The sequence below is a fragment of the Coptis chinensis genome, chromosome 1, assembly GCF_015680905.1.
Source record: "Coptis chinensis isolate HL-2020 chromosome 1, ASM1568090v1, whole genome shotgun sequence".
Classification (NCBI taxonomy): Eukaryota; Viridiplantae; Streptophyta; class Magnoliopsida; order Ranunculales; family Ranunculaceae; genus Coptis; species Coptis chinensis.
Window position 1 is genome coordinate 78535748 of NC_141456.1, and position 72089 is coordinate 78607836.

The following is a 72089-nucleotide window of genomic DNA, read 5'->3' on the forward strand; positions in this document are numbered from 1 at the left end:
CTAATCGGGCCATTCATGGCACATTCAATGAATGCCCCGAGTCATTCCCGCCACATTCAAGGAATACCCAAACCTACATTCCCGTTACATTCAAGGAATACGACCAACCCATGGCCGAATACCTTAGTTCCTCTCTAGGGCAGTCAAAACTATTGGGTCATTCATGGCACATTCAATGAATACCCATCTATCACATGACATCACAAGTCATAATATCTCATTACCAAATCCGAGGCATGGAGAGTTCTAAAAATGTGGGCGACACATTAAAACATTATTATCACTTATAATTATACTAGCATTACTCATGTCAAAATAGACTACACATGCAGAGAGTCATTTTCGCGTGTCAAGGCAAATCAAGCACTTAAATATCATTGAATGTAAACAGACTTATAATCAAACAAATACAATTTATCTAACCACACTCATATATACAATATCGTAAACAAATAATTCATTAGCCCAAATTTAAGTCCACACACACTAATGTCCAAAACATATCCACATATACTAAAGTCTATATTCATATACAACTTCTATCTCACACATATATATTTATGTAGTCTCAAAACAACAGTAATTTTTAACACAATCACATAGTTATCACACAAACTAATATATATTATAGATATAGTGATCTTTTGTACATAAAGGCTGCCTCACGATCCAATCTTTTAAGATTAGAATCAAGCCTTACGTAGCTCTTAACCAATTCTCTAAATATTTTAATAATCACGATAAAATAAAACATATAGATATATTTTCATTCCACACCAATATTTTCACAATAGTAAGAATATATCGAAAGTATAATAACCACTGACCATCTAATGCCATCATGTAACCACCCAACTATATCTATTTTAAACTTTAGCTAATTCTAACAACCTTGTTAATCCGTGCCTTGACAGACAACCCACCATTGGATCTGCCTAAAATTTGTATATGTCATTTAACTGGATATCAAGAATCTATGGATTAAATTTGAGGTCAATCCGATAATAGGTTGACCTCCATCTAAACAGAAACAAATGACTACACCCATCAGTTTTCTGGTGTAGTTTCTACTACGACTAGTCCCACTAATAGAAGCCTCGACAGATATCAAGCCATTGGATAAATCTAAAAATCTAATATGGAAGACTAAAATGTGTCAGGAAACTATAGATTAAATTTCATACAAATCCGAGTACGGAAAGGTCACCATCTAAGAAGAAACAAAAGACTGCACACTGCAGTTTTTCTGGTGTAGAAACACTACGACCTGTCACGCTTATGCGCACCTCGACAGAAATCCAACCGTTGGATCTGTCTAAAATTTTAATATGTCAGACTACAATGTGTCAGGAAACTATGGATTAAATTTCATAGAAATCCGAGTATGGAAACAACACCATCTAAGCAGAAACAAAAGACTGCACACTGCAGTTTTTCTGGTGTAGAAACACTCGACCTGTCACGCTTTTGCGCGCCTCGACAGAAATCCAACCGTTGGATCTGTCTAAAATTTTAATATGTCAGACTAAAATGTGTCAGAAAACTATGGATTAAATTTGAGAGACATCCGTGTGCGAAAAAATCTCCATCTGAATAGAATTAAAAGACTGCGCAGACAACTTTTCTAGAATGGTGTTTACTGTTAACTGTTCATCTTCTTCACAAAACTCTATACAAATTATTAATGGCTTTATCCTCCCAATATACAATCCATATGATCACACATAACAAACAACATATCCTATTTCTATGGAAATAATAAAAGAAGGAAATATAACTCACCTTATTAAGTCTACAAGATGTAAACAACTATGAATATCAATAGTGCGGTGAGCCCAATACTTTACATTCCCTTTTTCTCTTTTCTTCCTCTTCCCCTTCTTTTTATTGGAGGCTAGGGTTTTGATTTTGAATAATCCTATTTTTACAGAGAAAATTCGCAGCTCTCCTTTATTCCATGTTTTAAGTCTATTTAAGTTAACCTATGGGCCTCTAATGGGTCTAAAAACACCCAAAGTCCATACCTATATGAATGAGTACATTTTAACAATGTTTTCAAGCCCAAAATGATTATAAAATGCCCACATAAGTTCTAACAAACAATTTAAGTAAAAACATGAACTTTTTTAAAAATCAACAATAGCTAAACAAATTCTAGAATAAGCTAGACTTCATAATATAATAGTTATTTTCAATCAAATAATTTAATTTATGTTGTTTAAAAATTGGGGTTGTTATACGTGGTATGGGAGCAACTCACCATCCGAAGGTGTGCTAGAGTTCAATTGATTAAAAATGGGAAGAAGATGGCTACTTTTGTACCCAATGATGGTTGTTTGAACTACATAGAAGAAAATGATGAGGTGTTGATTGCAAGGTTTAGACGAAAGGGACATGCTGTCGGTGATATCCCTAGAGTACGGTTTAAGGTGGTCAAGGTATCCGGTGTCTCTCTCATTGCCCTCTTCAAGGAGAAGAAGGAAAAGCATAGGTCTTAGATTATTGGCAACGGTGTTATCTGATAGTTTGTCTCTTGTTGATGTTTTATTTGACAATGGTTGCAACTCTTTGTTCAAGAGTGGGTTTGCAAACTATTTATGGATTTCACTATGAAACAATGTACTTAATGCACCAAGTTTAATGCAAATAGTGGAAGATTCAACTGGGGAGTAATGATTTTAGTTGGGTTTTGATTTGAATTTGGGTGTTCTTTTCGGATTTTAGATGCTTTTTTTTAAAAAAAAAATCTAATGTTGCGATTGGGTGTGGTTTTTTCTTTGCTTTTAGTTGGAGAAATGAAATTTAGAAGTAAGTGGTTTAGTTAGTAAGTGGGGATGACTGATGAGTTTCTCTTGGTTGGTTGTTCAAGATCTATGCTTTGTTATGATTTAGTTGTCATGGAGACGGGTGGAAGAGAAGGATTAGGTGGGTTTGTTCCAACCCATTCGTAGTAATTGGGTCTTGGTTGGGTCCTACTAGAGATGCGCATATTGAGAGATCAATGGCCACAAATGTTGAACCAAATAATTCAACTTAGAATAACACGTGAGAGCTAGGGCACGCTCCGGGGTAATATGGCCATTTCAAAAAGACAAGCAGATTGACCACAGTCAACTGAGTTGACTGACGGTCAAGTAGCAGAAGTAGGACTAAAATATAATATTTCAGTATTTCTGAACCAAAGTCTAATTACCATAGTAAGACTAGTGTTAGGGATATACAACTTAACTAGTTTTCGAACCCGTCCTATGAACGGGTGTCGTTATATTAAATTATTATGAAAAATATTAGTAACTAAGTAGAGCTATGAGTTATGAATATTATATTTAACACTCATCTAAATTCACTTATTAAAGTAAGCAAAAAACTATCTTCACAGGTAAGGATTGCCTGTGCTATGAGTTTTTCTTCCTCGATAGTGATCTAAAGTATGTATAGATTCCTTTTACTTAATAGTGGTTAAGGCAAGAAAGTATGATTAATGATCTTTTACTAATCCTATTATTTTTTTCATCTCTAATCTCGTCCATACTTCAAGAAAAAGTTTCACCTACTCACTAATAATTAGTATAATTAGATAATGCTCTCCGTAATTTCACAAAAAATTGAGTGGTTTTTGTATCCACTTTTAGATAGATGCATTTATATCATTTATTTATTTATTTTAATGTGGTTCGTATACAAATGTGGACTTAAGTCGTAAGGCCATTTGGTAATCTGTAATAGGAACTAAATTGACGCATACAGTCCAATTTTATCGCTTAGGCCCATAGAGCATTTCTTAGGGCTATAGTGCATCTTAGACATATCCCATAGTAAAGTCTGTTAAATCATTTAATTGTGGTTGAGTTAATTTTTTTTTAATGAAAATGTGTTATTGGTCAGAGTATTATTTATTAAGAATTTTTTGTTGATGCATAAACTTGCACTTATTAGGATTTTCGACACATCAGTTGATTTAAATAGTAGGTTAAAATGTTAAATAAGTGGGTCGGTGTAACATTATTGCTTTGAAAATAAGACACTTTATAAACACTTGTTTATGAGCTTTCAAATGGGATTTGAATTGGGCTATGTTATTTTGGGTTGGTCTCAGTTTATTTTAAATTTCGTTTTTTCAATTTATTTAGTTTGTTTTAGTTGTCATTGGAAAACCAAGTGAACTGAGATTTAATTGTTCAAACACAGAAAAAGAGAAAGTTCTGACGTCTGAAGTTTGTTTCAGTGAAAGTGTAGAAGTTTTTCCCTCATCGTTCCTTACACATTCAGCCACAAACCTATTTCCCCTAAACTCATAGTCTTCGCTCTTCGCTCTCTGCTCTCTTGGTTTCATATTCATTGTAGTCTTACTTATCTACTACCATAGACGCCATGGATGGGTAAGTTGTTTTAGTCAAATATTGTTTTAGTCGAATTGCTCAAGATACTTAAGAGACAAAATAGGATGAGTTGTACATGTACATGTTTTTGGGACTTGGGTGTTTTCTTTTTCCTAATTTATGTTTTGGCTGAATTGAATATTTTATGTTTTATTCGACATGTTTAGTAGTAAACATGCATCATGAATAATATTTCAGAGTATGGATTGGGAAGACAAATGTGTGGCTTTGCAAACACATAAATGGATAGCAAAAGTCTAAAGTTTTGAAAGCACATATGCTAGCTGTGGATTTTGTTATCAGTGAAAATTCACTGATAACAAAAGACTGAAAATGGTAACATAGCTTTGAAAATAAGACACATTGTAAACACTTGTTTAATTGTTTATGAGCATTGAAATGGGCTTTGAAATGGGCTATGTTGATTTGGTTTGGTCTCTGCTTATTTTCAATTTCGTTTTTTTGGTTTATTTAGTTTTTTTCATTTGTCATTGGAAGACCACGTGAACTGAGATTTAATTGTTCAAACACAAAAAAAGAGGAAGTTCTGACGTCTGAAGTTTGTTTCGGTGAAAGTGTAAAAATTCTTCCCTCATCGTTCCTTACACATTCAACCACAAACCCATTTCCCCTAAACTCATAGTCCTCACTCTCTGCTCTCTTGGTTTTATATTCATTGTAGTCTTACTTATCTACTACCATAGACGCTATGGATGTGTACGTTGTTTTAGTCAAATATTGTTTTAGTCGAATTGCTTAAGATAATTAAGGGACAAAATAGGTTGAGTTGTACATGTGCATGTGTTGGGGACTTGGGTATTCTCTTTCTCATAATTTATGTTTTGGCTGAATTGAATATTTTATGTTTGATTCGACAGGTTTAGTAGTAAACCTGTATCAAGAGTAATATTTCAGAGTATAGATTGGGAAGACAAATGTGTGGCTTTGCAAACACATAAATGGATAGCAAAGTCCAAGGCTGAAGCACATATGCTAGTTGTGGATATTGTTAAAAAATACCAACTGTTGTTTTGTTAGTTTTAGAAAGTTGGTATTAGTTTTTTTTGTTTTTGGAGGGCACTTTTTTATTTTTTGAATTGTAATATGTCTTCATACTTTGCAAGTTTGAAAAAAGCTTATACCATAGCATATGCTTATATTATTGGATATAGCTTAGCTACTGGTAAAGTATACGAAAAATGGTTTGCTCACGATCTTTGAAGATGAAACAGATAAAATAGCACTATTCTTGATCTTTAGGCATTCTTTTAGGCCCACATATATTTCTAAATATTGTTTTTTTTAGTTATTGGCATATGATGTTCGAAATCCTCAAGTACGCACCATTTCACCCACTTAACTACTCGTTATAAAAGTTAATTTTTCATTGCTTTCGCCAATAAATTTGGGTTAATGTCCGTTTGTTTTTAGGTTCATTCCTGTCAGGCATGAACTTCAGTGAAATTAGAAGACTTCTTTTTTAATTAATGCTACAGTTTGAATAACACATTAACTACGAATATGACATAAATGCAAGTCTATATCTATACATTCTTATTTCAAAACTTCAGACTACATTATTCTTTCAAAACAACATTATTTTGCTACAAATGAAGTAAATAAATGAAATTAATGCATATATAAAGTTTAAAATAAGCGTTCAACAGAAAAAAATAGTATTTGACCAACATAATAAATTTTTGGTATTCAAGTACTAATCCTCATGTTTTTCTTTTCTTTATTCTGAAACTCTCCATGTCCTTCATTCAATTAATTTTTTATTCGAGACAATTTATCTTATCTTTGTTGTGTTTATCATCAACCAAACAATCTAGTATAATATTTTTGAAGATGTTGAGTTGATTTTGTTTATCTTCAAGCTCTTTTCTTTTCTTCGCAACTTCTTTGAAATTGAAGTCTTTAATTTTCATATCACGTTCATCCTTTATAAACTGTATTGCGTGAAAAACTGTTGAATCCTCTGCTTTTGCAATAGAATATCTAGTGCTTCCATCAATTTCTTTAACTACGATGTCTTCATTGTTAAATAATAAGTATTTCAGTAGCTTTAATGTTATAGTGTTTTTGAATCGTCCGTTATTTAATTATGTGTTGTAGACCGGATCTTGTTGAACGTTAAGTCCTGTTTCTATAATTTCCTTTAACAAATTTTTTTTTACATAAGTTGTAATTTTCATAAGGCATCATTTCTAATATACATAATAAAATTTAAAAATTATTGATCCAATACTCTTTAATATAACAAAAAAAAAAAAAACTTAATCCAGTATTTTCAATATGAAATGAAGTGAGAAAATAATTGTAAATAATAGAGAATAGGAAGAAAATAAGCTACCTGGTTTTTCGGTTTTACTAAATGATTGGAAGTTCACTTTTCTCAAACTACATTCTTATTTCAAAACACCATTATTTTGCTACAAATAAAGTAAATAAATGAAATTAATATATATATATATATATATATATATATATATATATATATATATATATATATATATATATATATATATATATATATATATATATATAAAGTTTAAAATAAGCGTTCAACATAAAAAAATAATAAGTGACCAACATAATAAAATTTTGGTATTCAAGTACTAATCATCATGGTTTTATTTTCTTTATTATGGAACTCTCCATGTCCTTCATTCATTTAATTTTTTATTCGAGACAATATATCTTATCTTTGTTGTGTTTATCATCAACCAAACAATCTAGCATAATATTTTTGAGAATGTCAAGTTGATTCTGTTTCTCTTCAACTTCTTTTCTTTTATTCGTAAGTTATTTGAAATTGAAGTCTTCAATTTCCATATCATATTCATCATTTATAAACTGTATTGCGTGAAAAGCTGTTGAATCCTCTGCTTTTGCAACAGAATATGTAGTGCTTCTATCAATTTCTTTTAGGGGTGACTTCGGATCGGATCGGATCGGATTAACCTCCTTCGGAATTTTTCCAAATTGTTTTCGGAACCTAATATGCTAGCCAAATCCGATCCAATTTTTTTTCGGATTCAAAATATATTTCCAATTTCGGAACTTTCGAAAATTTCGGAATAACTCGAAAATTTCGGAATACTTGGTAAATTTTTAAAGATCTCTTTACTTTCAATTATTTTTGGAATATCATACGCCAATGTTCATTGTAGGGAGAGAAAACCATGTCCACAACACCAATGCACCAACAACAATACGCACTTGTTTACTGAGAAAACTCATTTTCATTCAAACAAGTGATCCAAGAAAAACGAGAAAAAGAACCGCAACCACCAATAGCAAGCATTGCATTCCATTTGAGGTCCGGGTATTTGTAATGTTTCAATCTTTTTCGTGTGTGGAAATTAAAAGCGTGAAGTGTCTGCATAAATAATGGATTATGGTCTTGGACTCTAAGTAGCTTTACATAATATTCTATCTATTGAATTTGGCTTTTGGATTGGTCCGAAGTCATTGTATGACTCAATGACATTTTTTTTTTTATCATTGTTGTTATGGCGGGGTGATTGTAATGACAATGAGAGTGGTCCAATTCAAGTGGGAAGTAGCGGCTAGGTTATGTTTTTGTTTTGTTTTTGAAAGTAAAAAACTAGAAAATGAATGAACGATCGAGATCTAATCAAGTGGATAGTGAGAGAAGTATATATTTTCGGAATAAATTGGCAATAATATCGGAAATTTCGGAATTTTCGGATCGGATCGGATTTTAGAATTATATCCAAATCCGATCCAATTTTTTTTCGGAATTTTCAGAAATCAGAAAATCGGAAAATCGGCCCATGAAAACTACACCCAGAGCCAGACCAATTTCGGGTCGGATTTCGGAAAAATCGGAAATTCGGCAAAAAGAGACACCCCTAATTTCTTTAACTACGACGTCTTCATTGTTAAAGAATAAGTCTTTTGGTACCTTTAATGTTACAATGCTTTTGAATCGTCCGTTCTCTAATTCTGTGTTGTAGACCGGATCTTGTTGAATGTTAAGTCATGCTTATAGAATTTCCTTAAACAATTTTTTTTACATTAGCTGTAATTTTCATACGCCATTATCGACAATACACATAATAAAATGAAGTCAATAAAATAATTGTAAATAATGGAGAAGAGGAAGAAAATAGGTTACCTGGTTTTTCGATATGTGTAGTGCAATTGTTTTTTTTAGGTTAATAGATTAGGTTTTACTAAGTGATTGGAAGTTCGCTTTTCGTAGGATTATAGTTTTGTATATATCTTAAATTTGGATATTATGGCCATGATTAGTTCTCCACTTCCGAAGAGATTTTTCAATAGCGAGCTTCTTCATGTTTGCAGCCTCCACTCTATTAGGAGCCACGATTATGACACGTGTTGGGTAATTTGAAATTTGGATTTTGAGTTTTATGGCATGGGCACATGCAAAATGTGTGAGGGTAGTTGTGACATTTTGAAAGGGCATGACAAAAGACACACCACAACAGACGGTCAAACTTGGTAAATGACGATCAACTAACGATAGGGATACCTAAAGCTAAGAAACGAAAAACTTTGGATCCAATGCAAATACCCATATTATTGGGAGGACCTAAAGCTAAATCACCCTATCTATCTTAAATTAGATTTTTTTTTTTTTTTTTTTTTTTTTTCAATTAGGTAGAAGCTCTAAAGCATGGACGCACCAACCCATGGGCTGTGTCCGCGTCGGCCACGCGTCGGACGTCCGACGTGGACGTGGACACGGACGCGGCATGGACAGGCGTCGAACGCGGTCAACACAGTCAACTAAACTGGACACGGGTCAAGGCGCAGTCCGGACGCGGGTCAACATGGTTAGGACGCGGATTTTGACCCAAAAAAATAAAAAATAAATCAAAATAATATTAAAAAACTCAATTTTGTTGATTCATTTAATTTAGTTTTTAATGTTCAATTTATATAAAATAAAATTATAAATATTAATTAATTTCCACGTCTTTTGCTGTGTCCGCGTCTTATATTTTTGAGATATAACCGAATCCCCGTAAATGTCCGCGTACTTGCAAAATAGGGTAGAAGTTATTGTGTTAGAAACCTCTACATTTACTATTGGTCTAGGCCTAACAAATTTTATAACATATGTTTTAAGCGGCCATTGTATATCAAATTCTATTCAAATTTGACTCTGCCACCTCTTTTTCCCACGCATATTTTGCTTCATTTAACACTAAATTGCTCCAAAAACTTCCTCTCATCAGAAAATGTGGTTGATTCATCCTAAACTAAAACAGGTTTCGCTACTATCTCTCTCCTCGAACTCTCTCACTATCAAAAACCCACTTCGTGTTCTATTAAGCTTCAAATATGCCGGCTGTTATGCTGAAAATCAAAGATGAAGATAAGGTATGCCATTACTTTAAGTTTTGTATAAAACCTTTAACTCAATACAAAAACCTTAATTTGATTGGCACCTGTTTAAGGTTTTGGTTTAATTTATTGTTGTTTTGTTCCAATAAAATTATATCTTAAACACACAAAATATGTAATCATGTAAAATTTATAAAAATAAGGTTTCGACACTGGGGGTGATGGTGGAGAATTGAACTAACAATCTCTAATGAGGCTTCAACTTGTTTTTCTTCCTTAGAAATCGCCCCGCCATCTGCCGAATCCGCCTTCGACCCTCGTCTTTGGTTTCAGCAAGATAAGCAGTAGATCCAATAGCAGCTAATTACCATCATAAAATGTTTCAACATCCATATTATGCTTTCGCCTTTCAATAACTTATCACCTTCAGATTTAATCCAAGACACAATTTTTCGTTCAGTAATTGTTGAACTTAATGTTGACATGAATATTTCACGAATCTTATCTTGAATTCTTGTTCTGCGTATTGGGTTTGGTGTTGAAGAGAAGTTTGGGTTTATTCTTATTAGAGCTTTGTAGGTGAACCAATGTGAAGTGAAGGCACACTCGCCATTTGTTTTTTGTGCTTTGAAAACAAAATGTGAAAGGAGAAGATAGGATTTCGGATGTGCAGGAAGGAGAGATTTGAGGCGAGAAGAATGGGTTTAATTGGGACTCTTTTTTTCTCTCCTGAGTTCTTGTGACTTTTGCTAATGTTGTTAAAAAAGGACCTTGTTGTTACCTGTCACTACTGCTATATCATCATTTTGTTTATTATCGTCATTTGATGTGCATGTTTCTTTTGCATCAGATTTCATGTTTAGCCTCATGTCAAGAGATATCACAGCAAGTGCTGGGTATGATTACATACTCTGTCAGGTAATTTGTCAATATCTAGGAAGTATTGTTGTGTGTGATTATTTGGGGAAGGGATTTGGCAAATACTTCCACCACATACTGGGTGGTTGGTGACTTGGTGTGGCTGTGGGTGTGTTGGTGGGAACGTGTGTAGCCACATGTTTTGGAAGTTATCAGGGAAAGGGACTTGTCAAATCCTTTAACTGTATACGAACTCAATATTGAGTATTTACTATTTTTGTTGGTGACAGTGGCGTCTAAGGGAAAAGATTGATTCTAATGGTTGCACGTCTGCATTTCTGGAAGAGTGACTGAATGTGGGTCTCACCTTTATTCTTTCTGCACAGGTGAGGATATCTTGCACTTGTAAGATTAATTTTTATTAGCTCATGTACCCTTGCCCTTTAGGATCCTCTTTTAAGAGTTGATTAGGATCTTTCATCATTCAAAGCAAACATGTAAGCGCGTTTTCTTGTAGTTGGAAACTTGTGAATGATCCAAACGGAAGCCAGTCTCTGACCAGTGACCCTTTGCTTTTGATTAATGGGAAGCTGTAGCAGTGACTTGAATTTGTGGAAGAGGTTGATCTGGCCTTAAGCTCGAGTCCTATTCCACAACAGTATGTTCGTTACCTGTTTAATATTTTGGCCTTTTAGTATTATCTTAGACTGTGTGATAGATATGCTTCAGAATGGAATTGGCTGTGAGATTTACTCTCTCTTCCTTTCTTTCCCCCATTTTCATTTTTTTCTTCTTCTTCAATGTTTCTCCTCATTTAATTTGCAATATATTCGTTTGTTGGTGTTGTTGATGTCATAGATATTTGAGAAGGTTAGTCTCCAAATATGTGAGAGTGGAGTGACAGGAAATAAAGATGAGTGTGATCGACTTGGATCAAAAGCCATTTATGCATTCGTCTACCCAAACTTTATGATAAATAGGTACTCTCTTTCTGTTTCATTCTTGATTTTCCTGTCTCACCCACTTCACACAGTTTTTCCCTAATGCCGAAGTTTTGGTTTTGTAGGTACGGTCCTTGGATGGATACTAATCTAGTACTTCCACTTGGGCCTAATAAGTGCCAAGTGATATTTGACTACTTTCTCGAATCTTCTCTCAAGGTATGTCGCATTTATATAGAATGGGCTGTAGATTCCATTATACCGCCACAATTTGCAAATTGCAACAGGCATTGCCGTGCCATATGGCTTGGGCTAGCCCATGTGACTTAAAGATCAATAATGCTTCAGATGGATTTGAAGTTCGTTCTTGTCCAGTGAGTTTGTCATTTGTCACCATGCTCATTTGTCACCCCATGCTCATCACATGGTTTGGAGTTTGAGGCAGTGGAGTTTCTTTGTCACTCAAGCATTAGTATTGATTTAACATGTACTACCCATGTTGACCACACTTATTTTAGAAAGAGTAAATCTAGCGCCTAAAGATCACTTATATCATACAATGGCATGGAACTAAGATGTGATGTTTGCGGAGATTGATCTAGACATCATGAAGAACATCATACGTGGTTTTGAAATGTTTGAACTTGCCAAATGTACCCCGCAGTTTTTAATATTTCTCAATTTTTTTAGTTCATCAGTTTTACATAGAATTTTCAGGCTTTTGTCGTGGTTTGAAAATTCCAAATGAAGTGATCTTTTGGTATGAAAATCATTAAGATCATCTTTGCCAATCACAAAAATCCGCATTGTCGATGCTTTTTCGCCCAATAAAGTTGGATACTATTGTTTTCCTTTTCGTAAAATATAGTATCCATAAGTGAAAAATCTCCGATTCTGTGTTTTGTTTTCACCTAAGTTACAGTGACACATATAGGTGTGTCCAAATCTGGCACAGATACGAAGTGTCTGACATGGCGAAATATCAAAAAGCAAGGTATATCAGATACAATGTGTCCGACACGGACATGTGGATACGTATCCAACTTGGATTATTTTTAAGTCCATTTAACATAGGTGTTCACTTAAAAAGTCAAAACCATAGTCGAAGTGTTGAACCTATCTCATTTTTTAATTCCATCGACTGATTGAGCTACTCTTCATCTAATGCCTCAGGATGACAAATCTTTTATTGAAAGTAGTTTAGCAGAAAGTGAAAGAGTCCAGGTTTGAACTGTCAAATGCTTTTATTAAAGAAATAATTTGTGTCCCCCTTCCCTTTTCCTGAAAAATCTATCTACTTATTGTAGATGGAAGACATTACATTGTGTGAAGGTGTTCAAAAGGGCCTGGAATCACCAGCATACTGCACTGGCAGGTATGCTCCCACTGTTGAGAAAGCAATGCATCATTTTCATTGCCTGTTGTTTGAGAACCTCACCAAATGAATAATAATTGTGTACTTGTTTGATGTTTCAACGGGGTAAATAATATCTGTGAATCAAATGTATTCTATTTCATGTATCACATCAGCAATTAATGTATCTGTGAGGTGTATCAGTCTATTTTCCCCTGACGATTAGTATTGTGATAGGCTTTGGATGTCCAATAGAGTTATGCTGCTTGAAAGCTTTAGTTGTTACCCCTGCCGCTAATATAGATGGGATCTATGCTGCTTAACAACTTTGAGTTGAAAATCTGCCTCAAAGTTTTACAATTTTCTTAAACAATGATGCTGACACAGCACATCACATGCCAGATTGTAGCTCATGTAACAGCCTATAGCCAGCTAATGTTGAGTGCGATGCATGTTAGAGTTGGATATTCAGTTGGTTTTTCTTAGTTTTATTGTAATGAACCTTGCTGTCTGTGTAGACCTTGTGACTTGGTCCTCAGAATATTTCTAGCGAGGACCTGCGTAGACCATCAGTTAGTTCTTAAATTTTTCATGTGGCCCTATCTCTTGGCATAATCGGACGTAAGAAAATATGGAGAAGCCCTAGATAGCTTGTAGGTAGCTAAATATATAGAAATGAGTAGGTAGCTTGTAGGTTAGTGTTTTAATGTAATATGCTGAAAATACGGGTATAAGCCAATTTAAACAGGTATAAGCAACTCTGAAGCAATATGCAAACAGTTTAGCACTATAAGCTTTGCCTATATTGCTAGAGCAGTCACAAAGCAAAATTATGCATTTTTTATCGAACTTGTTCACAGAATACCCCAATGGCACCTATAGACAATTGTATTACATGTATATTTGCTGAATTGCTGCTTGCATTTTTTGTATGTGAACAGGGTTTTTAAAGAAATGAAGAATTGCGGGTTTGAGCCAGACCGTGATACATTCAATACTTTAATTAGTGCTTATGGTCAATGTGGCTCAGGGATTGTCGCATTAAAAATGTATGATGAGATAATCAGAGTGGGATTTAGACCTTCAGTTACTACTTACAATTCACTTCTGAATGTGCTGGCCCGCAGAGGTGATTCGAAAGCAGTAGAAGCAATGATTTTGGACATGAAGAGCAAGGGCTTCAAGCCTAATGAAACATCACTGTCCTTGATGCTTCATTGTTATGCAAAGGGGGGGAATATTAGAGGGATAGAGGCAATTGAAGAAGAAATCTACAGTGGAGAGATCTTCCCAAGTTGGATGCTCTTGAGAACTCTCGTTCTTGCAAATTCCAAGTGTAGAGCACTGAGGGGCATGGAGAGGAGCATTCAAAGAGTTAGGAAAGAAAGGATACAAACCTGACTTGGTCGTCTGCAATTCAATGCTTTCCATATTTGCAAAGAACAGGAAGTATAACCAACCACAGGAAATGGTGCAGAAAATCCGTGAAAGTGGTTTGGAACCAGATCTTATTACCTACAACAGCTTGATGGACATGTATGCACGTGGCGGAGACTATTGGAAAGCAGAAGAGATCCTCAAGGGGATATAGAAAGTTAAATTGAAACCAGACCTTGTATCTTACAACTATGTGAGCAAAGGGTTTTGCACGCAAGGACCCATGCAGGAGGCTCTGAGAACAATGTCAGAGATGATAGCTATGGGAATCAGGCCTTGCATTTTTATGTACAATACTTTTGTTGCTGGATACGCTTGTAAGGGAATGTTTGTGGATGTGCATGATGTGATTAGCTATACGATGCAGCAGAACATTTGAAAAAGTTGCAACCACAATAAAAAAGATCTATCCAAATGAAACAACAACTAAAATCTTTAATCGTAGAAACATGTCTGAGAACCTTGTATAAAAAACATCAGAATTGTCCACAGGAGTAAAATTTTATACCAACAGCCAACCACATCCATTAACTAAACTGTTGACATTACCATTACATATTAATGACAACAGAAATCTTTCCTAACCATAAATATTTTCTCAAAGTTCATACTGCCAATTCCAAGTTGGTTCACTGCAGTGACAAACTGTTGATGGAGCTCAACTGACCACACTACACGTGGTTTCTTAGATGTAGAAAGGTTGTTGTTTTCCAATTCTCCTTCATCTTCTTCTTCTTTAGCATCTTTCCTCTTATTCTGAATTTTCCAGTTGCCATCGGTTCCTTCATTAGCAGATGAAGCATATTCAACATCATCACCAGCTCGTTTATGTCGATCAGTTTCCTCCATGCAAAAAGAAAGTTTGAATTCGTCTCTAAAGTGCAAGAGCTGACATCTTAATAATAGGAAATGGTACTCACTGATAATAGGAAGGTTCATTTCCAGTCCAACGTGTTCAAGGAGTTTGAATCCGACACTATTTTCTTATGTTCAAGGAGCTTTCATAATCAATTAACTCTGCAAGATATTCCATTCAATGTAGTCGTTCTCATCCGCCAATTGCATCAGTTGTTGCATCTGTGATCTTCCATTCTTTTCAACATTTCTTATTATCTGGCGCGTGCATTGTATATGTGTTGCAACTTAGAAGAATTATTTGGATCTTGCTCTTTGATGACATTAAGAACCTGTTTTGGCTTGACTCACGTAAGGTCATATGAAACAAAACCTTTTGCTCCTCAAGTGTTAGCCTACCCCCATATGTATGACCCCCTAAGTCGGTTTTCGGCGGGTGGTTGTGAAGACCACATTCAACACTCACCTTCCACTTATCATCACACCTAGGCAAGTAAATCCCCCTAAGCAAGAAGGGACAATCACACTTCTTTGTGCCACTCTTTATATTTCTTTTCCTTTTCTCATGTTGATCCTTGACTATTTTCTTATGTATACCAAACTTCCCACTCCTTTCACAACCAAGGAACAACCTGGGTGTCCTTCCTTTTGAAGAATGATAAGATTTCTTGATCACAACAATGGAACCAGTTTCCATCCCTATTATTAATGATCCATCCGATAAGTTCTTCCACGACTCTCAAAGACCTACAATTCAAACAAAAAACATATAATTTTAACAAATCATAAAGAGAAAAACTAAAACTTATAAGAAGGAAAAGTACCCTGTCAGTTATGAAATGTTCTGTCAGATCAACATTCATAAATTGCGACTCCAGATCCTACAACATAATAATAAACGAAATATCATCAATAAACAAAAAAAAAACACTAATGTTCTCTTCTTCTCTTTCTTTATCCGATACATGAGCTTCTTGTGCAGCTGCAAAGACAAATTCTTTTGTCTTTTCAGTGTTTCCTTGTTTCTCTTCTCTCCTTCCATATACAACACCATCAAATTTGTTCTGAACTCCGTTGCTGAAAGCAAATTCTACCACCTTTTCAGTGTTTCCATCTTTCTCTTTTCTCCTCCCATATACAACATCATCAATCCAGAAATCCACTACCCAAACTTGATATATACTTGTTTAACACTACTTAGAGGTTTGAACTCTCTAAATTGATGCAAAAGCACTCAAGGTTCCTTACTCACGATCTTTGTTTCGTAGAGTTTGAATAAGGATTCGAACTAACTTAAAGTTTAGAACAACTACAAATTGGATGTTACAATTAAGGGAACTAAGGAGTAAGGTTATAATATTAAAGCTAGGATTTCCTTCCTACACAAACATTAAGAAAGACATTAAAGTTTGAAAACATGCACTAAATACCAAAATAGAGATTTGAAAGAAAAGGTGGAGAGTTAATCCTCCTCATGTGAAACTATCATTAGATGTTGATTTGAAAAAGGTTATTTGATCCTTCCTAGACTCATAGACAAGCCCCTAATGGAAGAAAAGATTTGATCCCTAGCATGTATGGCTCACTTAAGAGCTCACATATGCTAGCAAGTGGAACTAAACAATGACTTATCTCTAAGCTCATTGCTTTGATTCCTAACTAGACACTACACCAACTATCATTTTGGGATAGGGTGTAGAGCTAGTTGTTCTTCCTAACAACCTACCAAACCAACAAAAATTGATTTACCCTCATATGAGTTGGATTAACTCCCCAAAAGGAAGTTAGCTCATGATCCTTGGGACAAGGATTTATAAACTAAAAAACACAAAGAGAGAGAGAGAAAGGAAGAAGATAAACAATCAAACTCATTTGATATATTTATTTTCTAGAAGAAAACAAGTGTTTCCTCCATTAAAACTATTACAAGCTTCTTACAAAAACTAAAAAGCTAACCTATGATTTTTTTTTACTAAGGAACTAAAATAATGCCATGTGAGGAAAATAAGTCAAGGGAGTAAATGGAGTGTCCCCCACCCTTGTCTAATTTCTTCTCCATTTGAGAGAAATCTCATTTCCTCCCACGTGAATCATCAAACCACATTAATTCATTTTTATCCACCACATTAAAACAAAGTGACACCTTGCCTTTTTTCACTATTAACACCTAATCTAATTTATTACATGCAAGGTGTCAACTTTGCACCAATAATTTGTTATTTTTGTCTTGACATGCTCCATGATTGATGACTCATCCAATCTTGTCCAGTATAGTGGGTCCATATGCAGTCCAGTGGCGGTCCGGTATTTTGGGCAGTTTTACAACTTCCCGCCTATGCGTATAATTCATCGCCCTGATTGTCTGAGCAGCTCTCTTGTCGCATTTGGAGTCCTGGTTCGAGAGGTAGGAGCTTTGGAAGTTTGATGCTTCTGTGCGGATTTGGAAGAATTCATATATACGTCGTTCCTCGTGCTTTTATCGCGGTTTAACCAATATTTCCATGTTTCTTTGCAAATACACGCAAATATGAAAACATATTTATTTCATGATTATTAAACACATAATTAACCAAATTTATATGTCTCAATGGGGTTTCATAATACACTTTTGGGTGCTTATCACACTACCCCAAACAAGATTTTTTGTTTGTCCTCGAAGCAAAGAAGAGACACTAAAATAGATAAGTGGCCAAAATGTGTAGTCCTAAACTAATTCTTGTTTTAGCGAGTCGCGGTTGCATTGACCATATGCAACAAGGCCTTAAACCACTAGGAATTCCCTAGTGGGCGAGTTATAACCTCGTGAGAGTTTTCCGAAAAGATACTCACAAACTTCATTTATACTACAACGACTTCGATGTGAAACTTCGTTTCTTAAATTAATCTCATATATCCATACATCTCCTTAGCGAGGAGCGAGGATTGATTTCTTTGAAACTCAAGTTAATATGTATTCAATAATTAAAACATCTACATATGATTATTCATGCGAAGTGAACTTTTCATTGAAATATACTAGCGAGGGTTGTTTTACGGATCCCTTGGAGAGCGTGCACCTAAATGAGTTCTCCGCGGTATGTGTTGAAACACAAATTCACTCAAAATTTTTCCACTCGGGTTTTGTTAACTCCGGTTAATGCGGTGGGCACACATTTCCTCACATCTCAATGACGGTCGAGAGGAGCCGATGTCGATCAATCACGCCTACTACTTATTATCACACCACCCTACTCCTAATTGAGCTAGAGGTCTTTATTAGGTATTGTGGGGCTTAGGTGGATAGTGTACAAGAAAATGAAAATGGATAATCAAAATTTACGAGTATGAGAGAATAGGGACTTCATATATTTACACTAGAGAAATCCTTGTTTTCTTTCCTTCTTCTAACTGAGCTTTATAACCTTGTTCTTAAGCCTCTAATGGATTTATTATTATATCTTTTTTTTTTTTTTTTTTTTAGATGGCTTAAAAACATGATTCTATTTTTCTTTCCTGAAGCAAGTAACTGACTTTTATTTGGGACAAGTCTTTCTCTTTATTCTTTCCACATTTCATCCTATTTCTCATACTCATCACTTAGATAGGTTCTTTTATTTGGTTTAATAAATGGGTAAGGAATTTTTGGTGAAAGTGAAAGGTTTGATGAACGGTTCAGTGGAGTGACTAGCGGTAAAATTTGTAACAGGTAAGAATTTTTAGCTATGTCGATCCAAAGAAGGCCTAAATTCTCGCCTAGGGTTTGGGTGGTGATCAAGTAAGTAGACGCGTGATTTCTCTAATCGGAAAAACTACTCCTTTGTGTCATCACACACAAATCACTAATGTCAAGGTTTTGGTTAGATTCTCACAGATTTATAGTTTAAGTAACTAACCGTTGGTTCCGAGAACTTACCGCCATGTACAATCGATGATACTCAGTACATGAATATTCATGAAAAGATGTATAAACTATTGCATGCGTATTATTTAAAGTTTCTTAAAACAAATCCTAATTCGGATACTAATGTGAGATTTCTAGACAATTTTCATCATTTAAAAGGAAACAAGACTTTGTCACTAAGTACAATTATTAATCATGAAAAATAAAAACTATATATAGGCTACAAGATGCCTAATTTTTTGCTCTGTTTAAAGCACCCCCAAACGTAATGATTTTTTTTTTTTTCCAAATAAGCTAGGGTTAAAGCAGACCCCCACCGCATTAAATTAACTTTTCCTTACATAGATGTTACCACTTTCGCATCCTCTTTTTACAATTTCCTTACACAGGAAAATCTAATGGATGTGCAAAGTGAACCGTAGAAAATTCACCATTTCCATGCAAACTAGCAAAATAATCCGCTACCCTATTCACTTCCACGAAACACATGAGTAAAGGTTATGAATCTGAATCCATCTTTCTTCCTTTCAATCACGCCATCACATCTCGACCCGATTACCAAGGTGGTTTCTCTTCTTTATTTATCGCTTTGATGGCTCTTAAGGAGTCCGATTCAATTTCAACTTCTAAAAAGCCTTACGCCAAACATCTCTCTATACATACCTCTATCGCTTTTAGTTCTTGGAATAAAAGCGGCGCCAAGTCCTCCACTTCCACGTAACGCAGCCAATACCCTTTTCTTCATTATTTCTAATAACACCTCCATGACCTGGACCATTGTCATCTAAAGCACCATCTGTGTTAGCTTTCAACCTATTACCCGCGGGGGGAATCCATGAACAATTTGTATGTCTCTGCTGTTTGAAAAGAGTAGTAATACCTAGTCTGACAAACAGACATCTTCCACATGCAATCATCCACCGATTTCGGTCTAGTAACTTGAAGATAGTTTCTCAAATCACGCACTAGCTTATTAAATACCACCTCAACTGGTTTCGCATTGTGCTGAAATCTTCTTGCATTGCGTTCTTTCCAAATACTATCCACCGAAGCACAAATGAATACCTTCAAAATCTCTCCCACATCTGAGTTTTTACAGCTTCGGATAATCGAGACCCATTCTTTGTTCGCATTGCTCACATCAGTAAAGATACCAAGGAGTTGTTTTACTCTATCAAATAGTTCCCTTGAATAGGTACATTCAAAGAAAAGATGATCTGAATATTCTCTGCTGCTTTCACATAGACAACATGAAGATTGGTGCATAATTTTTTTTTTAACTAACCTGTCTTGAGTCGGCATACTATTAGAGAATAGTTGCCATGTTGTAAATGAGTGCTGCAGCAATACCAACCTTCCCCATACCAAACCGTACCCGGGTTTCTTCTCCCTTTTCCTCGACAAAGCTTCATATGCGCTCTTGGAATTGAACCTACCACTCTGATGAGGAGTCCATACAATGAAATCACTATCTAGATGAGAGTTAATTTGCACCTCCAAAATGTCCTGCTTCAAAACTGCATCTTGCATACCGTGTACTTCTTCATTCCATCTGCCATTCGAAATAAGCACCTCTACTGTAGCATTCAGCTGAAAATCCCAAGCTGCTCTCGCCTCTGCGTCCTCAATCAAAGGAGAACGAGCACACCATATGTCGTGCCATAATAGAGTGTCTGCCCCATTTGCTATTTCATATCTGATAAATCTTTTAGCCTCCTTTCGAGACGCCAAAATATTTCTCCAATTCCATGAGCAGTCTTTTGGTATGCTCATGGTCCAGAAGAATTTGTCTTTGATATGCTGCTTCCATGTCCAGTCAACCCATATCGTATCTTCTCTCGTAACCAATTTAAAAATCAGTCCACAGAAGGCACCAATATTCCACCGTTGTAAATTCATTACTCCCAGTCCTCCCTCCTCTTTCGAAAGACAAACAGTACTCCAACTCGCTTGATGATGCCCTTTCTTTACTGTAGATCCAGTCCACAAGAATTGTGCACAAATCTGTTGCACATGTTCAAGAACTGTGGAAGGTAAAATGAAGGTTCTAGACCAATAAGTATGAAAAGCATTAAGGACAGAGTTTATGACTTGTAGTCTTCCTGCATGAGACAACAACTTTGATTTCCAATTCGAAATCTTGCTAGTAACCTTCTCTATTAATGGTTGACATTCCCTTATTCCCAGTCTTGCCGAAATGAGAGGTAGCCCAAGATATCTCACTGGAGGTCTAATCAATTCAATCCCCATCATCTCAGCTAAAGCTTTAGCATCCTGCTGATTAAGACCTCCTGCTAACAAGGAAGTCTTATGATTATTAATCCTTAGCCCAGTTGCCTCTCCAAATCCTTGTAGACAGTCTTTAATAGCTTGAACTGAAACCGTGTCGCCTTTACAAAACATTAACACATCATCAGCAAATGCTAAGTGTGTCAATCTCACCTTGCTGCATTTGGAATGGAACGTAATGCTTTTGTTATTGATGCTTTACATGAGAAGCCCACTGAGAATTTCCATTATCATCACAAACAGATACGGTGATAAAGGATCACCTTGGCGAATGCCCTTTTTGCCTGCAATAAAACCTTCAGGAGCGCCATTGATGAGAATGGAATACGATGGAGTAGAAATGCACATCTCGATCCATTTATACATAGCTTCAGGGAATTTAAACACTTTGATCATGGCTAAGATAGATTCCCAGCTCACTGTGTCATAAGCTTTCCTTATATCAAGCTTTATCGAACATCTGGGGCTACCATACTTCCTGTCATAACCTCTGAGAAGTTCATGAGACAAAAGTATATTATCTTGTATTGATCTGTCAGGAATGAAAGCCGACTGATTAGCATGAATAATATCATTGATGACCATCTTTATTCTATTTGCTATGATTTTAGAAATGCACTTATACACTGTGTTACATAAGCTTGATAGGGGCGAAAAAATCTTCAACCTTAGAGGGATTGTTAACCTTAGGAATGAGGCATATAAATGTGGCATTAACCCCTCTAGGAAATTTGAAGAATTTAAAAGCATTAAGTATAGCATTAGTGAAGTCATGCCTAACAGTGGACCAACAACTCCTGAAGAAATACGGAGTGAACCCATCAGGACCCGGAGCTGCATTCTCCTTCATACCAAAAAGAGCTTCCTTAACTTCTACAGTCGATATCTCCATTTCCATTTGTGCTTGCATGGCAGGTGATAGATAGGATTTGACTTGAAAGCAATTGAAGAAATCCTCTCCACTTATCTCTCCTGCCTCAGTTCCCAGAATCTCACCATAATATTCAACAAAGGCTTTAATTACATCACGTCCTCAGTAACCGTGCCTCCATTCGCGTCGAAGACACCATATACCACTCTTTGCCTTCTTTTCCTCAAGAGTTTTGAAGAAATATGCTGTACATTTATCTCCCACTCTTGTCCAGGTTTCATCCTGTTTGGATTTAATATCCGCAACTTCCATTCTAGCTAGTTCGCTATATTTCTCTAGGGCAATTTTTTCATTTTGCCCTAAGAACTTGTCCCATGGTTTAGCTTGCAGCTGTCTTTGCACATCATATAGAAATTCCCTTGCCTGCTCAACTCTAGAATGGAGATTGGCAAAATTATTTCTAGCCCATGGTTTGATCCTGGACTTCAACATTTTGAGTTTTTGCATCAGAATATACATAGGATTGGAGTACAACTGAGTTGCCCATACTTCAGCCAGCATGTTCTGGAACTCCTGATGCTCCACCCAGTAACTCTTGAATCTAAACGGTAGCGCTTTGCTTTCATAATCATACCAGAAAAGAAGACCTGGAGAATGGTCTGAGATACCATGAGGTAAGAATTCCACCATCGATGTAGGGTACGTATCATTCCATAAGCTGTTCACCAAGCATCTATCAATCTTAGACATAATCCTGCCGTTTCCTACCACTTTGTTGTTCCACGTGTAGAAGAAACCATTAAAGCTCAAGTCGGATAAACCGCTTTACGATACATTCTACAAACTCCATAACTTCTCGCGGATGCATCGGACTTCCTCCCACCCTTTCTTCAGCCTTACTTATGTTATTGAAATCACCAACAACAGCCCAAGGACCAGAAACTGTTGTCTGGATAGTGCTAATATCCCTCCATAGATTAAGCCTAAGAGTCTTAGCATTTCTTGCATACACTACCGTAATAAGAAAAACTTCATTAGTCGGCTTAAACAACACCTGGCAATGTATGAACTGGTCTGATTCCTGTAATTTCACAATCTCTATCTTGTATGGGTCCCAACACACCCAGATTCTGCCTGCCGGATCCTTGCTGTAATTATTTATGTGTTCCCAACGCGGACAACAAATATTACGAATAAGATCATATTTCTCCTGCCTTACCTTTGTTTCAAGTAAGCAAAATACACTCAACTTCTTGTTTACCCTAACATTATTAATCTCCCTTGCCTTCTCAATATCATTGGTACCTCTAACATTCCAAAAGCACATGGATGTAATCATCTATGGTTTTTGTTCTTGGAGCCCTTAGGTCTGCCCCTACCCTTCTTTCCTTTGCTCTGAGACTTTGGTGTAGATACACGGCTACTGTTCTCACTGCAGTCTCTACCTGACCTTGTCTTCACTTCACTGGCCGACGCAACATCTGGCGTGCCTTGTGTCTTATCACAACAATGTTCAATGACTTGGTCATGAAAGAAAACCATTTCAGTTTCAGTTTCAGGCTCCTCAATGTCTAGAGATTCTTCATTCTCATTTATATCAGTCAGTAATTGGAATCTACTAGCTTCCAAATTGAAAGCCCTGTGCAGCTCCTCCTCCATTAAATCCAAGATAGTAGGATCACATTCATTTTCAGTACTGATAAGTGACTGCTCGATCGACTCATCTCCCTGTTCAAGATTCACTCTAGTTTCCTGCCATACAACAATGCTCGTACTTCCACTACACTGCAAACCACTTCCATCTACCTGGCTTTCTACTGTTATTCCATTTTGATTTATCAACCCGGCCGTTCTTCTTTAAACTAAACTACGGGGTTGGCTTGATCTAGATTTTGACATTCTTTGTTGCATCATATCGGTGTTTCCATTGCTTGTAGACGCTTCCTGGTTAATCTGTCTCCATTCTGCAGCTTGATTATTTCTCTTAAGTCTCTTTTTCTGACTTTTAGACAACCTTCTCTTGTTACCTTGAGGTTCTTGTGGTTCAGTTGTAACTTGTTCCTTGCCTTTATCTGAACCTTGTGTTGTCTGACGAATCCCCTGGCTTGATTCATTGTTATTCCCATTTCTCACTCGTCTACACTCTGCCACTAGATGACCCACGATGCTACAATGATTACAAAACTTGGGAATAGTTCCAAATTGAATATTCTGCCAAAATTCGACACCTAGTTCAGGAACTTCCATAAATATCTGATCAGGGATAGGATTTGTTAAATCAATTTCAACCAATACACTAGCATAATACCCATTTGTACATTCCAATGAGTTCATATCCACCCTTATGGGACGACCTAAGCCTCTGCCCAAACTCATCAGAATATCCACTTCCCAATATTCAAACAGAATGACGCTTAGTCCTCGAAGGATCAATAATTAAAGAGAGAAAGTACCTGAGAACCGTGAGCAAAATTAGGGCTAGATTGCTGGAACAGAGAGGTTGGAGATCATAATATATTATTCAGAAAGAACAAGAAAATGTTCAATAGCACACTAAACATAGCACACGATACATAGCACACGAAATAATGAACCATAGCATACGAAACATGAAAAACAATAGCACACCAAACATAAGGTTTAGCTAGATATATGTACAATGGCAAACTCAAGTTTACCATCCAGCAGGACGTGAAGGTCTGGCGTCCTCTTTAAGGAAATGTATTTCCTTAGCATCGCCAATAGATAATAGTCCGCCAAATTTCTGCCCATTCTTTGTCTCCTGATTCCCTCAAATTGGTCTTCATCTTTTTCGTCCTTTGGGTAACATCGAACATGCCTCGTGTCGAAGGGACGCTTCCATTGACGAAACCTCAATGAGCGAATGATTCGCTTTCTTTGGGCACATGGAATCTACCTTGACCCGATCATGAAAAGTGGCGCAAACCGTGGGAAATGTGTCTTCATGATTCGACATAGCGGTGGTGGTAAAAGTATATACTGATCCCGAAAAGTGTGAGCTCGTTTTCAGCCGGAGATAACACAACCTAAAATGTTAAATAATGCATGACCCCGAGCTAGTGCAATCAATACAACGCAGCAACCTCATTGGCGGAGAAAATGCCAATCTCCCATAATGTTTAGGAGTACAAATAACATTGCAGTCCCCATGTTCATGGTCATGCTTGCTAATGGAATGGTGATGTTAGCCATGGCACATGGCCATCTTCTTCTCGTTTGATCTCAAGACCATCACCATAAGAGTCGCTAAACGCTTTGCCACTGAAAGGAATCGGTAAGAATTATGATAGATGTACTTTGCCAAGATGCAAAGAGGTTCGTGGTATGGAAGGTCCAAAGATAGGGCAAGTTCTTTGTTCGAGAAAAGATATGAGGTGTGTCACCAACTTCGGATTGTGAACCCGTCTAAGTAGAAAACCATGCGCATGGTTGAATGTTGGTGTGTCTTCCATATTAGCATAAAAGTATGCAGCCAAACTTCGGAGAATAAGTTTGGTCGGGGTTGAAGAATTAGGGAAGACCACCCAATGTTTGTGATGTAATCATGGAAGAGATGGCCATAGGCATTGGAATCCATCATAGACTTGAAAAGGATTGCTTTCGGGAATGAGTTTGGGAGGTACCATGGATGATGAAGATGCAATGTTTGATGAAGATGCCATGGTGGATGAAGTAAAGAAATGGGTAACGATACCGGCAACTGGATGGAAAAATGAATATGTAAGAAAATAGACCCTCCTGTAGCACATATTAAAATTATATTAGTCACAATGGAAATGATGACAATCCTATTAAGCATTGCATACAAAAGAAGACAAAAAGATAAGACAAAATACAAAGTAAGATGGAAAAACGTAATAACATAGATGATTATATACTTATTGACTTAGTAATATCATGGATTCTTATATTGATCTTGGAGATGCATATTTTGCACCAAACTGTTTAGGTCTACTATTTGTTGGCCGAGCTGCATCTGAATGTCCCTTTGGCTGGCAGAGAGTACAGTTTGATTTTCCATTAGGAGAGCGTGATTTTGCAAGGATTGAGAATGATTTTCCAAGATCTCCTCCTGTTCAACATCATGCGTTGCTTGACGATCTTGGAAATCTCAAGAGTTGTGATGATGATATTACGACGAGCACAGTAGTTCCCTCAAACCCCGATGAAGAAGTTTAATGCCTTCCATGGGATTAATAATATTCAAACATGACATTTTCATCAAATAAATGGTCGAATTTGAGCTTGGGGTGTTCTCGCTCATCTATCGATCGTATCGAGTCCAAAACCAACGGAGTAGTCTGTTTGAAGTACCTTTATATATGCTCTTTGAAGGGGGTGTCTCCGAGAAATTATTGGATAACCCCAACGCATCATAATCTGCGTTACCAAAGTGGGTAGAGGTGTCGACCTTCTTGTTTTCTTGGTGATTACGTTCCGTGAGGTGTTGGATCGGACAAAAGTCATCTCTTTGAGTTTGCAAAATCCAAAGTAGGTGAAGTTGAGGCTTTGTGACTTCTGATTGGTGTGATGTACCTACCACATTATGTCCCAACCAAAGGAGCACAACACGTTGATTCTCGTTTCAAAGAGCGTTGAAGAACCATGTGATGTGTATTTTCGACGCGCCACCATGAGATCTGTAGCTCGCAGATAAAGTTTTTTCTTGAATCGAATGATGACTCTTGAACAAGGGACTCCTATGTTTTATTGGGATTTGAAGTATGTCGGAGATCATTTCCTTATTTAATTCCAATCGTTGTCCATAGGCATTGAAGTAGAATTTTCCATCTTCATATCCGCTAAATTGGTAGAACATCAAAACCAATTCTCGGGAATAACCAGCTGCTGAATGATATAGAAGGGGCGTCCATCCGCGACGTATGATTTCGGTGTCAAAATAAGGAGAAAACCGGCCCTCTTCGAAAGTTTTCAGGTAGTCTTTTTCTGCCGTTATTTTTCTTGGTTGAGCCATTACTGAGGGAAGGATAGTGAAAATTGTATGAATAAGAATGGCTGAAAAAGAAGAGATTTATAGCCAATCTATGAGGCTAGACCAATCTGGAGTCCAAGTGTAGTTAATGACCCATGTGATTATGAACAGCAGCATAGGGGATCCACATTAAGTCTTTGTCATGTCAGATATCCAAATACAATTAATGAGATGGTTTAATGTTAGAAAATACGGAGGAAAGTTTCACAGGGTAGTTAGACTTACACGTAATTTCAGAAATGATGATCATAACTCAGTAATAGAATATGGATAGAATAATCGAACTGCATGTGTGACAAGTGTTATGTGTACCTTGTAGCGTGCACGATTTTCTCTAAACACCATGTGTATCCATTAATTATTTTGGTGAGTTTTGGATGGCCTATCTTTGTTATGGTTTGTTTATTTATTTACTTATTATTATTATTATTATTATTTTATTATTATTATGTATTATGTATTATGTATTATTATTATTATTTATTTATTTTATTTTATTATTATTATTTTTTAGAGAGGAAAAGACAACTAATATACACAAATATTTAATACGGAACTTCTCCATTTAATACGTAACTCGTACAAATGTGTGAGAATTATTTAACACACCATACTAATATACAAAATGAAAATCAGAAAAAAGAAAAACGGTTACATAGATCTAGATGTTCTGGATCATGTTATGCAGGAGTGATAAGAGAATAATGATAAATACTGTTATCACGATTAATGTGATAGCCCATTCGCGTTGCTCCTTTTCCCATCGGTCTATTTGATTCATTATGTTCAAGGAATTGAAAATTTGTGAAGAAGAATTTGTGAAGAGTGAGAGAAGGGAATGAGTGAAAGTGGAAAGGAGAGTTGTATTTATAAGTAGATTTCTGACCGTTGGGCATCTGACTGTTGGCATCTGACCGTTTGGATCAGGCCGTTGGGCTTTTTAATACCCGGATTTTTGATTTTTGGTTGGGTCAAAATTTTGGCCCAAGCACAAAATGAATTACAGAAATTCCCCTTATGTTTCGAAATGTTCTAAAATTTCAAACGTGGAAATTCGATTTGTTTCAACTCCAAATTGAACGGATGAGATATCGAAACGATCAGCATTAAAAATGCCATCCACTAGAATATGAAAAAAATCACATTCAAACATTTTTTTTTTTTTGTTTTTATTTATTTACACTTTTATATACAAATGTACAAGTTGAGAAGAATGTGTCAACAACACCGGAAATCCAAATAAAACAACACATCACAACAACTTAACTCAGGCAACTTTCATGTCGGCTCTGGGCGAACCCAATCCAGCCAGATTGTGGCTTATCCTTTATGTTTTGGGGGCCTAGGGTTCAGGACGGTACCATCCTTGACCAGTGTGCAATGGTCTAATAATAATATTACCCTTAGTACATATGGTATAGCCTCAAACCGCCCGAAAGCGATCACATAGAAAACCGATCGGGGTTGGCACGGTGGAATCCATTGCCCGCATTTAACTAGGAAATTCGATGGTGCATATCACGACTCTCTTTGGGCACCATTCGGTGCTAAAAAAGCGAGTATATACATGTTGAGTCTTTTTTCGTCGGATCCTCAAGACGAATGTGAGTCTTTTAACGTCAGATCCTCAAGACGATTGTGAGTCTTTTAACGTCAGATCCTCAAGACGATTGTGAGTCTTTTAACATCAGATCCTCAAGACGATTGTGAGTCTTTTAACGTCAGATCCTCAAGACGATTCCCAACCCTGTGGGAATAACGGACGACGACGAAGTTTATCCTTTGAAATGGTGTCGAACAATAATATACCTTATACCGCTCATCTCGGATAGAAGATCAAGACACGGACGAGAAAAGGAGTTTGATGGTTTATACACCACCCCATTCTTTTCTTTTACCGCCGCTTTTCGAGCAAAAGTACTACGACCATTTCCAATTCGAGATGGGTGAGATTTACACCAAATGATGAGTTGGAGTTCACGAGGAAAGAAGAGAATAGAAAAGGGAAGAAAAAGAAGGATTTGAAATTTTTGGTACCTATTGTTTTCCGTAAGGCACGCGTTTGCTTTCGATTATCGAAAGACATTTATACTCGGTTCAAGGCAGAGAGTTTTTGTAGACTAAGGTTCCGGCGCTTGCAACCACACACTCTAGGGATTTTAGAAAAGAAAATAGAAGAGGGCCCGACTACCCTAATGGCATACTTTTCCCCGTTTAAATACATGGAAAGAAGTACACCAAATGAATCTATTAGTCAGCAGGTAGATTGGATCATTGAGTAGAGTCTCTTCGACATCTGGAGAGCGCAACTCATGATAATGTTTAAGGCGCTAGCCATTTACTTGAAATTCGCTACCATCATTTACGTTTTTCACAGAGATAGCCCCATAAGGGGTGACAGCAGAGACAGTGAAAGGACCAGACCATCGAGTTTTTAATTTTCCTGGAAAAATGTGTAATCTTGAGTTGTACATCAAAACTTTTTGACCGACTTTGAACTCTTTTCTCAATATGTGCTTGTCATGCACTCTTTTCATGTTGGCTTTATAGGATTTCGAGAGATCATAGGCATCACTCCGAATTTCCTCAAGCTCATTTAACTGCAATTTTCTCTTTTAACCGCCACGTTAGTGTTATAATTGAGGCTTTTGATGGCCCATAGAGCCACGGTGCTCAAGTTCAACCGCAGATGACAAGGTTTTCCAAAAAGCAGGCGATCTGGGACATCCCTATAGGTGTCTTAAAAGCTATTCTCAGATGCCCACAAGGCATCGATAATCGTAGAGACCAGTCTTTCCTAGATGGATTGACAGTTTTTCCAAAATGGATTTGATTTCTCGATTAGAGACTTCTACTTGACCAATGGTTTGAGGATGATAACGGAGTTGCCACCTTGTCGCGTGACTCCATATTTCTTTACTAATGATTCAAAAATTTTATTGCAGAAATGTTTTCCCCCATCACTAATTATAGCTTTTGGAACACCAAATCGAGAGAAAATATTTTCTTTTACGAACAAAATGATCGTTTTATGATCGTTAGCACGACATGCCAATGCCTCAATCCATTTTGACACATAGTCAACTGCTACAAGTATGTATAGGAAGCCATGAGAATTTGGAAATGGACCCATGAAGTCGATGCCCCATACATCAAAGATTTCCAAAATTAGAATGGGATTTAAGGGCATCATATTGCGTTGAGTAATGTGACCTAACTGCTGGCAGGGATTGCATGCTTTGCAATGCTCATGTGCATCTCTAAACAGTGTTGGCCAATAAAAACCACATTGTAGAATCTTGGCAGCAGTTTTCTTACCACTAAAATGACCACCACAAGATTGTTCATGGCAGAAGGATAACACATCGTTGTGTTCCCAGTCGGGAATGCAACGGCGGATTAGTTGGTCTGAACAATACTTGAAGAGGTAGGGATCATCCCAGAAATAGAATTTCACAGTGGATAAGAACTTTTTTCGGTCATTACGAGACCAAGATAAAGGGACTTCCTCGGTAACTAAGTAATTTACTATGTTGGCGTACCAAGGGGAAAAAAATAGAGTACAAATGTTCATCCGAATGGAATCACGGATAGGTTCAAGATGTCGATATCAACATCAATCGACAAGTCTTGATAAATGGTCTGCAACCACATTTTCGCTACCTTTTTATCTCTAATTTCGAGTAAACTCTTGCAAAAGGAGAATCCATCGGATCAACCTTTGTTTTGCATTTTTTCGCTAATAGATAACGGCGCCGCGCATGGTCAGTGTAGACTATAGTTGGAGAACCCACTAGGTAAGGACGAAACTTATCTAACGCATATACAACGGCGAGAAACTCTTTCTCAGTGGTGGTATAGTTACGTTGAGCTTCATTAAGGGTTTTACTCGCATAGTAAATGACAACTGGCTTATCTTCTCGGCGTTGCCCTAGTACAGCTCCTATAGCATAGTCGCTCGCGTCACACATTAATTCAAAAGGTTTAGACCAATCAGGTGGTTGAATTATGGGAGCGGTAGTTAATGCGGTTTTTAATATCTCAAAGGCTTGTTTGCAACTGAAACTGAAATAAAAAACGGCATCTTTAAGCAGGAGATTGGTTAAAGGTCTAGCAACCTTCGAGAAAGCTTGAATAAATCTCCTATAGAAACCTGCGTGTCCTAAGAATGCACGAATGTCTCGAACTGTTTTTGGTATAGGAAGTGAAGCAATTTTTTCTATCTTAGCTTTGTCGACTTCGATTCCGTCCTTTGAAACGATGTGTCCTAAAACTATTCCTTTAGTAACCATGAAATGACATTTTTCCCAAATTAAGAACAAGGTTTTCTCTTCACAACGTGTAAAGACCTTTTCAAGATTTGATAGACAGCTATCGAAAGAATCTCCATAAATTGAGAAGTCGTCCATGAATACTTCCATAAACCGTTCAACCATATCACTGAAAATATGAAGCATGCAGCGTTGGAAAGTACCAGGTGCATTGCAAAGGCCGAAAGGCATTCGTCTATATGCAAATGTACCAAATGGACAGGTGAACGTTGTCTTTTCTTGATCAGCAGGGTCTATGACTATCTGAAAATAACCTGAATAACCATCAAGAAAGCAGTAATAGGCATGACCGGCTAAACGTTCGAGCATCTGATCGATGAATGGAAGTGGAAAGTGATCCTTACGAGTGACGACATTAAGTTTGCGATAGTCAATGCATATTCGCCATTTTACTGGGATACGAGCGGAAATGCATTCATCTTTATCAGTTCACACAACTGTAATGCCAGATTTTTTTGGAACCACGTGTACAGGACTTACCCAAACACTATCAGAGATAGGGTAAATAATACCCGCATCTAGTAATTTTAACACTTCCTCTTGGACCACATCTTTCATTGTAGGGTTTAGGCGACGCTGTGGTTCACGCGACGTCTTAGCATTTTCTTCCAGGTGTATGCGATGGGTGCACACATTAGGTTCAATGCCTTTAATGTCATCGAGGGACCATCCAATAGCAGAACGATGTTGTTGAATGACATTAATTAAACGTGCTTCCTGATCGTCAGTCAATTGTGAAGAAATAATAACTGGGTGACGACCATCGGCATCAAGCTGTACGTATTTTAATTCCAAAGGAAGAGGTTTTAAATCGGGGTGGAGGAGGGGCATTAAAGATTCTTGAGGGAGGTCATCATCCATGCAGTAAATAGATTGATGATCATCCAAGTTACTTGACATCACTGTTGTAGGGTCAAATAATGGTACTGACTCTAATAACTCATTTACTTCTTGTGTATAATCATCGTCCTCAAACTCAGATTCGCTAAAGGAAAGAAATTGGTACACCTCATCTTCAGGAAAAGAGTTTGTGAAATACTCTTGCGGAATGCTGTCAACCCTGTTGACTTCACCATCAATGTCAGGCTCTGGAAGTTGTTTCATCAACTTGAACACATTCACCTCGATCGAAAGATTTCCGAAGGACATGGTCATGGAACCATCTCTACAGTTAATAAGAGCATTAGCAGTGGCGATGAACGGACGTCCTAAAATGATAGGAATGGAATCACATGCCACTTCTGTATCCAAAATAACAAAGTCTACAGGATAGAAGAAATCTTGGACTTTTACCAGGACGTTTTCCACAATTCCTTTTGGATAATTTATGGAACGATCTGCTAACTGTAGAGTCATGGTGGTAGGTTTGAGCTCATGAAGACCTAGTTATTTAACTAAATAATATGGAAGTAAGTTCACACTAGCTCCTAGGTCTAATAGCGTAGTAGCTGTGTATTTGTCACCTAAGGTGCATGGAACCGTTGGTCTACCAGGGTCCTTGTATTTTACTATACCATTGTGTTCGGTGATGGAGGGAAACTGTTCAGTGAGGAACGCTTGTTGAGGAACATTAATTCTCCTTTTTGTGGTGCACATATCTTTAAGAAATTTTGCATGTTTTGGTAATAATTTTAAGGCATCGAGAAAAGGTAAGTTGATTGTTAAATTTTGAAAAGTCTCTCGAATTTCAGCAAAATTCTCATCAGGTTTATTCTTTGCCAAGCGTGCAGGAAACGGTGCCTTAGGGTGGAATTTGGCAAAGGGGTCTACTTGCTTGTTTCCTACATTCGAGGTGTTGACTTTGTTGAATCAGGAATCTTCCGTAGGTTCATTATTAAAAATAGATTCCTTGGAACCCTCTTTTTCCTTTGGTTGATCATCCGGCATAATGTATCGATTGTCTACAGTTTTCCAGATCGTAGAGTAGTGATTGCATGCACCTCACCTTGGTTGGGGGTAATTGTACCAGGGGCATTGGTGAGTTCAAAGGCTGTGTTTGCTGGTTTAGGGTTTGGAACTGCTTGTGCAGAAACACGCCTTTTCTTCGACTCTTTTCTTGCGCCAATTCTTTGAAGTGATTGTTGGATAGACGTTAAAATTTGAGACTTGTTGGTTCATGTAAGCCAAGAAAGTCTCATTTGTCCTATCCGTAATGGTTGGCGCAGTTGTGGCAAATGGTAGTAGTTCTCGATTATTGCTTAGAAGTTGTTGATTATAGTTGGGATTTGGATTAAAATGGAACAAGGTCGCGGTTGGTTTGATAATTAGCATTGGAATTATTTGGAAATTGACCTTGTTGGTATTGTTGATTATTTCCTTGGCGGTATGGAATAAAATTGTTGGTAGGGCTTAATAGGTGGATTAAGCGAAACCCCGGAGGAGCCCTCATTTGTTGGTTATTTTGGCCAAGCGAAATTGGATGTTGTCTCCACGGTGCATTAGGGAATGTTGAATGCACATGCCTCCTCCGATTGTTTAGTAGGGAAGCATATAACAAGGGACAATATGCATCGGGATGGTCGACTAAGACAAAGGACACAAGGGGCGGTGTCAACGCGTTCATGACCGGTTTTGGTAGTTGATCGCTTTTACTTGAACTGCAAGGGCATCTACTTTTTAGTTAGGGATTCTATCAAATTTTTTATTTCGGGATCGGGTTTTACCTCAAAAATAGATGTGGCCTTTGTAACATTGTCCTTTGATGACCGAGACGACTTCGGTGTTACCCCAATGTGTACCTTTTTTAAACTTGCTTTTCAAGAAAAGTATAAGCTTCACGTAGCTCCTTTGTCCATGAAGCAACCGCCGTTCATTATATCAAGAGTTTCTTTTTGATGATCGAAAAGACCATTAAAGAATGAAACGAACAAGGACAACTTTGTCCGGTTGGTGATGAGGACATTCTAACGAAGATCGATAAAAACGACTCCATGCTTCAAAAGGATTCATGAGGATTTTGACGAAAAGAATTGAATTTTTCGAAGCATTTCGGTTGTTTTTTCTCGAGTGTAAAATTGAAGCATAAAAGCTTGAACTAGTTTATTCCATGTGTCTATGGATGTGGTTTGTTGTCCCCGCTAGCCGATTGACGCTTTTTCCGCTAAAGTGAATGGAAATAGTCGAAGCAAGAGTTGTTCCTTAGAGGAGATTTGGATGGTGAAATGTTGTTGCCACTTGTTGAAGCCGGCGAAGATGATTGTAAGGTTTTTCGTGCTCCAAACCATGATATATAGGTAACAAACTGAAAACGTTTGGTGGGATCACGAAAATCACCGACAATGTCCTCAAGTTTGATCACGGGAAGAAGGTCTTTCCTGTAATGCGATATAGAAAATCGAGAGGGGGCTTCTCTGGCTGGTGGAGGATCGTCGGCCATAATGACAGAAGTTGATGGCGCCGAAGGATTGTGATGAAGGTAATTAGCGGTAGAAGAACAATTTTTAGGTAAAAACTTACGCAATTGCTTATCGTATTTTTTCGACGATAGGTATGTTCAATTTCTTTAGTGGAACCGGACCTTAATCTCATGCAAGCATAAAATTAGATCTAACTTACAGAAGGAATTTAGTAGGACTCGAATTTTGTTATTATCTTAAGCATTATAGTTTAACAACATATGCCTAAGCTGCTACTAACGTAGCAGTGAAGCTAGGAATACGTGTGCATAAACCAACAACAGTGTCACAAGAGATATGAGGGATGCTTTCCGTGCAAGCACGGTTCTAATTAAGTAACCTCAATCTTTCAAGTTTCCTAGACACCATTGGAATATGATTTAAGATTTATGGAATTAAAATTTATGCAAAGGCGGTATTATTTTTTATTTTTTTATTTTTAATTTTTTTTTTAAATTTTAATTTTTTTTTTAATTCTTTAATTTTTTATAGATTTATGCAAGGGTTAAAATACAAACATGCAAATACGATCTACTCATACAATACTAGCTGCAGTAGCATGTGAAGATACTTTACTCATACGTATAGCTATACGAATAGACAAGCTTGTGTCATCGATAAATATTTCCATACGTACAGGCAAATATACATCGAAATAATGTGATATGTATGCGCTAATTTGTAAATCGATATTACGTAACGATATCAACAAGATGCGCTTAATTTGAATCACTCATAATGATCTAAATACATTAGCATACCTAATATAGTATACATCACAGCGAGAATAGACGACAAAACTAAACATGCAAAAAGTATTATACCTAAACTAAAATACGACTCTTGTATTGTATAATAAATCGATTTCGACAATACTCATTGAGATTAAGAATGTCCTATAGAGAGCAAATTTACCCCCCGTAGGTTTAGAAACAACTTACCCAACCCAGATTTTAACCCTCGTTGGAATGTTCTCCTCTTTCTTGACAAAATCGACTTACTAAACAACACCATTTTCTAAAATGATGATTTTGGAGGGGAAAACAGTTGATTTTGACCTCGAAAATGACCTCCACCGAGCTAGATAGCGTGCGCGCCGTCGAGATGTTTCCGAATTGAGCTCACACGCGTGATTCAGAGAACCGTAGCCAAAGTTATGGCCAAAATACCAAAACACATCCTAATTACTATGTATAACTCCTAAGTTATAGATGCTAACATGCAAATAATCACTCATTCGGTAATATATATGCTAAACATGTAACTTAGATATAGATATATAGATAACCATGCAAAATAGTTCCATTTGTATGTATATATACATTAATATGTAATTCATGACCAGTTAACCGCATATATATATTCACAGGCATATTCACATGATTCATGCATAATTCTAGGCTAATACGTAAATAATAATCCATAAATTTTTCCTAATACTATATACATGACATACATGCAGAAAAAACATAAAAAAAAAAATTACAATAATACTGAAAATTTGGAACCTGTAGCTTCCCGTTTTTTCGCCCTTGAACTGAAACAAACGTTTCAATTCGTCGACGCGATTAATCCCAAAGGATTATCGAATTTTTCAGGTACATGGCCAGATATTTAGGCCTGCGCATGCGACTCGATACAGGCGCACGCGTGTCAGTTAATTCAGAATGATTTCAATTTTGTACAACACTCTTCTAATCGCCTGAATTGTTGTTTCCCAGTCCTAACTTTTGGTACCTGGAAGTGGAATGAAAAATTTGTGAGATTACAGGTTATTTCGAGGGAAAAATACGAATTTTAATAAAAAAAAATGTAAACGAACGAAAAGGAAATGAAGGAAGAGAATGCGGGTTCCCCTTTGATGCAACTTCCGATCTGTAGCACAAGTTCTATGGCTTTAGAACAAAGCCGGCCATTTTGATATATGCTTGTTTAACACTACTTAGAGGTTTGAACTCTCTAAATTGATGCAAAAGCACTCAAGGTTCCTTACTCACGATATTAGTTTTAGTAGAGTTTGAATAAGGATTCGAACTAACATAAAGTTTAGAACAACTACAAATTGGATGTTACAATTAAAGGGAACTAAGGAGTAAGGTTATAATATTAAAGCTAGGATTTCCTTCCTACACAAACATTAAGAAAGACATTAAAGTTTGAAAACATGCACTAAATACCAAAATAGAGATTTGAAAGAAAAGGTGGAGAGTTAATCCTCCTCATGTGAAACTATCATTAGATGTTGATTTGAAAAAGGTTATTTGATCCTTCCTAGACTCATAGACAAGCCCCTAATGGAAGAAAAGATTTGATCCCTAGCATGTATGGCTCACTTAAGAGCTCACACATGCTAGCAAGTGGAACTAAACAATGACTTATCTCTAAGCTCATTGCTTTGATTCCTAACTAGACACTACACCAACTATCATTTTGGGATAGGGTGTAGAGCTAGTTGTTCTTCCTAACAACCTACCAAACCAACAAAAATTGATTTACCCTCACATGAGTTGGATTAACTCCCCAAAAGGGAAGTTAGCTCATGATCCTTGGGACAAGGATTTATAAACTAAAAAAAACACAAAAGAGAGAGAGAGAAAGGAAGAAGATAAACAATCAAACTCACTGATATATTTATTTTCTAGAAGAAAACAAGTGTTTCCTCCATTAAAACTATTACAAGCTTCTTACAAAAACTAAAAACTAACCTATGATTTTTTTCACTAAGGAACTAAAATAATGCCATGTGAGGAAAATAAGTCAAGGGAGTAAATGGAGTGTCCCCCACCCTTGTCTAATTTCTTCTCCATTTGAGAGAAATCTCATTTCCTCCCACGTGAATCATCAAACCACATTAATTCATTTTTATCCACCACATTAAAACAAAGTGACACCTTGCCCTTTTTTCACTATTAACACCTAATCTAATTTATTACATGCAAGGTGTCAACTTTGCACCAATAATTTGTTATTTTTGTCTTGACATGCTCCATGATTGATGACTCATCCAATCTTGTGGCCCCGCATAGTGGGTCCATATGCGATCGATGGCGGTCCGGTATTTTTGCGCGTTTACAACTTCCGCCTATCGTAGAATTTATCATACGATTATCGAGAGCAGCTCTCTTGTCGCGATTCGAGTCCCCGGTTCGAGAGGTAGGAGCTTTGGAAGTTTGATGCTTCTGTGCAGATTTGGAAGAATTCATATATACGCTGTTCCTCGTGCTTTATCGCAGGTTTAACCAATATTTCCATGTTTACTGCAAATACCTACAACAGTATGAAAACATATTTATTTTATGATTATTAAATACATAATTAACCAAATTTATATGTCTCAATGGGGTTTCATAATACACTTTTGGGTGCTTATCAAAACTCACACAAACATTACCCAGGTCCTAAAAACACATATCGAAGAAGAAAAAGTAACAATTTAACCTAAAAAAAATACCTTCATCACCAGAGAAATTGTACGTATCTATTTTGTTGGGGTTTACCTTTTGTCGTTAGGGGAGAAAGGCCGGCACAAAAAAAGTAGCTGACAGAGAAATTGTACGTATCTATTGAGTTCGACAATTTTCCGTTTTTTGACTTTGTGAGAGAGTTTGACCTCTTCTCGTTAGTGGAGAAAGACTAGATGAATTTTTTGGCTCCTGATTTCACGTAATTACCTCTCCCTATTTTATCGTAATTAGTTTTGCCCACGTGGACACTCTCAAAACTCTCCCTCAATTGATGAGGGGAGAGCTATAATATATATATAGAGAGATTATACTTACTCTTTACCAATTACCAAACTATATAAACATTTTGTCTTGTATGTGTCTTTTACTTCTTAGTTAAATCCGAGTCTAGTGTAGATACACTATGTCCTTAAGACAAATTTTTCCCTCACGGGGCTTGAAGGTTGATGAGAAACTGTCTCCCAAGATAGAACGGATTTCCTTCTATAGAAAGTTAGTACTTTAATTCTACATAATCAACGAACACAACATAGTATTTGACTAAGAACAGGGGGAGAAGAAAAAGATCAGAACTCTGTGTGATCTGGTGTGTTTTTTTCTCAAAATTTATCAACTATTTATAGGTGAGTGGTGCCTATTTGAAACAACACAGTGACTCTTTGAAAAGTCACATGTTTCGAAAGGACACAACATTTCAGCATGATGCACTATTTCGAACCAGTGCACTGATAAAAGCCCAAAAATGTAGTTTTAACCCCTTAACAATAATACTTTGAGACCAATTATGCGAGTAATAAATAAGAGTTAATGCTAATTACGTGTTTTTATGTGTTTCAGGCATTGAAATCAATTATGTGCAGAAATGTGCCACTTTGGCGAGATAAATGAGCAAGAGTTGGATGCTAAGAAGTTCTATTATTAAAGGCCAAGATTCAAGGAGAAAAAACCTTTGTAAAGCCCGGTCAAAAGCTGAAAAGTCAAAGTCAACGCGAGTAGAAACAATACACAAAAGTCAGCAAAACTTTAGAAGATCGTATCTTTGGACTCAGGCCTCGGAATTGGGCGTACCTTATGTCAAAACGACCGTCTCAGAAAGAGCTTTCTAACGGTCCAAACTTTGACCCAATCAAAGGAGCAGAAGTGGACAAAAAGCCTATTAAAGTCAAAGCTAGTTGAAAAGGACCCTGTAGACTGAAGAAATTAGGCTTTGGCCTCGATTTTCCGGCCCAAAACATGGATCCTCAGCCCATGCACGAAAATGTGGATCTGGTCTCCTCCATTTCCACACACAAGACTTAGCTCTTAAGTATCACTTAGCTTAGGATAGAAGGTAGCCATTAAACCATAATCTAGATCTAGTTTTGAGTTTTTGAATTAGTTAATTAATTAGTTTTCATTCCATTAATTAGTTTCATTCCTTGTTTTAGATTAGTTATTGGAATCACTGTTTATCATTCATTAGATAAGTAAAATAGTTAGTTCTTGATAATTTCGACTTTGTTACTAAATGATTTCTTAGTTATTAATTTATATTTCAATTATTGTTTAGTTGAATTTAATAAAGTTAGAATCTTTATATTATGTCTTATTCAATTTCGATTGGAAATGAGAGCATAATGATTCTATGCTAAACCTCCATTAGAGGAGGTTGAAGAAGCCTTGATGAAACTTGATCGTTGTTAACTTAGAAATCGTCGTGATAATTTATTTAATTATAGAAAGTGATTAGTTCACCATGAGAATGAGTTTGGTTACTTCACATGCTAGTTATTAATTGGTAGAGATTGCCATGTATAATTAGGGATTAGAAATACCATTTTGATATGCGAAAGCATGGAAATTTGGATCACTACGAATCTTTGTTAGTTGATTAAGTCGAGTTAAGGTGAAATCAATCCCCCCTAATTCCTTATCATATAGTATCAATTTAGCATTTCCGTAGTTGAATTAGCGTATCTTGTTATTTAAATTTGCATCGTAGTATAATCCCACCATTACTCTCATTAGACTTTGGATAAACTGATAATTGTAGAAAACTTTGAATGCTAAAAAACTAGGAGTGGAACGAATCTTTTACTCCACTCTATTTCAATAGATTCGAGAGTAGAAATCTTTGATAAACACTGTTTTCGTATAGTTTTAGTTTTACTTCCGTTAGATATTCATTATTTATTGGGAGTAGAATTATTCAATTTTTTACGTTTTATCATGCACATCCAAAAAGGTCGCACATTTTCGGCATAATGCACTATTTCGAACCAGTGCACCATTTCGAAAAAGTTTTTCTCAATTTACGTACTATTTCAAGATAAAGCCATTTCATCTCAAGTGGAGTAACTTGGGAGACAAATTACTCATTCATATCTTAATGGATTTGTGCAAATCCATTTTTCTAATAACTAGGACCAATGTCTAAAAAACCATTTTTTTTTAATGCCACAAACAACATAATAACCACCTTCATAATGAGTAATTATTTCCTTGATGTAAATAAATTGATCATCTTTTTTGTAGCTCGCTAACTCTTGCAAGTAATAATTGATGGGATCGGTGATTTGTTCATTGAGCTTTGGAGACTTGAATAGGGCTCCCATTGTCCATGACTCTTTTGCGTACTTGCCTAACATCTCGGTAAGTGAAGCTTTCCAGGTGGGATGAGTAACTTAAATCAATCGTCTTTTGAAGCATTTTGGGTGGGTTGTGTAAGTAGAGGAGATCAATTCCATCGTTTCGCTGATAGAAGGCCATCCAATAGAGTCTAAAGGGAGTGATGTCCACTGCGATTATTGAATTTCCCTATTGATCTGTCTGTAACACAGCGGTCGGGTTTGTCATTTCGTTCGCATTTCAATAAAATTGCAAAATGTTTATTTATAAACAAAAACTAATTTGATCACGTGTTGTTTGTGAAAATGGATTTAGGTGATAAAATGATGAAAATAAACTAAAATAGACTTTGGATTTCGGAGATAGAAAATCCGTTTGAGTGAATCATATCTCCGTTAAAAGAGTTAGTATCGATTTTTGATCCCTAATAACGACTTTTCATCTCTGAACGAGCGTTATTAGCGCGTGTAATCGATTCAGAACCCCATCTCTGAGTGAACTTAATCGGTTCCTAATCGTTATAATTATCGAAACACCCTTCCTAATAGATATAATCTTCACTCGGGCAGAGTTTTTACTCCGAGATCACATAAAAGAGTTAGTCTCGATTTTTGATCCCTAATAACGACTCTTCATCTCTGAACGAGCGTTATTAGCGCGTGGAATCGATTTAGAACCTCATCTCTGAGTGAACTTACTCGGTTCCTAATCATTATAATTATCGAAACACCCTCTCTAACGGATATAATCTTCACTCGGGCAGAGTTTCTGCTCTGAGATCACATAACTAAAATGTTATTCTAATTAACATAAAATAAAACTGAATTAAAAATATTTTAATTAAAAACTGTAAATTAAATTCTTCATTACACTAGGAAAGCAGTAAACTATTCTACTCCTACTGATGGAATGCTAACCATTCCATGAGAAAAACTAAAACTAGACCCTTCTATTTATAGTTGAATGGACGGTTGTGATTGAATCTCAGAAATCTGATCCAACGACTGAGATTTGATCATTATTCAACTTTTTGACTTTAAGAAATACTAATCACTATTTGACACTATTCAACACTATTTGACACTATTCATCTGTTGACTTTACAAAAAGTTAAATAATAAAAAATCCAAAATATCTATGTCGTCGTCGATGAATAGTGACGTGCTTGGTTTTTTCTCTGATTTCAAACTATACGTCCATTTTGTAGAAGCAATATACCGTTGCGTAGAGTTTTCTGCGCTGATCATTTTGACAAGTCATATGCTTTAATCAGAGTTAGGAGACGGAAGATATCGACGTTTGAAGTTTTATCCTGACTTTCGGGCTGATTTAGGTTAGTTTGATCAAGTTATTTTTATCTGAAAATCTCTTCTTTAGCTGGCTTAGGGACTCAAGTTTGGATTCTTCAATTTGTTTCATGGTTCTCTGAGTCTATGAGCTTTGCTGGCAGTTTGGAGCTTTAAATGAGCTGATATTGAAGATTTCAAGTCTAAGCTTTATTCGGCTGTATTTCATGCTAAAATGCAGGTTTTGTGTGTATTTTATCGTTGTATGTTGAAACATGTGAAAACATGAAAATACAATTAATCTACATTTATTAAACACATAATTAACCCAAATGTAATGTCTCTACGGAGTTTAAAACACAGTTTTGAGTACTTATCACCTATCATACAAAATGTTCACTCTAAGCTATGCATGTTGTTACTGTGGTTATCTGCAAAAAACCCCTAATCTCATTTGACTATCTTAGGTGTACAATGGGGAAGGAAGCACGAAGTGGTTAAGGTTAATTATATGTTATCATCATTACATTTTGCCTTAGGCGTTTCATGTTGTAGTTTTGTTATTTGTTTCTTATATTCAACATTTGGTATGTAATTTGAAGTAGAGAGATGTTTTTGAAATATATGTAAAGAGATGTTCACTTGATACATTTACAATTTTAAAATGCAGATAAATAAGCACAACCAAAAATATTCACTTTTTACTCTCCTTTTGATATTGAATTTTGTCTAGGAGTTCTTATCTTGCTAAAAAAAATAAAGGGACTATGATTTCCCTTATTTAGCGGGAGAAAAAAAAAACTCTCTGATTTACTTTGAAGATCGCCCCTTATACGCGAAAGATTATATCAGTTTAGTCTCACTTGTGTTATCTGTTTTGTTCCCCCTCATTACTGTAAAGTTTGTTTGCTCTCTCATTTCTTCAATTTTTTAGTTTGTAAGTCTTGGATTTTATTGGCGTACAATTGGCGCAACTATATAAATGTATCTACAAGGGTGTATGAATTCTCAATATTATTTGTTAATTTTAAATAGTGGGTTTAGTATGTAAAGTTGATTTTTTTTTTTGCCTTTGAACAAACTACTTAGTTGTTGTATTTTAGAGTGATAAATGTTCTTTTTTGTGGTGTTCAGAGAGTCTGTCAAGTGAGGAATGAGATTACATTAGAAGCATTAACTTGAAAATATTATTTTCAAAGTTACTACTGTAAATACTTAGGAAAGCGGGCCGATTGATTCATTGTTGGAAAAAAATACATGGAATGGAGTTGCCTAAACGAAGGGAATGCCGGGGAACCACTATGGCTCATAATATATGAAAAAGTGGTTGGAGAAATTTGACATCTAAGCAGTTAAAATCAGTTTTCGAAACTAATCAGTCGAGGAGCGATATGCGATTAATCGGTTAATCGGTGATTTAATCGGTTATATCGGATGTATATATTTGATGTTTTCAAAATATATATTAGTATAATCATACAAAATATTTCTAAGCAGTGATCCGAGATACAACAAAAAATATCAAATTCTCATAATTATATCTAACTAGCTCAATTTTGGAGTACTACAAATATGTTAAACACAAAAATTACGTTAAATATTTAAAGGAATAAGAAGATTGAGAAGCGATAATATTTATTAGATAGATAATACAATAATTTGTATATTTAACTTTCGTATTTGTTCTTGTCATGGAAATCTTGAGTGCACTCCTCCATCAAGATTTACAGATGAACAGAATTAGTGCTCATTCGAAGTGCAGGAAGTTAGAGATATCACACCTCTGTTTTGCAGATGATGTGCTACTCTTCTGTAAAGGCAATATGGAATCTATGAAGGCCATACGGGATACTGTGAACATTTTCTCTGATGCAACAGGGCTTCATTTCAGCAATGATAAGACAACTCTTCTCACAGGCAGTATGAATGAAGCAGAAGGGTTAGAGTTGGCAGCATTTCTGAATATCTCAGTGGTCGCTCCACCTATCACTTACTTAGGTCTCCCTCTCACTGCAACGAGACTTGGCATAAGAGAATGTTTGCCACTAATAGAGAAGATTTCGGCTAGAATATCTAACTAGAAGAATAAGGACCTCAACAGAGCCGGGAGAGTGCAATTGGTGAAATCAGTCTTATCTTCTTTTCAAACCTACTGGGCTCAAATTTTCGTCCTTCCTAAGAATGTGATAGACAAGGTGGCAAAATTATGTAACAGGTTTATATGGGCTGGGCCAAGCATGGAAAAGAAGATGCACCATGCAAGTAGTGCGACTCTCAGACTAGATAAAGAACACGGAGGGATAGGCCTTGTCGACCCTAGAGTTTGGAATAAAGCAGTATATTGTGGACTGGTTTTTAAACTTGCACAGAGATCAGAGAGTCTATGGGTCAAATGGGCATGGCAACATCACATCAAGCAAAAACATTTTTGGACCATGAAAACTCCGAGGGACTGTTCATGGGTGTGGAGGGGCATAATGAAACATAGAGAGATATCATGGAAGTTCATCGATATCTTGTATTACGAATGGAAATGGTAAATGGTACCGGCATGACCCATGGTGTTCGAGCCCTCTTATTCTCAACAGTCAAGCGAGCTCTTCTAGCAAATGTAGTCCCGAGAAGATGCCAAGGTGTCGGTGATAGGCTGATGGGGGCTGGTCAAGGGTAATCACCGATCTTGGGAGTGTGAGGTAAAGGAAAGGATTATGAATCACGGAGATTAACGCCTACATCACGAAGACCGGTTACATGGACACCTAACAGCTCGGGAGATTTCTCTACATCATCGCATACTCATCCTAAAGAATGTGAGGAGTAAAGTCAAATGGTTCAAGATAGTATGGGGAAGTACTCAGTCCCCAAAGCACTCATTCACAGGTTTGGCAATTGTTCTCCGGATCCCTTCCAACACAGAATCGACTGGTGGCGAAGAAGATTATCAGTTCTATAAAGTGTTGTTTGTGTGGAAACCATGAGGAAAGTTCGGCCCATCTGTTTTTCGATTGTTCCTACTCTAAGTTAGTCTGGGAAGAGTTCAAGAAGGCGATGGGACTACCAGCCACTGTGAGAGCATCCCATGATGAATGGTACTACTTAATGCGATTAAGCAGAGCGAATACCATGGTGTCAGAAGTGATTAGAGCCTTTACATGTGCAGCAGTGCAGGCTATATGGACTGAGCGAAACTGGAGGTTGAAGAAAAATCGTTTTAAAGCAGCTGATGAGGTAAGCCAAAAGGTCCTTAATAGTATGAAGATCTACATGGGAAAAACGCTAGAATCTGTCCAGGAAGAAGTGGGAACTAAAGTGTTATTGGCAAAGTTGGGAATCGGGTAAAAGTTATACACAAGGAGGAAAAGTGGGTGAAATGGGAAAATCCGGAGGTGGATACAGTGGTCCTGAACACTGATGGGTCGGTGCAAGAGGGGGTGGCAAGCTATGGAGGAGTCTTGCAGGACAGCTATGGGGAAGTGATAATGGCGTACAGTGGCAGTTCTAAGAGATTATCGGTTATCTTTCAGGAGTTTCTCGCGGTCCTTAAAGGGCTGGAAGGCGCGATACAGCTGAGAATCAAACGGCTTCAAGTGCAATTGGATTCCATGCAGGGGGTCCAGATCTTAACTAAAAAAGGAAAACCACCGTGGTACTGTAGGAACTTGGTAGCACATATCCAAGCCGCGTGAGTATGGAGTTTGATCACTTGTCATTTGTCTATATCTTCCTGAGAGTAACCAAGTAGGCGATTACCTAGCGAAATCGAAGAGAGAAGTGTGTAATGATTTTTTGCTCTTTATTCCCCCTATGGATCGAAAAATGCATGTATTGACCATGAGGGATAAAGAAGGTATTATGTACTTGAGATCCTGATATATAAAAAGTTTGGGGACTGAGCCCCTAGTTTTTTCAAAAAAAAAAAAAAACTTTCGTTAAGGAGGGGAAAATAAGTAAACTCTTAGCTTTGTGTATTGATTGAGTTCTATTATTATTAATACGGTATAAGAATCTAATTCGTTAATTTTACGTATTTTTTTGGATGGAAAACCGATATTTTCAATAATTTTTTTTCTCGGTTTAGCGAGAAATCGGTCATCTCGGCCGATTAATCAGTCAATTCAGTGATTAAATCGGTTCGGTGAGAAAAAGTAAAAAAATCGGTAAAAACTAATCGGTTTACGAGCGATACGCGATTAATCGGCCGATTAATCCGATATTGATAGCATAGCTTGATATGCATGTCATCTATCTAAAGAACCTAAACCCATTTGTGGAAGAATATATTATGAGAAAGATTGAAATTTGAATGTTGAAAGCTTGATTTTTTTTTTTTTTATATATTGATTTTGGGGATACCTTTCCTAGCATACCACTAAACTTAGATTTGAACCTAATGCTCTAATACCATGTCAGTAGTGATGCTAGAAGAATTGTGACATTGTTGTAATAAAGAAACCAAGAAGGAAAATGGAGAAGAGTGGAGACTGAGAGAATAGGGTTAGAGAGAATTAACTTATACTCCATCCATAGTTTCATATATATACTTAACTTACCTTGGGTTTTAAGGTACCCCCAATACATGAGAATAGGAAAGACTAGATACAATTCAGTTTGGTATACCAAACTGATAATCCACACTTATAGAAAATGCGAGACTTTACATACGTTAACAATATATAAGAGACGTCTGCACTCATTTAAGGAGCAAATAAGAGGCGCACCCTCATACTTCAAATACGTCAATAGAGGCTTAGGCCTCACTATTGACATTGAGGTGCTTCAGGATCGCCTCGACGTTGAAGTGTACGCTTTCAGTATGTAAACGCCTTATCAAGGGCCTTTAGGGTGTTTTAGGTTCGCTTTGACTTTTAAAACAAAGCTTTTACCATGTATTTTTTTTCCAATTTTCCCTTGGCCCGAATATATCAGTTTACCGTATATTTTCCAAGAAATGGGGCTCAGCCCCTTGGTTTTAATCTGGATGAGTGTAAACCCCTTCCTATCTGTCCATATCACATAACCTCCCTATTTATCGGCCCATATCACATAAACTCCCTGCTTTCCAATATCAGCGAAATTCCAGTCCGATTTCTATTTCCTATTTTATTTTATTACCCGTTTTAACCTTTTTCCATATTCATCGTAATTTCGACCAAGAAGAACACCGATTCATCTGGATAACACGATTTGACCTCTTTTGTTTCTCAATTGAGAAAAACACCGATTCATCTGTTTGGATAACACGATTTGACTTCCTTTGTTTCTCAAGAAGTTTAGACGCTGAAGAGATTATGGAGGAAAAAATAAATAAACAGTAAACACCTCCTTTTTCAACTCTCTCATTCATTTAACTATCTCTTTCTCTCTCTCACACACCACAGCAAGTTAGTGAACTTTGTCTCAATTTTAATATCCATTTCCATTAGTTAATTGTTTAGCTTTAATTGTGATTTAAAAAATATGATTTATTTAGATCTATGTAATGTTTTATTGTTATTGAAATTAAGTGAAAGTTGTTAATTGACTATTGTTAATTGGGCTAATTCTTATGTTATGGGTTTTGAAGAGTGATGGAAAATGGGGTGGAGAATTTCGAAACGAAAACAGCAGATGGTGCGGTTGTTTCGGAGGTTAAATTAGTAGATAACGTTGTTAAAGTGTTTCATGATGTTGATGATGATAAGAAAGAGGAGAGAACTGTTTCTTTTTCTTTAGAAGAAGATTTGAAGTTGAAATTGGTGGATGATGTTGGTAAAGTGTTTCATGAGAAGAAGGATTCAGAAGTAGATGATGTTTTTGAGGAGGCTAGTGACGAAGTTAGTAATATTGGAAATGGGGAGACAAAGTCGGTTACTGATGATGAAATAGAGTCAAGCGGGATTGGTGATGTTCATGGGGAGTCTGGAAATGGGATTGAGGTTGGGGTTGTTGATGACGACGATAGAAATGAAGTCCGGCTTGATGAGGAGGAGTCACCGGATGGTGTGGTATGTAATTTGGAAGGAGAGGAGAATGAAGCTTCTGTTTTGATTGTTGATGGAGAAACATTGGTTAGTGCTGAAATAGAGTCGAATGGGAGATTTTGTAAAACTATATAATGTTGTAGTAGCTCAGGTCTTGTACATGCTTGGTCTAGCTGAGCAGCTGCGTGGGAGGAATGCTAGTCGTGTAGGTGCCTTTAGTTTTGACCGAGCTAGTGCCATGGCTGAGCAGCTAGAGTCAGCTGGCCAGGATCCCATTGATTTTTCTTGCACAATCATGGTTCTTGGAAAATCGGGAGTTGGTAAAAGTGCTACTATTAATTCCATATTTAATGAAAACAAGTTCAGCACAGATGCATTTCAGATGGGTATAAAGAAGGTCTAGGATGTGGTGGGAACAATTCAAGGGATTAAGGTACGGGTGATTGATACATATGGCCTTTTACCATGCTGGTCGGATCAACGGCAAAATGAGAAGATTCTCCGTTCTGTTAAGCGATTCATTAAGAAGACCCCTCCAGATATTGTCATCTGTGTATAATTTGAAGCCCAAGTTTGCCCACTATTGGTGCATGGCAAATCTCTATTTTAGTGCTAGGCTCCTTCAAGAAGCAATGCATAATATATTTGATTGCTCATTTCGATGTTATATAGACACATTTTGTAAAATTATATTTACCATCACAGAATTTTTATAGACGTTTTTTTGACATTTGAGTTCTAACCAGGTGACGCGGGTTATGGAAATATGAATTTACATATGCAAATATGAAGTTACATATGTGTATACAAATTTACATATGCAAATATGAAATTTCATAGACGTTTTTTCTGACATCTGACAGGTGACACAGGTTATGTAAATATAAATATAAATTTTCTTATGAAAAAAAATTTCATATGAAAATGTAAATTTAAATAGGTTAAGAAGACTGTGTAATTTTATATTGTCATATGTAAATACAAATTTACATAGGATGACGTTAGCCCGGTTTGTCCTTAAGCCGAAATTAGAAGTAAAGATTGATGAAGTCAGCCCGTTTTTACAGGGGTATTTTGGTCTGTTTGGGTATTTTAAAAAAATAGGAGGTTTTTATGGGTTAGTACGTAATGAGGGGGTTTTTATGCTAGTTATGTATCAACTAGGGAGATTAAACCCAAAATCTGGTATATTTTCATCGATATTGTACAGAAAATCATAGATCTATTGGGCCCTGGCTATTGGACATTGTATTCAATTCAAAGTTATCGAGATTGTTCTCATAACCCCGAGTCCAAGTTTAAATCGTCCGAAACAAAATTGAAAGTGTGTGAAAACAAAGATGAGAAAAAGAGAGAAAAAAATGTAGATGGGGATCCGGTTCATACTGTTGGTAAACAAACTCGACGAATACCTGACTATTGAAGAGCGAAGAGCTCTCGAGGGTGAAATCGTCCGTAACGAACAACAGGTCCAATCCTCAATTAATCTCACTTGTCAATTTCAGGATATTAATAATATTTTTGTGTGCAGTGCTCGTTTGTGGAGCATCGGAATTACAAGATTGTTTTTCTTAGTTGGGATTGACAATGACGAGGTAATTATCCTACCACCCTAGCTAAGTATAGTCATTGTTCATTCTCCTGTTCAATATTTAGAATGAGTTAGCTATTCTGGAATTTATACATCTGCTAGTTGAAACCATGGATCGCCTATTCGGGAATGTGGTAAGTTCATTGTTAGTATGTAAATATGTTCTTACTTAATCATCACTGGACTAGTTTTTGCAAATTGTATCTTCTCCTGAATTAAACCTCATTTTGCTTATCATTAAATGGAAAAGTTACCCAACTGTGCAGTGTGAGTCAGACATTATGTTTCATCTGGAGAAGGTGCATTTCATGCTAGAGGAGATGATTATGAATGGCTGCATTGTTGAAGCTAACAAGTCGAACATTCTCAGCCCAATACAGTTGATGGACAAAGCATCGTAGTCATCCATCTTACGGAATCAGTCTTGGTATTTGTTATTCCTAAAGTATTGCCTATTCTCACCATTTGTTTACGAGAAAGCTAATCAATATTGATGTGAGCCAATATTTTATGTTTTTCTGCCTGCGTGGTTCATTTGGTGTGAGGTCTGGACTACTTCCATCAAAGGCATACCTTAGACAATGCCTTTACTGGAGGTTTAAATGTGGTATACCATGTTTGCCAAGTAACTTATGTTTGATAAAAATAAACGGTAGCTTTATTTTTACACAAAAGCTATCTGTAATTCTGTATTCCTTTGTGTCATATTATTGTTCACTTTTATTTCTATGAAGCTAGAAAGTCTAGAACCACCATCATTGTCTACACAAAGTGGTTTTTGCAGCCTCTTGTTTTAATAGCAAATCTACGCTTCGTGTGCGCGCACACACACACAGTGGGAGAGAAAACGTTACTGAAGAAGTCTTCTCAGTTGGATTCTCGGATACAATCTAATCCATATGCCAAAAAAGTCAATGATGTACTGTATCCAATTATTCTACAAGGATTTATTGGTTTCTTCTCCACCGGGATTTATTGGGTTGATTGGAGTTGACTACAGTAAATCCCTATTCAGAAAGTCAAATAGCCCACAGCTTGATGACCCCGCGTAACCCGCCAATATAGTGTGTGTGTGTTTCCGCAAAAATGCAAGCGGAGTCTGTAGCTGTATTTGCCTCCCTATATACATGAACAACCTGCACTTGTCCTACTTGCTGCATCAGCTCCCAAATCTCTAAGACTTTGTTTTCCACTTCCCGTGGAGTTCCTTCTTGTTTATTATCTGAGCTGCGTGCTTTGAATATGTTGCAACCTTCACCTTGTTATTTCCTTCTTCTCTGCATATTTGAGACCATTAACAATTGCTATCAACTCTTGGCTGATCACAATTCTTACACCTTTTGGCAGAGTAACATAGTATAGCAAAGCCATTGTGGTCCCTGATGACACCTCCTGATCCTTCTCTGTCAAACTGTTAGCTACCATCAGTGTTAAGTTTCATTTATCCTGGGTCAGGGGGTTCCCAAATGAGAGAGAGTTTCTGAGCGGGGCTGAATGTGACCAGTATGCCCAGTCTACTTGTAAAATCTCTTATCAAAGGATTATCACGTACCCGAATCATTTTGTTTTGTAGAATCCTTCTGATTTCTTCCTTGAGTCCGTTGAGTAAAGTCCTCTTATCACGTGCTTGTTTCTTGAATCTTCAACTGTTTCGTACCCTCCATAACCAGTATAGAGTAGTACTTGCCACACAAACTTTAAAAAAATTCAGAAAAGTGATATTCTTCTTTTTCGCTGTGTGAAGAATCCATTTCCATTCTTCCGGAGCTCCTAAAACTATTCTTTGGTATCCCACAACCGTGTTTACTTCCTTCCAGATTGTCTTTGTACTGTGTACCCACAGTTAAAGAAAAGGTGCTGAATGCTTTCTCTGGCAGTATTACATATGAAGAAGTTAAGATCTTGAGCTGCACCGATTTGTCCTGGGTAAGTACGTAGGGCTCCAGATAGTAATTATTGCCACATCATAAACTTGTGTCTAGGTAGAGACCATCGACACCACATTAGCGTACTCCAACACACAGGTTGTCCTTGCCCTGTAATTGCTTCATATGCTGATTTTGTGGCGTATTTACCTGTAGATGTAGTTGCAGTCCATGTCCATACATCTTCACCAGGTCTTCTGCCCAACTAGCTTAGTGCTCATTATATCTCCATTAATAGTTGTTGGGAGGTTTGCATTAGCACAATGAACACTTTCATAGTGTTCATATAATTTGAAGTAAATCACACTTTCTGATATTCTATATTCTTTGACGTAGCGTAAACCCAGGCTTCTGGGCTTTTACATCAGCTATGCCAATTTTTCTAGGTAGCTTGGCCGCAAAGAAATTAAGTTTTGATTCCGAATTGGAGAAGTGAAGTGGATGTTGCAGAGATCGAAAGCAGAATTATCCTTATTTCACGCTTGGATAAACAAGAGTTTTTGTTTATTAAAACACTTGTAAAAAGAATTTCTGACGATCAATATTAATGTTGAGAGACTTAATCAAATGGATGCTGAGTACAACAATATAATGATGAGAAACTAATCTGATGCATCAAAAGGACACCAACACATCTGGGAATCAGAAGAAATGTTTAGTCACCAATTGAGATGGAGATCAAACGGCCATTGGTAATTGCTTGGAGAAGTGGATATGGTTTGGAACTCAGATGAAAACAAGAGTTTACAGTAGTTAATGAATTAGGACTCCGATACCTGTTCTAACTAGTACCTCTAGAAATGCCGACATCACCACCCCAAATGTACATCTACTAGTTAATGCCCGTGCCTGCGGCACGGATTCTATAAAGAAGCATCATCGAAAATGTTATTTAAAATTCCACATGTATTTACTATTTATTGTGATGGAAAAAAAAATTGATAATCGCAAAATGTTCATGTTTTCGTATATGCAAATATGCAATTCATCTCTTCAAGAACTGGTTGTAAGTGTTGGACATGACAATGATAAATATCAAATATTATTCAACCATTTTTTGAACCATGTGATTAGCAATTTAGTATTGATTTTTAGGGAAAAAGAAATGTCATTGTGACCAAACTATTTAACAATTACTATCACTATGTTTACACATTAACTATAAATCAATTACTATGACGACAATTTGATACAATTTCATTAAAAAAGTAACGATTAAAAACTTTATACAATGTTGCTCAAAAGTAGGGCACAATGTGATTATACCATGATACCAATCAAGTTAGCATCATGACATATGCAGACCATCCTAACACCTCCATGACCTGGGTTACCTAGAACTTTGATTTCAATTTGTTAAGGCGGACGCCGTGAAAGTTCCATTGTTCTTTGAAGCATCCCAATTCCACATGTTATACCAACACCATTTAAAGATTCACGTTCCGATGTTGAGCTCTGCAAATCTCCTATCATAAGCTTACCTATGATTCACATATCGTTTATTACTATCACTCCGAGCTTAGCTTGAACATAAACTGTCTTAAAAAACTGATAAGTTGCTAACTTACCAAATGTGCACCAAGAGGTGAAGAACTTTTGCAAACAAAAAAAACCATGAGGTTTTCCAGCTAAGCAGGCCTATTTGTATGAAGAATTCCAAGTTTTGGTCGTAGCTGTAATCTCTTGTACATTATAATTTATTAGTCCCCAGGATGCTGATTAAAAAGTCATTAAAGCATTAAAGCATTATAATTGAAAAAAAGAGAATACCCAAGACAAGACACAAAAAGAAATTCATTATAGTTGAAAAAAAGATAATACCCAAGACAACACAGAATTTTTTAATTTTTCAAAAATTGTAATTTCATTAATGCAACACTAATAATGTCTCATATACACGTAAAACCCACTAAGGATGGTGTTTAATATTGACCGTTCAACTATAAAAAGTCCAAATAATGGTAAGATAATACGAGAGATAGTTAAAAGTACATGAAGCGGTTCCTATATACCTTAAAATACTTCAAAGTTCAAACGGTTGCAATTGAAAGACTCACAAATCGGCTATATGGATGGTCCTTAGCCACATCGCCTGAGACTCACAAATGGGTGATTAATTTTTTTTGGAGAATATACCAAGCCGACATACAGTGGGTGGGATCGAGGATTGAATCGAATAGCGAATAAATCATCATCTCGAGATCAAAACTCCCTAAAGTAAATGGTAAAATAGAAAAGATAGTAGAGTAGTCATGAAGAATATAATTACACAGGATTTGGTATTGCACAGGTTGTGATTGGTGAGCCACATAAAACTATGATAATTTCAAGAAGCAGCATAACCAATACTAAAAGAAGCAATGTGTTACATACGGTAACCATAATATTCAAAGCCACACTCTATGATTCCATAAAAATAAACAAATGAATGATAAAAACATGACAATATTGCATCATTCCCTGTCCATGTTCAATACCACCTCACTTGCCAAATAAGTTCTGAAAAATACCTAAGAGAAAAGAAATTAAGCAAGGAAAATTAACATTTAAGGATTCTAAAGCATTTTATTATCTTGACAAATCTCTAGGCAGTTTAAAAGAGATAATTACTTTTGCGAACTTTCAATTTCATGTTTTACTTGCGGTCTTGATGGATGAACTTGCATAACCAATCAACATTATTTTCAATTTTTATGATTTATCACCCTAGGTTTGCAGGATAAATAAATTGATAAAAGAGCCAAGTCCAACAAACTTATCCCTATATGAGCAACCCAAATTATACACCTTCACGACAATATTTACCTTCAAAACTTCTCCACAATATTTTCCTATTATTTTTCTTTGTCTCTCCCTCAGTTTTTTTTGTCGGTCCTCTTCTATTTATCAATAGAAAAGTTATTTAGAGAGTAAAAAAAAAAATGCAACATGGATCTGTCAATCACAAACATATTTAAAAAAAAATTAAAACATCATATATGTCACTATGAATATACATTTATTATTAAGTAACGGCAATTTCCATCCGTTTAGCCATCGGATTTGAGCAAAGAAAAGTGTAGCGTGTTCAGCTCTTTCTGAAGGTAAGTGTAGTACCACACAAATAACAATCAGAAATGAACTCTACGAGAAAACAATTCGTACCCTATATAGATTATTGTAGTCTCTTTCTTATCTCTTGTAAGTAACCATATCTTCATCCTGGTTGGGCAAGTTCGTGTACACAGTTGGGAACCTAAATTTCAATTTCAAGTCATTCTCCAGGACTCTAATTTTGCACAAAATTGTAAGAAAACTATTGTGCCTCACAGACCAAATAAGTATAATAGAAATTGCATTAAATTAATTCTACAACATCCAATAAAATTTGATAACCAAAACGAACAAAAAAGCCAGGAGAAGATATTTACCAGAAAGCCAATCGTGATAGAAGTCGAAGTGCAAGACTCATCCCTATCTCAGAAGTTTGTCTTCAAGCTACTGATTCGCTTCGGTCAACAAGGACCTAAGGTTCAAGTTGATAGAGGTCAGTTATTTGGTTATTTTGATTTTTTTTTTTCATTTTTATATTCAAATGGAAGAGGCAGTAGCTATTTTCTTTAAAAAGTCATAAATGCCCAGCTGAAAGTAGCTATTTTCTTAAACATTCAGCTAGAAGAAAGGACACTGAAGTATACAAACTTATTCAATATGCAAACACAAGTGCTATAATAAGATAACCAACCCCAAGGATATAGTTCTTTAAACCCAAACCATAACAATTTGCCAAAAGATGTAAAGGAAAATTTGATCCAAGAAGGAAAAAGAAAAAGCAAAAATACACAAAGACAATAAACCACAAAGGTTATATAGTCGTAAAAAACGAACTGTTAAAAAAAATACTTGGCAAATGCATCACAATCAATCCTGGACATTCGTTATATTAACTCATTAAATTTGTGATACAAAAAAAAAAAAATATCTTAGGTAAAAGACCAATGCTCTGGACAGCTGGTCATTGAATAAGCTTTGTTCCTTAGCTCTAAACTTATAACTAATTAGGTGTATCAAATTAAAGTAGTAAATCAAGAAGAAAAAAATCAGTGAAACATACGTCTTCATGTGAATCAAAAGATCCCCTTCTGTGTTTCGGATAAGTAGTTCGGCTAAAACATGATAAATAGAGACTTACGAATAGAATATAAATTCGAGCTGTTCTCTACCAACAGATTGGTGCAATGACAATTTCCCAATAGATGTTCTTGTAGGAGCAAAATTAGAACAAATTTCACAACACATGCTGGAAAAAAAATGTTTGAGAAAAAGCACCAAGCCAATAATAAAAATTTTTTGCTTACACAATTGAACTGCCGACAACCCTACCTTTGTCTCTTTCCTTATCGGTTCATGATCAATACTCGAAGTTTGCCAAAGGAGTCCCTAAAGAAACAAAGAAGCAAATTAGGAGCGTAAAAAATCCTAATACATTGTTAAAAATCCTAGACTCTAGGGTTTTCGGCACGGATTCCAGAAAGAAGCATCATTGATAATGTGATTTAAAATTCCACATGCAGTTACTATTTATTATGATGGAAAAAAAATTTAAAAGTAGGCAGCTCAATGAAAAGTCTAATTAGTGTGCTAAAAAAAATTATTCAATGATGTAGATTAGTTTACTTTGATAATTTTTGTGCCAAATTAATGGAAAACATTTTGAAGTAGGATAGTACGTAGAACATTTCGAAAAAGGAAATGCACGATACAAAATTATTGGAAAATGTAATAATTACAAAATTATTCTTGTAGGAATTGTGGTAAGAGACTATCAAGGGGTTTTTAACTCGTGATGTACAACAACTTAATCTATATCGTCTATACAGTTTGAATATAATTCAGTAGCCACCTTTTTTCAGGGTTTTCTCCAATTGTGGATTTTGGTTTTAGGTGTGCCTTGTAGATGTAGTTATCACTACAACAGAAGGGATCTGTTGCAACGCAACCTTTTGCAACGCCTACTTTTCGTTGGTAAAGCATAGCATTTGCAACGCCTAATGGCGCTGCTCAAACGTTTCCGTCTTATTAGTACCACCTGATGGGGATATAACTAGTGTGACGCTAGCTGGCGTTGCAAAAGCATTTGTTTAAATTTTTTGTTTAACTGAAATTTCATTTTTAATGAAAAAATTGAGTACCAACTACGCGCAGTGGTCGCAAAAAAGTATTTTACCTTTGGCAACGCCCTTGGCGTCATTAAAAAATTTAATATTACAATTTCCTTTTTTCACCCAATTTCTGTTTTTCTACGCGATTGAAATTGGCAGCGCCATTGGTGTCGTAACAGTATTGGGCGGGATGATTTTAGGTAGGAATTATTTTGGCGGTCACCTTGCTAACAATTTGGGAAACCAAAATAAACCCTACCCGATAAAAGAAAGTCAAGAAACTACCGCGCTACTCATAAAAAAAAGGAAAAGCAAAACCGAAAAACCATTCTTCATCGACTGAGGAGGCCGAGTGTACCACAGAAATTGTTTATTCAAATTGCTAAAAGCCATTTCTTTGGTTACTGATTCTCGACAGGTACGTCATTTAAATTTAGAAATTATATATTTCAAGTTCTGATTTTTGGTTTTGTATTTTTCGGAATTAAAGTTTGAAGCTTTGGTTATTACTTCAAACTCGAATCTTTGGTAATGTAGTATACTAGAATCGCTACTTCTAAAGAACTAGAAATTCAGAAAACAGAATGTAGTGATAGAGTGAAAGAAGTTGTAGAAGAGTCTGAAAGTGAAGAAGTTGAAGGAATGGTCTGTTTTTCTTCTTTTTGTTCATGGGCTGTTGGAATGAAGGAAAGGAGGTGACGAGTGTTGTGAATAGAGTCAGAGACATTGAGAAGTGATGTCTGGGTGTGCGAAACATGAGTTATATCGAGAATGAGTTAAAGAACAGAGCAGAGTTAATCTTCGAGAATGAGTTAATCTTGAGCTCATCGATGTTTATTTCTAATACTCATGAATTTATTATACATAAATGAATTAGTTTATACTGTTTTGTTATTAAAATATATATATTAATATTATTTAATTTCCGCGTCCAAACTGCCACCGCGTCCTATTTTTTTGAGATATAGTCGAGTCGCCGTGTCTGCGTCCGCGTCCGCGTCTCTGTCCGCGTCCGCGTCCGTGCAACATTGAGTAAAACTAATAGTAACGAAATTAGGCCACTCGGATAGAGATAACCCAGGAAGCATCCTTTTGTGTTTCAGAACATTGACATATGCTCTAAAACAAGACCAGCCAGGAAACCAAACAAGACTTACAGAGCAGGATATCAAATTATCGTACTAAGCTACTGAAGTAGTAGAATTCATCTTATGGAAATAGATTTGACCAAACAAACCAGAACCGTGGGAATCCCAATTTTCTAAGTCAATTCATCAATTGAGTTGGACTATTTGATTGGGAGTTCTTTAACATATACTTGCATACATCCTTCCATGATCAGCAAGATCCTTGACTTTAGATATATTCCATTCTCTCTTATCCCCTAGTCGTAATTTATTTACCTTTTTTTCGTGTTTATCTACAGGAATTGAGGTTCTCTCCACTGTTTCTATACACAATTCCCGCAGTGTTTCAGGTTCTAATAAATTTCTTTGTAATATTTTCGTTAATTTATTAGTATGATTGATTTTTTATCATTGTTTTGTTGTATGATTATTTTGTTGGGTGTTTGGTTTTTCATTATTGAATTCTTTGTTTGATTATCCTTACTTTATATCCGTTAAATTTATTTTACTTCAAGTATGCCAAGTTATTGGTGTAGAAAATTGTTCGTTGGTTTTCACTGTCACATACCATGTAACCGAATCATCTTGCTAGCATTTTTTAGTATTTGTAATTCTGTTATTCTGTATCATATTAACTTGATGGATTTTTTTTTTCTTTTGAGCTGATGGGATCATCAGCTACAAGCATTTGCTGCTTGTAGGATCATCTGTCCTCTCAGTTTTGTTCTTATAAGAACCTAAGGAGTGAAATTTGAACATGACGTCACTAAATCCCCTTTTGCACTTGCACTTGCATCTCCACCATAACAGACTCTTATTAGGCACTTGGTTTAGTTATATACAATGAGATTTCCTCTCTGAGTGTGTATTTAATTTCACTATTTCTATTTTGATTGAAAAAGTTGTAAATCTAATAAACTGCCATAACTATTGGAAAAAAACTGGTTTCTGTAAACTGCCATAGTTATATACAATGAGCTTATGGGTGAATTATGTGCTTGCTGGTTTCCGTAACGTGTGTGCATGCTGGTTTCCGTAACGTGTGTGCATGCTTGCTAAGATGACTTATGTATTAGAACCGAGTTACAGTGATAATTGCTGGCCCTTTTTCTCTAATTTTGGTTGCTTTTCAATCTTTCTATCATGTGTATGCATTTTAAGGACAGTAGAAGTTTGATTGAATGCAATCTTGAATACAAGACCACTTTGTGAAGTTAAATTACACATTGTTTCTGGTAATTGTTCGTATATTCTTATATGCATGCCTAAATTAATTTCTATCAATAGTGGTGTAGGAAGTTGGATTGTTAATGGACTGTCCTTGGTTAGTTTAAATGTTTGGGTTTTCTTATTTTGTGATGTACAATTATTATCTCGTAGTAGAGAACACGGAAATGGATAAGAGTTGGATGCAATTGCCAAAAATAGGTTTTGGCCAGTATATTAAAAAAGGAATTAGGGATTAGCTTGAGAAGTAGTCATGAAGAGCTACTATATAAATAAGATATATACATTTCTTACCTTTTATGATTAAATTTGGATGCAACAAGTCAAATATAAGTTATATTGTGGATTGCAGCAAGTCAAAATTGTCCTTATCTGATAGTTTCAATTATTCATACCAGCTTAAGTATGATAATAGATCGAAAGGATCTGCGATATTTTTTTCCTCATTTTAATCTAGTAGTGTTGTTTTGTTCCACCATGTGGCGTGTACAAGTATTTTTTTTTTTTCCTTTGGTGAGATATGTTTCCTTTGCCATATTTATTAAAGGTGCAACATACTTGATTCATGTTTTCTTCTTTGATTACTAGAAATGGATAAGAGTTGGATGCAATCGCCGAATAGGTTTAGGCCTGACTATAAAAAAGGAATTATAGATTTTGTTGAGATTGCTCGTGGTCATACGAATTTAGCAGGCGGGGACTAGATGTCCATGCAAACAATGCAAAAATAGGAATTATAAGCACATCGATGAGGTAAAAGACGATCTAGACCTTTACGACATGGACAAGAATTACACCCGTTGGGTTTTTCATGGAGAAGACTATGAGGAACAAAGTGACGATGATGACGATGATGTTGGTGAAGGGGTACAGTTTGATGGACTGGATGACATGTTTGAAGATTTGCGGGCTCAATACACATTGATAATCTGGTGCCTAATGTGGAACATAGGGAATCGAGGTAATATAGATCCATTTGATGAACTTTTGAGTGAAGCATGTCAACCTTTGTATCCAGGCTGTAAATCTTCAAAGTTAGATTGTGTCGTGAAAGCCGCTTCATTTGAAGATAATCAATCGCTGGAGTAACAAATCATTCACTATGATTCTCCATTTGATTAAAGCAATATTGCTGAAGGTGAGACACTCCCAAAGTCCCATTACGAGGAAAGGCATTAATGCGTAACTTGGGACTTGGTTATATCTCAATCCATGCATGCAAGTATGATTGTGTGTTGTTTTGGAAAGAAAATGAAAATCTTCAAAATTGTCCAGAATGTAATGAGCCGAGGTATCAAGTCTTCGAAGGCAAGACTAAAAAAATACCACGACGAAGGTGTTAGCGTTACTTTCCACTTAAACCAAGGCTCAAGAGGCTATTCATGTCGAGGGTTAATCTTTGCAGATATGAGATGGCATAAAGAAAAACTTGAGCATGAGGAGAACGTGCTTAGACACCCAGATTCTCTAAAAGCTTGGGGTGATTTTGACAAGGAACATGAGTGGTTTGCCAATGATCCTCGCAATGTTAAGCCTTGGTCTCCATAGCGATGGATTTAACCCGTTTGGGAATATGAGCGACCAATATAGTATGTGGCGGTCTCGGTTATGCCGTATAATTTACCACCGTGGAAGTGTATGAAAGAACCATTCACCTTCATGTGCCCTCATCGATCCCGGGGCCTACATCGCCTGGGAATGATATCGATGTCTATTTATGACCTTTGATTGATGAACTAAAAAGAGTTATGGAATGATGGGGTGGAGACGTATGATGCAAAGTAGCAAAGGAAACATTTCGGTTGCATCTTTGCGCGGTGTTATGGACTATAAATGATTTTCCAAAGACTAGGTAATTTATCCGGTTGGAGCACGAAAGGGAAACTAGCTTGCCCTAATTGTAACAAGGATACAATTTCCATGTATTTAAAAAGAATGGCCGAAAAGTTGTGTTATATGGCCAATCGTCGTTTTTGCAGCCAAAGGCATCCTTGGAGAACTTCGTGGCAAACACTTATTTGATGGAAATAGGGAGAGCAGGTTGCCACCTACAAAGTTGTCTAGGGATGAATTGTTATCACAGTGAACTATGTAGAACCTCTTCAGAAATTTGGAAAGGCCGCCTAACAAGAAGAGAAAAGCGTCTTGAGATGGAGTTGAATTGGACAAAGAAAAGCATATTTTTTTGAGTTACCGTATTGGGACACTCTTAAGCTCTGACACAACTTGGATGTTATGCATGTTGAGAAGAACATCTGTGACAATGTAGTGGGGACATTGTTAGATATAGATAGCAAAACAAAAGATTCAAGTAAAAGCTCGATTATATTTGGCGCGTTGGGTATAAGAAAAGAGTTGCATCTAATCCCAAGAGGTGATAAGTTTGTAATGCCGCCAAAGATGCTACACATTGTCATCTTCGGAGAAAAAATCTTTTTGCGAAGTGGTTGAAGTCGGTGAAATTTCCGATGGCTATGCATCTAACATTTCTAGATGTGCAAATACTAAAGATGGTAAGATAACAGAATGAAAAGTCATGATCATCATGTGCTCTTGCAACAACTTCTTCCAATTGCAATCGTGGTTTTGTGCCCAATGATGTAGCCATTGCATTGGTTGAGTTGGGAATGTTCTTTAAAGAGTTATGTTGCAAGACTTTAAAATTGGAAGTATTAGAGAAAATGGAAAAGGACATTGCGGTGATACTTTGTAAGCTCGAACAAATATTTCCTCCTGCATTCTTTGATGTAATGGTCCATTTGGCTATCCACTTGCCACGTGAGGCGATACTTGGAGGACCAAAGTCAAAGATAGGTGGATGTATCCTATATTGAAAGGTGAGGTTTACGGTTTGTAATTTATTTAATTTGAAATTAGCATGTTCAAGTTTTTATTTACTATATATATATTACATGTGTGTGTTATATGTAAACATGTATCTACACACGCTAAAACAATATGTTCGAAATAAAGCTCGCCCCGAAGGTTCAATTGCTGAAGCGTATGTAGACACCGAATGTCTCACGTTTTGCTCCATGTATCTTCAAGGAGTTGAAACTCGGTTCAATCGTGAAGAACGAAACTATGATGGTGGTAATGAGAATCAACAGGTTGGATTTCCTGTTTTCACACAGAATGTTCGGCCTTTGGGAGCCTATACAAGTTCCATTCTTGATCCAAAGGACTATGCCAAGGCTCATTACTATGTGTTGAATAATTCTGAAGAAATTTCAACATATTTAGAGTAAGTTTTATTGCATTTAGCTTACCGAGTCTTTTTTATCATCATCAACTACTCTGAGTTATTAAGTTTATATATATTTGATATGCATGCAGTCAACACATGACAGAGCTTGAAATGCAAAGCTCACACAACTTACATGAGAAACAAGAAATGTTGTTTCCTAGTTGGTTTCAAAAACGTGTAAGAGCTCAGATTATTGCTACTTTTTATACAATGGTTATGAACTTGGATAATATGCTAATTATGTTTTCCTAATTTGGTGTACTAATTTTATGAATAGATGCAAGTATTAGCGCAGTTGAGAACTCCTCCGAAGCTTAAGGATGAATTATATTCATTGGCATGTGGGCCTGATAAACGTGTGAAACGATATAGCGGATGCATTGTTAATGGGATTAGGTTTCACACCAAGGATCGAAAAAAAAATCTCGAACCCAAAATAGTGGTGTTGAAGTAAAAGGGAACACCAAGGAGAAGAGATTGACTTTTATGGTGTGTTAACCGATGTTTTTGAGGTTAGTTATCTATTTGGGAATCGAGTTTATCTTTTCAAATGTGATTGGTATGATGTTGGTAATAGAAGGACGGGATTCAAACGGATGGTCACTTTACTAGTATTAATGGCTCCAAGATGTGGTATAAAGAAGACCAGGTTTGTCTTAGCCACACAAGCATGTCAAGTCTTTTACGTCGATGATACCAAATTAGGTGTTGGTTGGAAAGTTGTGCAAAAGACAAAGCCTCGAAACGTGTTTGATGTTCCAGAGAAAGAAGAAGCAGGTAGTGATGTAGCATATCAACAGGAAGAGCAAGTTGGGGTGAATATCGACAATGTCCAACTTGATCAAACTCATGAAGCAAGTAGCAGCGGGGTTCAAAATGCACCATTCACACCCATACGTCTAGATAGGGAGGATTTGGACCCAAACGAAGTTGATGCTAATGTGGTCGTGGCTGCTATGGAAAGTCATCAAACCAATAACAATTTCATTATTGACGAGGAAGATGATGAAATAGATGACACATTAATAGAGTATTGTTCTGAAGAGGAGCATGTCGTATCCAAAGATGATGATACTGAGATTGATGAATGTTAATGAAAAACTTCATTATCCATTTTGTATGTAAAATATATATATATATATATATATTATATATATATATATATATATATATATATATATATATATGTCATGCATTCACATTAAGCGTTAAAACATATTCTAGCTAGGACAAGTTGTTTGGATTGCATTACATTAAGTGATAGTTTTGTTGTTGGATCTATTTAGTGCTAAGTCGTACATGCTTATATATTAAGAATTGAAACTCTCCATTTTAATGCTATATTAATTTTTTTTTATATATGACTTTTAATGTGCTTTATTATTGTATTTAGATTATGTGCCATTTGATATCAATTGTTTTTTATCAAATTTAAGTTTTATGTATAGCTATGACGCCAGTGTAACTTCGGCAGTGAGTGAGACAACCAATGTCAGCGGTTAGCGAAGTGAACACATCAAGTATTGGTAATAAGATTATATTTTGGTTTGTTTAATGCATTGGATAGTTCAATAATAAAAGACTAGGCATCTTTTTTTCTTCTTTTTTTATGAATGTTTTTTGTTAACAGCTCCAACTAAGAAAAAAGAGGCAAGGCTATGAATAAGAAACTCATTGATTACAAAGCTGCTACTGGTCAAAAACCTAGGATAGAGATCCACAAAGATCATGCAAGACCTGTGGGAAGGTGGAGTCCTCAATTCGTGAGGGAGATTGGAGTAGTAAGCGACAACAACATGGACCTCTTTACAAGGCAGTGATTGGGATAAAGTGGAAGAGGATGTGAGAGGACCATTACGTGATCGCATTAAGGTAATAAAGTTTTTATTCTAGTTGCATGGCATATCAGAATGATTCCTTGTAACTTTGTAATGCATTTCTTGTAGGACAAGTTTGATGTGGATATGCAACTTCCACATGTGAAGTACGTCGTGGACAAGATATTAGGGGAGCGCTTAAGAGGATATAGGTGTCTTCTTCACTTGCACTATAAACGTTTTGGAAATGATGCAGTGGCACGACGAAATCCTTATAGTGGCGTGGCGCAAGATAAATGGGATGCTTGCTGTGATTGGTTTCGAAGGGAAGATTTCAAGGTATGATAGTTTACTTATTAGTCTCCTTTAAATGGTTATTGTTGGCTGGTTATTGTTGTGATTGGTTTCATGTGTTTTGAGGAAATTAAGGAAATCTAGAAGAGGATATAATTATATTTTTGAGGTTGAAGTGGTAGTCTGGCTATGTTCCAAGGAAAGGATTGTTCTAATTTTTTTTTTATTAAGGCTGAGACCCTTTGTTTTCCTCTTGACTTGAGATTAGGCAATAATGCAGCTCTTTACATTTATCCCATCTTAGTTCAAAGTTGAGTCCAATGAGCCACTGATTATATGATTATATTATTCAAATACAACTTGTAATACAATATTCATTTTACTTCAGAAAATTAGCGAGCAGAATTCAAGTAATCGGCAAAAGCTTTCAACAAACCATTGTGCTGGTTCAAAGTCATTTCTACATTTCTTCGAGGAATCGGTATATTTTTTATTTACATAATTTATGTTGCTTTGGTGTTGTGTACTATTATTTAAAATAAATTATGCGTTTTCAAATATTTTTCAGTGTGACTCTGAAACCCAACAACCGTGGGAAAGATTGAATTCTACCGTCGAACCCACTTTTAGTAGTAAGGGATGGACTAGTCCTCAGAGCTCGGGAAAATTATGTAAGTTAAATGACTCTTACTTGCTTTTACCATTGCACTTTAATTTCATATATTTATCCCTAGTTTAAACTTACGTAACCGGATCGCACGACAACTTAAAGTTGAGTCCGGCGCGTAGGTGGTGAGCCAAAGACTGAGGATGAAATTTTTAGTACAGTATTGGGTGTAAGATCTGGATATTGTAAAGGCCTTGGGCATGGTGTCATGCCACCATCAGCTAGAAGGATGAGATCCATTCACTTAGAGGAGGAAGTGCAAAGGAGCAAGATCTTTGAGAGGAAGGAAGTACAAAGGACGAGGGCTGAGGAAGCTGAAAAACGTAATGACGAGCTCACTGCTGAAATGGTATCCCAAAGAACTAAATTGGAAGAGGTTTTGGCCGTTCAAGCTAGGATGGAGGCTTGGATGCTACAGTTCAGTGGAGGTTCTCAATGGTACGTAGTTTGAGAACTTTAAACATTTTACTCTCAATGAACTCACATTTTACTCGGGAGAGCTTTTTCATACATCTTTGATCAATTCAGAGGAAATGGAAAGGAAAACTTTAGTTTCAATCTTCTTCAGTGAGTTTTGGTGCCTAGTTATTTAGGGGCTGGATTTTTTAATGCACTTAATTCTGGACGTCTATGCATGTGTTTCCTTTTCTATTTTATTATAATTATTAACTTGTTGTTGTGTGAAATCTCGTGTGCTCTCACAAGCCATTTTTTTCCCCATTTGTGTGAGTCGGGTCAGTCCTGGGAAATGAGCAACGGCTGTGGTGCTTAATTCCTAGGATATAGCCATTGACAGAAGATGCCCTCTCGGATTTAATTTCTTCATTGAGATTTTTACTTCTTGTTCATAGTGGTTCAAAAAATCTAAATCTTTTGACCGCTTAGTAGTTATATATCATTGCCTATTACAAGTAATGTCGAATCGTCCGATGTATTGTCATAAGAAGGGCTTCCAACCGCTTGGAAAGGGCCTTGGGACATCGAACAACAGTCCACCCACTAGCTTAGAGGCGTAATGAGGTGTGTAACATGCCTTTTATACACACGGGTGTATCCGTTACGATACTTGTGTTGTTTTCTTGGTGCATACTTGGATATGCAAGAATGTGTCGAAAATCCACGCCCGATACCTTTACATCTGATCGCCATCCGTTGGAACCGCCTTTATCCCACACGGGATAACCAAATTCCCAAGCGCTAGTTATAAAACCGAAAAGGAGAAACAACCATATTATGTTCTCCTTATAAAACGGGTTTGCGACTAGTTCTCACCGAGGAAGCGGTCCACACCGGAGAACAAAATGAAAGTTTTAAACGCATCGGCATCTAAAATCCACCTATTCTATTGTCTTATGCGGGACATACCGTTCAGCAAGCTCAACACACTTCAATCGAAGCCTAGCCTATAGTATAGAAGTAAGAGGGTGTATATATGGGCATAAACGACCGGCGAGGTGGAGCATCCTTTTCCCGGTTCGCCTCTAGAGTTGGGTCGTACTCGACTCAATCCTGGTCTGGTCGACCTAACCTTGATGAAGGAATGGATAACACGACCCCAGAGAGTTTGAAGTGAGGAGCCAAAGGAGTGACAACTGATTCAGCTTCAGCCATAGCAGTTTCTGCATCTGAAACTGCATGAGCAGCAGCAGCAGCCTCCTGTGCGGTCATGTTTCTCAACTTTGCAATCTCTGCATCGACTTGGGATTCTCAGTAGCATTCTTTGCCGCTTCAAAAGCTTGTCTTGCCTCGCATCAAGACGCCCCTCTGCTTCCCTTTTTGCAGCCTCTTCAAATTCACCATAGCGGTTTCGCATCCAAACGCATGCGGAAATACCATTTAGCACAGCAAGGGTGCTTTCACTCTTTCTTTCCCTTGTATAGGCGTGAACTCTAGTTTCACGTAGGTTTTCCCGAGCGTCTATGGGCTGTTGGATAATGTAGATAAAGAACAATTCTAGTCTGAATTAGGACTCAGGGGACACTTCTGACTTGTTAGCTGCAGTACTAACGCGTTAGAGTTTGTCCGTCAAAGAGTGAGAGAGTGAGAGGTGAGCTCAAGCTGTATCTCCTTGCTCTGGTGCCCAAAACAGTTCCTTCTGGGCATATTCTGATTCAATGAGAGTCAGCTAATTAATGAGAGTTTTAAGTAAGGCAAGCATGCCAGGACTGACTCTACTAAGCTAATTCATAAGCTCATTTATGCTATAAAAAAGTAGAACAAGAAAGATGAAGAAAAGCATGCTATGCTATAAGATGAGTTGAGGTATTCACTCCCTTCCCCCAGCAAGCAATAGAAATAGAGTGATTGATTCTCTTGTATGCAAGTTTATAAACAAAATACCTGCTGAAAGAGAGCCTACTAAGCTCATGAATAAGCTATAACTAGGGCTAGTTGAGTTGATAAAGTAATCAAGAATCTCAATGCTTTAGGAATACCTATAAGGGAGAGCCCGAGCTTTTGAGAATTAGGCTAGCTCGTTCCACGAGCGCCATTGGCTAGTTGTTATGATCCGGTTGTATTCAATCCACGAAAGTCTAATTAAAGAGTAATCCCGTGGTCTTGCTTCCATGAGTCGGATACCATGGCGAGACACATACTGACCTATGAACTGAACCGAGACCTCTTCCCTAGTTCTTTTATCTTAGCGTCTTTCCTTTCTTGGGCTTGAGCAAAGTATTACAGTATGTATATAAACACAAAGCCTTAAGAAAGGGAGTTTAAGTAAGTAGTAATCAAGTATAGAAAGAAAGCCCTCTCGAAATGAGCAAGCATGCGATGGAGCGGATCGGATGCAACTCAACAAGCAAGAAAGAAAACAAGATCACCGAAATTGCGTGGCGTATAAGACGAGAATAACACTAGCTTTTGTTCGATACTCATTCAAGCACCGTAAGCTCTTTCTAGCAAGCTTATTAATGCAAGCAAGCCACCGCTCATTCATAATATCTTTAATTAGAGTGGTTCTTCTTATCCAAGTACCATAAGCTCTAAGCAAGCAAGAGCAAGCACGGAGAGCTCTTTCTCATGCTAGTTCTTTTCTCCGGATTCCATTCTTTCAACTCTTGAAGCCGAGAACAGATAGTGAACGATTGCTCATTCTATAGATCTTGAAAGGCCTACCCCTTTAGAGAGAGAGGGTCCCATAGGAAGGAAGGGAACCGAGTCGACCGGATAACCCCAAAAGACTTTGATCCCGCCCGTAAGGGGCTACTAGCTAAGGTTTCCAAGTGTCATCGCTCATGAGCTGACCTATCCAGCAAACAAAAAAGATGGAAAGAGCAATGTGTTTCGTGTTCCACGAAGTTTGAGGAATGGGAGGTTGAAATGGATTAGAGAAAATAGATTTCTTTGTAGCTAGTAAGGACGGGGCATATCGCCTATTGGTTGGAAGTGGGATAGCGATGCAAGAGATTTTTATCTTGAGGATAAGAAGTTTGCTCTTGTAGGGTTCTATCCCTAAATATGGAATTAGAACCTATTACTTCTATATATCACTTCCTTCTTTTAGTATGTTATCTTCACTTGCTTAATTACCAGTTATTTCTCTAAGGGCAGTGTCCTCTCGCCCTATAATTGATGTGTTGTCAGTTAGCTACGGATGCTGCAGACTTTTAGAATATTCGGTCCATTGAATAGCCCCAAGTTTTTCCTCCTGATGCCTTCGCTTATGGTTTTGGATCAAGCTATGTCACTGTAGACAACTCTGGAATTTGGAGAAAGAGAAAGACGTTATGGGTTAATGGGGTTTCTGCCTTAGCTGCTTGTTAAGATGCGGGTAAAACGCGCCTTTGCTTTCGGTAGATCTGGTTAATCAACGGGCTTTGGCCCTGCCTCTCAATCTGCTCGAACTCAAAAAGTAACAGCACCTGGATTTTAAGATGACCACAGCCCGCAGGTTATGGATATGAGCAATTTGATTTTGGAAATCGTCCAGCTATGGCTCACAGTATACAGTGCACGACCACCTCCAGAGCCAAGGGCAGCCTGAACTGCCAATAGGTGTAAGACTAAGTGGAACTCCACAACAACTGCATCAGGCACGTCCTGCTCAAGTCCAAGCATCAGGAATGGAACATACGTCCTCCGGTTTGCATTTATCATATCCTTTGGCTCCTACACTTGGCCCTCAGCCACCTTACTTTCGCCAAGGCTATTCTGATTTAGTTCCACTAGAGCCTGCAGGTTGTGGCTATGAGCAACAATTCGTGTTTGGAAATCTTCCAGCTATGGCTTTAAAGTATATGATGCCAGACCACCTCTGGAGTGAAGGGCAACCTGGACTTCCGGTGGGGTGTAAATCGCGATGGAATTCCACAACCGCAATCGCCCTTCGGATGTGAGAGTCGATATATCCTCTGCCAGAGTGACTTGACTTGAGCATGATTTTCTTTGCAAGAATGGCGAAATCTCTTGTAGATGGACCCGATCACCAAATTTTCTTTGGTGCGATGGCGAAAACTGGCGTAGATGGACCCGGTCACCAAAAATATCTTGAAGAAGTAAGTAGGTGAAGCCATGATTGGCCGATTGGCTTTTAAAGGGAGAATTTTTTTTTCTAAGAAAGTTGATTTATGTGTTTATAGCTTCTATTATAGAATAGAATACTAATGGAGAAACGATATCATTAGTTTAATCAAGGCCATGGTGTTTGGCAAGATCCGAAATGCATCACGGATCTCCGGTCATATCACTATTAGTTGTATAATGAGTGTGCGTTTTCTGAAAAAAAAATTGCCCTGGCTTAAGCTTATGAATAGTATGATTTTGTTTACGCTGTTTACGCAGCTCTCGCATCGAAAGAAGAGGAAGACTAGTGCTTCTTTTGAAGACGAACATCAGAACAATGATTTCTTTTAATACGCTTCGACATGAGATCGACCATCAAGGGCTTTTGTGCCTGGGGTGGAGTTGGGAATAATTCAATTGGAACACCACAGAGGGCACGCATGACCAGGAAGGTTTTAAAGTGAAAATATACCACACCTCCCTCTTATTTTGTGCTTGGAGTTGGAAATGAGCTGTTAACAGTTATGCCCACAGCTCTTATTCGAGTCCTTTTATTTTGAGTATACAGGAAGCATCCCACGCCCGATACCTTTACATCTGACTCTGCCATCTGTTGGAACTGCTTTTTGTAGTTGAGCTTGTTTGCTTGATTTACTTGATGTTTAGCCTTGCTTATTTTATTGTTTCATTGGTGATAACTTTATGACACGAGGTTTTTTAATGGTTTGGCATTTACATGTACAATTTAGTTCAAAATCTATTAGCTTTTGGCTATTTTTGTCTTCTTATTTGATCCATTACCTTCATGAATGTGATCGAGTTATAACTTTGATAAGTTCTTTCTAAGCTTTTGGCCATGGGCACCAATTTACGCACATAGGAGGTGCATAGTTTCACATGCATTGCCAACTTGTGTATATTAGGTTTATTAATGTTTCTAATAAATTTACTAACGTGATTTTTTTTTTTGTTGTGCCAGATTGGTCGATTGGTCGCCAGAAGTAGTAGAATCAAGAAGAAACTCTGAGTGGATGCTGCTCAAATTAGCATGCTATAAACATTATTTGTGGAATTTTAGTTTTGAATAATTCGTTTAAATTTAGTTGAACGTTGTTAAGATTATGTGAGACGATGTATTTTCGCTAAAAATAGTTATGTGAATTCTTTAAGATCTTTTATATTGAATGATTTAGTAATGAAATTCATTTTGTTATGATTTGTGGTGAATTGTTATAGGGTTACTGTGTATGAAAATGAAAATGTACAGGTATATGTATGAATTGCACCATTTGTAATGCTAAATGCGTCCCAAATAAAGCATGTGCTTTTCTGGAATTTATATCATTCGCAACAATTTTGGTGTAGCTAAAAGCTTTGATTCTACCGTAACGTAGACACCTTTTGCCACACTTGGTGTGTCGCTAAATTTATGGACGTCTTTTGCCACGCCAAATGTACAGCTAAAAATTCAAACTTTCCGCATTGTGTAGCCAAATATTTAAACTTTCCGCAACAGAAATAGTGTAGCAAAAGGTTGCCTTTTGCGAGGCCTAGTTGTGCAACTAAAGGTATCACTTTTGCAACGCCATCCTAGTTGTTACAACCTCTCTTTTTACTGCGGCAAACGTTGCAAATAGTTTGAAATAAATTTGCAATTAATTTAATTTTCATAAATGAAGTAGCAACGGAATTAGTGTATTAGCAACGCCCATAGGTGTCGCAACAAACTAGGAACATTTGCCACGCCACTTTTGGCGTTGCATTTGAGTATTTGAGACGCACTTTTTAGCCACGCCTTTGCAACGCCATCTGGTGCGTTGCGACAGATCTTTTGCCACGCTCAAAGGCACTTTTAGCGATGGGGTATGGCGCTGCTAAAAACATGTTCTGTTGTAGTGCATAAAGATATAGAAAAACTTTTGGTTACCGGAAACATAAAAATTAACTTGATTAGATAAGATCAATGAGTTTAACGTAATCAATAAGTGAATTAAATAAAATCCCGAGATCGTAGAGAGAGGAGGAAGTAAGGTAGGGTAAGGTAGGGAAATATATACCTTTAATTTATTCATGTTGTTTCGACCAAATATGATCAAAACACTAAGTGATGACGAAAGAGACGAAGAATGTAGAAAAGTAGTTAGAAAAGTGATGGTGATCGGGAGAATGATGAAACTGTATCTTGCGGTTGCCTACGTATCCAAATTATCGATGGGATCAAGTCTCAAGAACGTAGTTCTGTATGAAAAATAGTTTGGTATTTATATAGGTAGAGTAGAGACT

General features: G+C 36.8%; 2 protein-coding genes and 2 long non-coding RNA genes across 8 annotated transcripts; 3 read left to right on the forward strand and 1 right to left on the reverse strand.

Annotated features, from left to right (window-relative positions):
• Positions 1-9543: 9543 nt before the first annotated feature.
• Positions 9544-14695, forward strand: LOC147525294 (uncharacterized). Of its 5 annotated transcripts, none has more exons than XM_086606097.1 (9): positions 9544-9758; positions 10003-10640; positions 10871-10966; positions 11098-11238; positions 11439-11560; positions 11647-11740; positions 12695-12745; positions 12829-12896; positions 13817-14695. In XM_086606097.1, exons 5-9 carry the CDS (start codon positions 11550-11552, stop codon positions 14274-14276), a joined length of 684 nt encoding a protein of 227 aa, XP_086462223.1. In that variant the 5' UTR covers positions 9544-9758; positions 10003-10640; positions 10871-10966; positions 11098-11238; positions 11439-11549; the 3' UTR covers positions 14277-14695. The 5 variants fall into 5 exon arrangements, with proteins under 5 accessions (XP_086462223.1, XP_086462230.1, XP_086462250.1 ...); XM_086606104.1 differs by having other exon boundaries at positions 10573-10640; XM_086606110.1 differs by lacking the exon at positions 9544-9758 and having other exon boundaries at positions 9903-10640; positions 11180-11238.
• Positions 14696-21967: 7272 nt separating this feature from the next.
• Positions 21968-22957, reverse strand: LOC147525295 (uncharacterized). Its single transcript, XM_086578980.1, has 2 exons — positions 22411-22957; positions 21968-22308 (listed from the first exon to the last, which is right to left on the reverse strand). Exons 1-2 carry the CDS (start codon positions 22955-22957, stop codon positions 21968-21970), a joined length of 888 nt encoding a protein of 295 aa, XP_086435106.1.
• Positions 22958-49394: 26437 nt separating this feature from the next.
• On the forward strand, positions 49395-50547 carry LOC147525296 (uncharacterized). The gene is made up of 3 exons (XR_015221234.1): positions 49395-49733; positions 49796-49859; positions 50122-50547. It is a non-coding gene; the product is annotated as an uncharacterized LOC147525296 (long non-coding RNA).
• A 13787-nt stretch (positions 50548-64334) lies between these two features.
• On the forward strand, positions 64335-65115 carry LOC147525297 (uncharacterized). Its single transcript, XR_015197928.1, has 3 exons — positions 64335-64394; positions 64469-64678; positions 65022-65115. It is a non-coding gene; the product is annotated as an uncharacterized LOC147525297 (long non-coding RNA).
• The last annotated feature ends 6974 nt before the right edge of the window (positions 65116-72089 follow it).

Coding starts and splice junctions, on each gene's coding strand:
- LOC147525294 (XM_086606097.1), top strand. Junction 11,741..12,694: donor TTCTCGAATCTTCTCTCAAG/GTATGTCGCATT, acceptor CTAATGCCTCAG/GATGACAAATCTTTTATTGA. Junction 12,897..13,816: donor CCAGCATACTGCACTGGCAG/GTATGCTCCCAC, acceptor GTATGTGAACAG/GGTTTTTAAAGAAATGAAGA.
- LOC147525295 (XM_086578980.1), bottom strand. CDS start 22,957: ATGTCTAAGATTGATAGATGCTTGGTGAACAGCTTATGGAATGATACG. Junction 22,309..22,410: donor GGAAAAGAAGGCAAAGAGTG/GTATATGGTGTC, acceptor GAACTGAGGCAG/GAGAGATAAGTGGAGAGGAT.